This window comes from Gymnogyps californianus, chromosome 1, assembly GCF_018139145.2.
Source record: "Gymnogyps californianus isolate 813 chromosome 1, ASM1813914v2, whole genome shotgun sequence".
Taxonomy (NCBI): Eukaryota; Metazoa; Chordata; class Aves; order Accipitriformes; family Cathartidae; genus Gymnogyps; species Gymnogyps californianus.
In genome coordinates this window covers 76776420-76848508 of record NC_059471.1, presented here as the reverse complement: position 1 = coordinate 76848508, position 72089 = coordinate 76776420, and the positions used below count along the sequence as shown (strand labels likewise).

The 72089-nt window shown below is 40.0% G+C and overlaps 1 protein-coding gene across 1 annotated transcript; it reads left to right on the top strand.

Annotated features, from left to right (window-relative positions):
* The first annotated feature begins 59642 nt into the window (after positions 1-59642).
* On the top strand, positions 59643-71240 carry LOC127021860 (arylsulfatase D-like). The gene is made up of 10 exons (XM_050905163.1): positions 59643-59668; positions 60231-60380; positions 61384-61505; positions 62969-63091; positions 66241-66664; positions 67388-67524; positions 68782-68916; positions 69567-69729; positions 70030-70151; positions 70776-71240. Exons 1-10 carry the CDS (start codon positions 59643-59645, stop codon positions 71144-71146), a joined length of 1773 nt encoding a protein of 590 aa, XP_050761120.1. The 3' UTR covers positions 71147-71240.
* Positions 71241-72089: the final 849 nt, after the last annotated feature.

Genomic DNA, 72089 nt, shown 5'->3' with positions numbered 1-72089 from the left:
ACCTGTCTGGAGAAGAAAATCAAACCACTTTTCAGACGTTTGCTGAGCACATGCAGTTAAACTGTATTACGCAGCAGCTCTGACAAGACTGGCCTATGCAAATCAAACAGCAAGTGTGCAGTCAGTTCTATGTATTTGGACATGACAAGAATTGCAGGAAATGTACAGATCACCTGCAAAGTGTTGAGCATCATATCCAAAGTGTCCTCATCTGGCTTGGTCCACACACATAGTTAATCTACGGGCGCTCAGGGGGCCAAGGCTGAGTACCACCACCCTGGCTGCTCAGCTGGGGGTCTTTTGCCAACAGTCCATACTCACAGCCAGAGGAGTATGGGCCCGAGCAAAATGGAGAGAAGAAGTTCTTAGGAAAATTGGGTGCTCCATTTGGTTTGCTAAATCTTACAAGGGAGGTAAATGATTAACCCTCTGATCAGATTTTGCTTGTCTCCTCATTTTACTTTTATGTGTTTATACGCTTGCACTCATACAAATGTATACATGGCTAACCTCCACTCCCACACAACACTCCTTGTGTCACCTCAGCACTTCTGTCCTCCCCTTCTCTCTATTACTCAGAGTAAATGCTTTGTAGATGCTTAACATGCTTTGTATATCTGCTCTTTACAGAGCACAGACTGCAGGCAGAGGCAGTGCTGCAGAAGAAATCCAGGCTTAGCTGCAGCTAAACAAACAGGACTGTTTGAACACAGCCCTGAAAAGCACACAAACTGCAGACTGAAATAGGAGCAGTTGTTGTAAGGTAAGGATTACAACTTGGGGGTGGTGGGTGTCAAGAATTTAGGGGTGTGCAGTTGGAATCAAATTAAAACAGATTCATAATCTATGGGAGAGGGGCTTTCTGAACCTTGCAAGTGTCAGGAAAGAGGAAGGTGTTGAATTGGGAAAGTATGTTTAGTGTCAGCGAAGAAAGTCATGACAAGTCAAAGGACAGCTTTTCTTATTAAAGAGCTGCAGTCTGTGGGACCAAAGTACTTGACATGAGAAAAGGTAGGAATGGCGCAGAAAATGTCTGAATTCGAGGTTGGAAAGACGTATTGGGATGGAACAGGAAAGGGTCACAGTGGATTTTGGGAAGGAACAGAGTCAAAAAGTGAACGAGATCATAAAAAAGTAAAATTCAGTTTCTCTCCTTGCTGAAGTTTGTTGCCTTTTATTGAAAAATCAAATGCTTTGAAAATCAAGAGATTTCCTGCTTTTAGACTGAGAACTAAAAAACCCCAGAGCATCTTTATTGAGCAATGCTGTGTCTGTGTCTCAGCTGCTTCATTATCTTCTGTGATCCAGCCTGATTGTATCATCCCATGAAGCGCAACAGTGGCTCACCAAAAGGCTCATAAACCCGTGAGGCTTGAAATGAGAGGGAAAGTGGAGTTCTTGAGTAACTTTCCATTTGGAGAACTGAAGGCAAGCACCCTAGTGAGTTTTAAGAGGTGCTTGATACCTTTGTGTTTGTGAACGTGAGCTTACAGCAATTTCACTGGACTCAGTGAGTGTTTCCCTGGACTCAGTAAGTACTTTCAGACTCAGATGTTAATGATCCATGAGAGCACCACGCATCAAGCTTAAATGCTCTCAGGCCCACAGAAGGACTAAGGGTCATGAGAAACTAGAAATACAGATCAGCTGCCCTGATGGGTTATATCTAAATAGAATAAAAATTTAGTCTTTAAAAACATTTTGGGTCTTGCACTTTTGTAGGAAATTAATGAGATTTTTCAGGAAAAATTGATATATCTACATGTGCTTACATTGCCTTCTGAGTCACAAGACACAAAAAGGAAAGAATCCTCCCATCTCATCTAGTTCTCCTCATTTCTGCATGAAATTTTTCATTTCAGGAAAAGGAAGTGAGAAAGAGGATGTTACACTGAACACAGCAGATACCAGGTAAATGTAAACATCATTCTGGAATTTGCCAACAGCAACATACTTCACCACTTGACTGATTGATGTCACTCCCATGTAGCTGAGCTTTGTAAAGACTCCTTTACAGCCCACAGATGTGATTTTGTGTTGACATCACTGAAACAAATCAAATTCCAAGGCAAGACTGTGAAGGCCAGGACAAAATCTAAATCAACCGTATCTTAGACAGAAATGTACCACTGAAACAGATTGCTTAAGCTGTTTAAGTTTAGCTTCAGCTAAATCGCCACAATATGCCCTTGCAAGAAAAGCAGCCTAGGATATCTTGCAAGGTACAATGAGGTGCAAAATTACATCTACTCAGGAAATTAAGAAAGTTTTCTTGGAAAAGGCAAACTTTCTGAACAAGTGGTATTGGTTAAGCACAATATCCTCAAGAATGGTGGAGTATAGGCTCAAAATTTACAACAGTAATACATTGTTAATAACAATTTACAACTTTTAAACATTTTCTGGGCTTCGTGTTGGAAACAGAGGTGATTTTCTTAGCTATTAGTTGTAACAAACAAACAGATGAAAGTTAGATTTTTGTTGCTCCCTCGATCTATGAGTATTTATCTACAAGTGTTCAACACTTGCAAAAATACATTAATGGTAGTGATAGGTTCAAATCTCAAGTGCGGGCTCTGCTAATAGGACTGTCTCTATACAGACCTTTTGCACAGAAAAAAGGTTCTGTAGAAATACCTTTGATGTAATTCTGCAAAAGATGAGCACATTTCAGTTACTAGACTATAGTCTGGCCAAAAACACTATCATAAACCTTAAATACTTCCAGTTCTTTTAAGTGACTTTTTTCTGGCATGTATCCAAAAGATTTTTTTAAATACCTGTGTCTTAGCATATATAAGTGACAACATACAGTTCAGCTCGTGTTGCTCAATTTGCCAATTCACTTATCATGGGACAAAACATGCCAAACAGAGATCCAAAAGGATTCATTATTTCAAAATTCCCATCAAAGGAAATAGGAAAATATTAGTCTTACAGGTAAGGAGGAACTTCAGTGTGAATTGTGAATGATGAAATCTAGATTGTGGCATTGTATTGTGTTAGCACAGCCAAATAAATGAGCATAAGAAATAAAAAAAGTAAGTGGAATAGTCTTTTCCAATATTTCTCTCCTTTTGCAGTTCAGTTCTTTCAAATTTATATTAGCTTATACTTTCAAAACCATTCCTAACCACTACATAGGTATTTTTGTCTCCTGATAAAATTAATTCATTCTGAGTGGCATTTCGACAGCCCTTGAGCAGATGTTTTTAGTTTTGAATGGAGCCTGCAGACTCAAAACTAATTTGCTGAAATTATTTTCACCATAGAAGGGAAGTTAATGAATGTCTACTACAGCACTCCTTTCACTTTCAGTCAACTTACTGTTTTACGGTGTTTGTAGCCCCCATGTAACAGTAGTCTCATATTTTAAAAATCTCAAAGTTTAGCAACAATTCACTTTGACATATCATATGAAAATTATTGCTTGTCGTTTTTTTTTCCTAGAACATGATAAACATTTTATGGTATCATTTTATCCGCTCAACTGATCAAAAAATTGGGCATAAAATTTATTTAAACTTGCTTTTGCTTTAAAATAACTGAAAGAGAGCTGTGCCATGATAAGCCACTGGAAGTCATATTATTCACTGCATCAGTAATGAGACCTAATGATTGGACTATTGTGCCTACAAATGATGTTTTAAAATATTCCTGAAAAAGGAGTTAGTCCTTCTAATACAGTTACACCAACAATTAGTTCATTTAATATTTTTTGTGTGCTTGAAGCGAAGCATTGCAAAACTGCTTGGAATTAACAATAATAATTAGTGGGTCTTATTCTGAGATCTTGCTAGCCCTTTATCTATATCACGACTTCCAAACCACTCTGTTCTGCAATAAAATAGCATGCTGAGTCCACACATCTGCTGATTTATAGGCATACATTTGATTTTGTGTATAGTTGTAGCACCACTGTATTGCCCTTGTGTGTAAAGCATATGATGAGCTATGTTTGATGTTTCCAGCTTCACTGAACTGGACTACTGATCTCCAAATTCAAGGGGCTCAATTTTGGACCCGAATGAGGATCTTTTCTACATTCAGAGCCTCCACTGTAGGGGAAAAAAACAAAACAATTTTCATCTGACTTTTAGCTACAGATATGAGGATTTAGTTTGGCTCTTCTCTGGCCAAAGGGTGGAGACTGCTGCCCTCTGATGCCTCACTGGTATGTGTGATAGAGATGATAATCCATCACATTTCTAGTGAATAAATGATAGACTGTTCATTGCTCCTTGCCTTGTAGATTTACCTACAGCAGATAATAAAATTCAGATGTGTTTACAAAGCATTAACCTAATTGGAAAAAAACGGTCTGCTGGCAATGACCACCCACTGTATGAGGCAATGGAGACACAGGCTTCTGCCGGGATTAGCACACGTTGGCCAGAGTATCAGGGACTGAGAGGAAGGTCTAAGGAACTGAGCAGTGCTTTTCCCAGTATAGGTCATTCTTGAAGAACAGAAAAGCAGTAATTAATACTCTAGTTAATACTAATGCTGCACATAGGCAGTAGATAAAACAAATTCTGCTACTGCATTTAGCAGCGTGTGGCACTTGCTCTCCTCTCCCCCTGTAGAGCTATAACATTAATTGACAAGATCAGCACTGAAGTATTGGGTCTGGATATGCCCAATCTGTAGCAAATAAGGCTGTAAATCTGATGTTTAAAAAAAGCAGGAGCATGGAACAAAAGCTTTTAAAAATACATGTTACAAATAAAACCAACAACAACAACAAAGTAGATGTTTTTAGATAACTATGATACTTGAAAAATGTTTGATCAAATGTATTTGGGCATGCAGGTTACATAAGGAACTACCCTACATCTATGCTCTTCTTAAGTCTCAGAGATTTTTTTGAAGGACGTTTCTCCAATTTCCATAATTCAAACACAGATTGTGACTCCATACTTAAAGCTTGGGCCTGTATTCTGATAACTTTACTCAAGTTGGATCCTGCTTAGTCTTCATGAACTTTCAGTAATTTCAGTGGGACTGTTCATAAGGTAAAGGTGACTGGATCTGGACCTCTAAAACAAAGACATACCTTCCATACAGGTAGGCAGGTCTTGCTGTTCTATGAGAACATCAGTGTCTTTTAAGGAAGTATTAAGTACAAGTTGCAGCTTTTCATCAAGTTGCACAGGTTTTCAGGCAGGGATATCTTAAAAAAATTTATATATTATTAAGGAAAGATCTGCTCTTTTTTCTTGTGAGTTGGCCAAACCTCAGCAGCACTTTTGCGAGCTCCAGATGCTGTTATGCCCAAAATTTCGGTGCACTGGATTCCCGTAACTAGAACCAGCTCAGACGTGAGTAACACACTCCCCAACAGCTTTCTAGTCCATAAGCTTAAAGAAACAACTGCCTCACCTAGCAGCACTGCATACTTTGGTCCAAATATTACTTTTAAAAAAATATATAAAGGGGCATGGTAATTTTTGGCAAGGTTTTTGAGACTTATTACTCCTGTCAGTTGCAGACTGTGGGAGTTTTCAAAGTAAAAATTAGGCAGCTCAAGAGATGCATGGCAAAACTCATAACGATGCTCTGCAGTCGTCCATCATTTTAAGAAAGGAATCTTTTTTCTGTCTCTCAAAGTTGGAATTAAAACAGATTTAATTAATTCATATACCGGGAAATGTATTTGAACTTTAGTTCATTTGATTTCAGAAGTAGGATTAAAATAGTAAAAAATGCAACCACTTAATATCAGAAATGAGTGGGCCAGATTCCTTTATTCTGATCTTGATACGTTTTAGAGTATGCATCTGATGCATCTGTGTTAAGCCAGTCCAGGTTTGTTTCCTTGTCTGCACTGCAATCTGGCATAACATAGAGCACCTCACAGGAAAATCTCACGGGACTGAAGGGAACCATCCCTGCACTGAGTGCCAGCAGCATTACAGCTGTATACAGATGAGCTTTAAGCCACCTGAGCATGTAACTTAAGACAGCAGCATGTGGCTTAACTGCACTGCAAGACCTTGCCAGAAACCCATAGGCTTGAAGACTGCACAGTCTTCCCGGGGCCGTAAATACAACTGTAGCAGCCACGTTAGTACCACCAACCGCAGCATTGACACCTGTCGTTGATTTGCAGTTTTATTCAGGTATGGATGTTCAGGTGTGTTCATGGAGGTTCAGGGTTGTTCATGTGCTGATCATTTGCTATTTTGTTTTAAACTTTGTTTAACTTTCTCAAAGTTTATTGCTGGGAGTTGAGTTTTCTTTGTCTTGCGACTCACACTATAAATATACCCTAAAAATGGTATTATTGGCAACATGCCTGATTGGAAAGACTATGAATTATATAAAACAAGAACTTACTGATATTGTAATCTTCTTCTTCTCATTCTCTGCTTGAGAAATAATCTCATCATATTGTTACTGCCATATCAAAACAATGCAGCGGGTTTTCCCATTTGATTTTCATGGGAGTGTTGTGGTTACAGAGAAAAGGTAAAAGTGCTTTAAAATGTTTAATATAAAATATATGGGGTTTATTTGTTTGTTTTAAAAAGAAGAGATGAGGGAAGATTTTTATAGAGCAAATGTTGACTAAGTCTTGGTATTAAACACCAGGTGAGCTTCTTAAACACAGTGAAATCCCCAAATCTGCAAAGTTGATGCAATACAGGGGTATTAGGGGAGGGAGAGAGTACATTCACTGCTGGTTTACCGTGAAGGATGGGATCAAAAGTCCATAGTTAATAACTGTAAATTTCAGTGGTTCTTTGACTTAGAAGTCGTAATCCAAACAAACTTTTGTAATGATTTATAAAAGAAACCCTCAGTAGAGATGCATGGGATTCCTGGCTTCTACATCTGAGAGTTGAGAATAAGGTGTTCTGTAACAGACTACTTTTATCTCTAAATAACTACACAAAATGGAAATAAATATATGCTGACGGAAACAAGATACTTGAATCATTCGTTTAAAAAGAAGAAGAAGAAGAAGAAGAAACACAGTAAGATTTGTTCATGGGGTCCAGTTTAATCCCTGTTTAAGGTCCTCATACTGCACACTACTGGATGAATTCACGTAACTTGTTCAGGCTGCCATGGGGCTTACTGACCCATGACTGACACAGGCTATATGGTCGGATCCGGCTGTTAGCCCTCATATAAATATATATTGCAGTCTGCATATACCCCTCCAATTTAACTAATTTGATGGAAAGAATAGATTTTTTTGGACGTGTCGTGGTTTAACCCCAGCCGGCAGCTAAGCACCACGCAACCGCTCGCTCACTGCCCCCCCACCCCTGGGATGGGGGAGAGAATCAGGAAAAAAAAACTCGTGAGTTGAGATAAAGACAGTTTAATAGGACAGAAAGGAATGAAAAACAATGATAATGATAATAATAATAATATGACAATAGCAATACTAAAAGAATTAAAGTAAGTGGTGCACAATGCAATTGCTCACCACTCGTTGACCGATGCCCAGTTAGTTCCCGAGCCGCGATCCCCCCTCCCAGTTAACTCCCCCCAGTTTATATACTGGGCATGATGTCATATGGTATGGAATAGCTCTTTGGCCAGTTTGGGTCAGCTGTCCTGATGGTGTCCCCTCCCAGCTTCTTGTGCCCCTCCAGCCTTCTTGCTGGCTGGGCACGAGAAGCTGAAAAATCCTTGACTTAGTATAAACACTACTTAGCAACAACTAAAAACATCAGTGTGTTATCAACATTCTTTTCCTACTAAATCCAAAACACAGCACTATACCAGCTACTAGGAAGAAAATTAACTCTGTCCTAGCCGAAACCAGGACAGGAGGGGAGGAGTCAGTAGATTTTGATTTGTCATGATGTAAGCCTGGAAAAGAAATTAATTAATCTACAAAGATTCAATGTACCCCACCATCTTCAGTAGTTTAGTAAGTAGTTCATGGTTTAGTACTTCACTGAGGAGGGAAGATGTGCAAAAGCCTGTGGATCCATCACTTAATGGAGGAAATATTTTTGTATGTCCATAAGGGACCTTGAGGGGCACAGCAGCCCCTGCACCTTCCAGAGCTTCAGACTACCGTTTAGGGAGATCATGTCAACAGGGAACATGCTCAGGACACTCTGTAGCTGGCATGAATTTCATGGCCTGCCTTCACCTATCCCTGACGTGGCCACTCCAAGGCACTTTCCTTTACACCAGTCTCACACCTGAGCTTGTTACTTTCCTTTTTGGTCGTTCCCTAGGGGCAGAGACAACACTTTTAGAGTCATTCAGGTCTTTAAAGCTGTGGTTCTGTCCCTCATGTGGCTTTCAAAAGCATTTGAGTAAGCTTGGTATCATGACTTTGTCAAATCAGAATGTTTCAATGAGCTGCTGAAAATCTGTGACTATTCGCCTCTGTTTAGCTGCTCAATACTCCTGAAAATCTGCTTCTACATGTGTATTTGCAGCTGCGTGTTATGTCATTTGTAAGTGACACCAACTTCAAACAATCCTTCATTGTGCAACCAATGCCTATATGCTACATAAGTATGGTAACGATGAAAAAAATGCTAGAAGTGATAAGGAATTCTCCAGCAAAACTTTACAGCCTTGTATTTTTTCAGAGATTTCTCCAAAAGTCTCCTAGTTTAAACCATGGCTCCCAGGTTTCTTAGGCAGCCGGTTCCTGGCTTTGTGAAACTCCTCAGGCTGCCTCTGATCCCACGGGGCTGCCCCACACAGTGACCTGACTCTAGGACACTGCTTCAGTAATGAAACAGCTGGCTACTTGCTAGTTTTCTGATGTAAAAAGAAAGGAACCAGAACAATTTTCCAAACCTTTAATTTCCTTACAAAATTGCACAATTTTGATTTTTGTTTTATACTTCAAACTTTCAGCAAACACAGAATTTGAGGCTTTAATCAGCTGTAAATGGAATACTTTGAGTGGAATATTTCAATATTTAATATTGGAAGTCACTCGGGTAATTACCCGATCTGCAGCAAAAATACTAATAAAAAAGATGCATTTTGTAGTCTGCTCTTCCTATAGCCAAAAGAGTCTCATCGGTTTCTTATAGTCTTATTTTGCCTGGGTCTTTGACCATTACATTTTCTTGTACATACTCCAGCTACAAAATTTTGGTCTGTTTTTTTCAGCAGTAATAAACACTTGAGTCTTCCATAGCTTTCACTCTTCAGTGCCAGTCCTCAGAAAGACAACATCTCTTGAATTTGAATCCTGAGGGACCACAAACTCAGATCAAAGTCTGTGCGTGGAATAGACATATTTTATCTCTGGTAAATAGCTATGTTGAAATGGCATTTCCATCTTTGAGATTTATATGCTCATAAAGTCAAGTGCAGTATTGTAGATCTTTACTTAATTGCTTTTGCAACTTGCTTTACTATGGGTCTTAAATCAGCCCAAAGACTGCCTCATCTTTTTAGTAAAGAGGTTACAGTGTTGTTTCCAGGCAAATCTGTTCTGGAAATCTGCACCTTTTTTCTTTATTTGTTTTACTGTCACTCAGAGAATGAAAATGTATATAAACAAGTCATCCATGAAATTCCATGCATTGGTGTCATAACTCTGAGGCCTTTGAATCTTCATATTTGAACAGCTCACAGCTCAGACGTCTGACTTGATTGAGTACAGATGTCTATGATATCACTAAGTTCTTTGGAAGACGGGATATATTATTGCAGTGTTAGCACTGAATATGTTTCTTTTTAATATGTGCTCCTGAGACCAAATTCTCTGTGTCATCTGGGATGCTTTCTGCAGATAAGAACAAGTTAACACAGTTCTGCTAGCAGTTAAAGTCAGACTCAGCCCCAAAACCAACAAATGAAATTAATATAATTAGATAGTTTGTTGTGGATGCTAATAGTTTACATGAATTCAAAAATAGATCAAACAAATTCATGGAAGAAGAACCTATTCAGGGCTATCAACTATAAAGCTCAGGAAATCCCGGATGGAGGTGAAAAAGTATGCTGCTATTCATTCCCTCTTCATACACTTTTTCCTATACAGCTGTTATTATCACTTATATAAACAGGAGAAATTAGATCATCTTTAGGCTGATTCATTATGGCTGTTTATATGCTCTTATCTATATTTTGAAGAAAGCAATAGCAATTCAGAGAAAATATTTTACTCATGTCAGCAAATGAATGGACCTTCCAATCTAATGAAAACCACACAAGGAATCTTAGGAGAGTGTAATACTCAATAGCACATGCTTTCGATATGACAGGACTAATACTAAAATCAATAGTAAAAGTCCTTTGGATTTCAGTGAAGACTCAAGTCAGTGTTGATCAATAATACTAATGAAAAAAAAAAATCCCAAAATGTCACTACTAGAGAGATAATGTAAGTCCATAGCAGCATACAATTTGCAAATCCCAAAGAAGTAATATTTCTTGCATTGGGTAAGCCCTTTAGTTCTTCATCATCATTTTTGGTATATGAAAATACTCCATTGACAGCATTCATAGCTGTGATACACAATGTTTAATCTGTTGAAATTCCACTCTGTCCTGCTCCCGAGGTGTTTGGAAGGTTGCTTGCTCACTGCTGTGAAAATTCAAATGTCACTACAAAAATCAGAGCTCACTCTCTCTTGTTTAAAGTTCTGTCACAGCTCCTCATATATCGGCACTTCCTGAATTAACAACAAAAACAGACCCACAGTTTCCTGTTAAAGTAACGAGGGAAGCACTCCTGAATTCTTCTCCCTCCCTCTCCCTCTGCCACTATTACCTGAACAGATGTGGACTTTATTTTGGGGCAGCCATATTCCTTACCACATCCTGTGACTACAGTTTATATTAAATTCCTTCCTTATCTCTCTAATGTCCGTTCTAGCTTTATGCCACGGTCTCCTTATGGAAAGAAAGTGAGTGTTGATTAAAGCAGTACAATCAATCATTTCTAACCCCTGTACAATCCAATAAATGTTGATGTGGTCATATGTTGTTTCAAAATACACCTTAACAAATGTATTTAAATCAAAGCACAGTTGAGGTTAATTTAAAAGATAACAGGTTAGGAATATATATTAATGTACAAACCCAGCTATCATTAGATTGAAAACTCTATGGATTCTGCAGAACAGCAAAGGTAATTCGTGTCCGGATGTTTAATAATCAAGCTGCAATTTATTTATGTTAACCAACCTCTCAGGCTTTTCAATTCAAAGTTCTTTGAAATCAGATCTTAAACATCTCCTGAAACTCCTGCTAAATAGTCACTGTTCCTTAAAGTGATGCAATTACGTATCTCAGTGTTCATAAAAAGTAACAGTTCATTTCTCCTTCTCCTGACTGAAGAAGTCTGGAAATACAAATTCTAGTGCTCAAAAAATAGAAGGGCAGAAAAAAGAGCCCAGAATATCTTATCTTTAGAACTGATGATATTTAAAGGAATCCCGTGATTTTGGGAGCTTGACTCATATTCATGAATAGTAGGGATGAAGAAAATCACAGATCTCTCTGGCTTTTATATATTAATATTAGATCTATAAAATGAAGGTGTGATTTTAGTGTATACCAGCATAATATACCTTGTTCAGGTAGGTAATAGCTATGAAGGTGTAAATGGTTTAGCTCAAACTAGGGAGTAGAATATGCATTTTTAGAGTTTGAAACCTGATTGCTAGTACATGCCAAAGATATGTGGGTTATTACTACTGCTCCCCATTGATTACATTTATACAAGGATGCTGGTACATGCTGTCATCATATCTTTGTTTTGTTGTAGGGAATACTATCTCATGTATATTAATTAAGTGCTTCTACTTCTTGTCCAGCCTAGATGAGGGAGCAAAGGACTCTGCACATATGCATGCAAACATCTTGATGCGATTGGGGGGGGAATGTTTCTAAAACTTAAAAATAACATATATATGAGAGTGAAATTTCATCCTGATTTTTACTGTAAATCAGCTTTGAATTTTAATTCTAAATAAAAACTGTGTAATCATATTTACAAAATCATTCAACAGTGTTAAGGAAAATACAAGACAGTACAACACAACCATATTTTTCTTCACAGAATTCTAGAGAGATTTCAATATATTTATGAATCAGAATATGGAAACAAAACTTGGTTCTTTCATTTCTTTTAATGTCTTAGCACCACTCTATTCATAACGCTCTATATCAAATAAATTACATTCTTCATTGGTTCTTTTCCCTGAGATAAACACAAACAGATGGATACATGTAAGTCAGGAAAAGAGATTAGTTCTATGGAAGAGACATTAAGAAGACGCAAGTTACATCTGTGCATTTACAGTGGGCTTCAACTAACTTTAGCCTTTTTACCTACCCTCCAAACCAAGATCCAGGAGTCAGAGATCTCTTCTCTCCGAGGATTTGTGTCCAACACAGAGGGGATGAATCACAATGCAAAGCAGCATTTCTCTCACCATTGACCACAGAGGAGGCTGGGTGACTTACTTTCTTACAGCTAAAGTTAAATGAGATTAAACATTTCTTCTCTCCATATACCACATACAAATCTACTAATACTTTAAAAAAAAAAAAAAAATCCAAAGATGTCCTCAGTCTACCATATGTAGTAGATATACTAGTCCATAGCAGATGTCTTAAATCTAGGGCTAATTATTTCTTCCCATGCACTGTAATTCACTTTGGAAGTTCCACAGTTAAAGGGTTTTTGTGGTTCATAGCTCAAAGCAGAGCTTGTTTCTCAATGATAAACACAGATGTTTCTCATAAACAAAGTTACAGTAATTAAAATTTGAGTACAGATCAGATTTTTCTATGAAGCTGAAAGCAATTCACAATAATGGGTTACATGCAAAAGTACTTCACTGTATTTTGAAGGGCTGCAGAGCCCCAGTCCAACACCTGCTGTCGACGCCTGCCCAGCCAGCTGTTGGAGGTCCATCACACAGGGCGTGGGTTATCTGAAACTGCTCCCTCCATCACGGCAAGCTGCAGCGCTGGCTCATATGCAGCCTCTCAAGCTCTCCGCTTAGCTGAGGTTAGACTTGGAAGAATTGCTCACCAGTTCTACCAAGTTTGAATGCTACTGCTTCTGTTTGAGATCCAAAGAAGTCTTGTGGGCTAAAAATTTAACTGCTTTTTCAAAATACGTTAGCTAAATAAAAGCCATGATTTCACCCTCCAAAGCTGCCTTGTTTATATCCTCAGAAAGTCACTTCTAAAACTTCACTACTCCTACTCATCCAGTCTCACATTTTTTGTGGAAAACAGACTCTACCACTTCCTCACATAAGTACAACTTTCTGGCTTAACTGTCAATAGCTTAAATAAGCCCTTTCTAGACACCTTGGGTTTTATGATTCTTCTACTCACTTACAGTAATTGCAGAAAATAGACCTGCAGGCTTCACAAGGTTTCCAAACCTATTCACTTTTGCTTTAGGTAATGCAAGAAACTAAGTAAGTATAACACTAAACACCTGCAATGGCTTCCTTGCATCATCTTCTCACTTGCTTGGGCAGGCTTTGGGTTTAGGTGCAAATCCAATAAGGATCTTCTTTCTTCCATGCATCCTGCCTCTTGACTGCAGTTGTGTGGTGGGTTGGTTTCCACATTGGTTTCCCCACAATTACGCTGTACCATTCTGTTCAGCTATAATAGGGGTTAACAACTCATCCGCTGTTACCTTAAAACCTCTCAGCATAGGTTGATTTTTAAGGAATTACTTCTGATCTGATTTGGAAAGAGGACAAGGGACCTCCAGGAATGGGCTCAGGTCTGTGTATCACAGAAAGCACAGAGCATGGGGAAAGCACCTAAACACCTGTACTGGGTCTGACTGGGATGGAGTTAACTTTCTTTACAGCAGCCCATATGGTGCTGTGTTTTGGATTTGTGACGAAAACAGTGTTGATAACGCAGCAGTGTTTTAGCTATTGTTGAGCCGTGCTTGCACAGTGTCAAAGCCTTCTCCATTTCCCATTCTACCCCACCAGTGAGTAGGCTAGGGGTGGATAAGAGGCTAGGAGGAGACACAGCTGGAACAGCTGACCCAAATTGGCCAAAGAGATATTACAAAACATATGACATCATACTCAGCAATAAAACTGGGGGCGTGGGGAGTGTAGTTATTCCAAGGTGAGCCATTGCTCAGAGACTGGCTGGGTATCCGTCAGCTGGCGGGAGGTGGTGAGTGACTGCCTTTGCATTACTTGAGGTTTTTTTGCTTTGTTTTGTTTTTCTTCACTTATTAAACTGTCTTAATCTTGATCCATCAGTTTTTCTTGCTTTTGCCCTTCCAATTCTCTCCCCCATCCCAGCGCAAGGTAGCGAGCAAACGACTGGGTGGGAGCTTAGCTGCCAGCCAGGGTCATCCCACCACAACACCAAAAAAAAAAAAAAAATTAAAGACATATTCACCTTAAGTGCTTTATTTTCTGTCAAATTTTGTGGGTTCTTTTCTTTTGCTATCCATTTTCCTACCTGTGCCATAAAGGTTGCCAAAGTATTTTACTGCAGGTCTTGGGTTCTATAGTGAATCAAAAAGTTTGCTTTTGTTCTGGTGCCTAAATCCACCGCGGCATCAAACATTAAAAAAATGGGAATTAAGTGCTGAAATTGTTTACTTAAGTTTCATAAAACTCCCCCCCCAGTACGTTAACATCTATGTATATTGAGAATATTGCCATATAACATCAGTGATATGTGTACAGTAGCCTATAATTTTCTGTTTTCTTTCTGCATAAATATTTACTGATGATGGTATTTCATCCATTATGCTATGTAGTAACCCATAAAGTTGAATTATAAAATTACCAGCTGGCTGAAAGCTAATGCTGCTATAGTAACATTTCCATTACAAATCATATTATTGTAAAAAATGATGTGTATGGAAAATTTTCCATTAGCCTGCATTAAGATTACAGTTGTAACATGCCCACAGTTCTCCAAATATGCATCTGAAGAAAAACCTTATGTCTAATACCCTAAGCTGCATTTTTAAATTTAAATAACTCTTGACGTACAGGCTGATACTTACACTTTGTGGCTGTGCTTGAGGTAGCTGTCATAACTAGCATTACAGCGAGGTTAATGATTCTGCAAGAAAATAGCCAAAAGTAACCCAAAATCCAAAATTATTTCTAAGCTGCCATTAACAAGACTATAAGGAAATTCTTACAGTAGAATTAACTTCCTGAAATAAACTTTGCATTCTTTGGCAATTTGAGGTCAGTTATAACAATAAGAAAGCAGCACTGGAACTATCACAAGTATCCCTGAAGGAAAATCTCCAAATAAGTTGAACTTTTCAACTGCTAAGTATTACTCGCAAATTGTCTAATTCTGCCCAGCTGGAAGACAGCTATGCAAGTGCATCTTTTGTTAATACAGTTCGCTAAGGTTTTGTGGTTTTTTTCCTGTGTGGCATTTAACATTAATCATATTTTCCATAAAAAGTATTTTAAACCCTACTCTCAATTAAAGACCTAGAGAAGATGGGTTAAAACAAAAAGTGCTCCCAGGACTTGCAAATGGGGCCTTGTAAAATCATAGGGAAATCAGATGGATCTGATTGATATACTCAGGAAAACAAAAAGCTCAGGAGTGTCTAGGTACTGCCACTGCTAAAAGGGTGCTTGGGATCAGATTTATTTAGCGAATCACCGATGTAGTCTTTGGATCAGAGAGAAGCTGGACAACATTTAAGAGTACATCCAAAAAGCAGTTTGCTTGGAGATCCCAAACCAAAGCAGAATGAATCAGAAAGACTTTTGGTTTTGCTGCTGGCAGAGAGTGGGATGGAGGCAGGAGGGCCAGCCTTACACTCTGGCAGTCTGCGGCTTCTGCAAGCCCTGGTGAAATGAGGCCCCTTGACGGTACTTTTGCAACAGCACATGGCTCTGTTTATTAACTAGGAGGTCTGTGCTCATAATACGAAGATTAATGCATGGAAGAGTTTCCTAAAAGCAGAAACATGTTCTAAACATGGACCCATTTCAAAAAAAGAAACTGTGCATATTAAAACACTGAGAAGATAAGTGGTCAAATAATACATTAAGCAGAAGGGCCTGTGCTGCTCCAAAAAAACCATGGAAAATTAGAATGAAATGGAAGTGACCTTTTAGCTATGAATCCCATCATACTCTGATTGTATGATACACGCAATGTGGTTGTCAAACTCAGGAGATCTTCCATTCCTCTTGGCTTAAGCTCGGGGGGGACGGGGAGAAAAAAAAAAACAGGAGAGTGAAATTTAAGTCTATTTTGATTAATCTGCCGATCTGGGTTCAATTAGACCAAACTGCTATATCACTTCAGCACTTCTCTGCTTTCCTTCCTCCCTGCTGTCCTGTGTCAGGCACCCATTCCTCTCTTCCTTTTGGTAGCACCCATTTCATTGAACTCCAGTGCTTGCTTTCTTCCTCAGATGCTTTGCTGTCAGTGGACTGGGACCATTTATGAATTTGTCACTTCAAGAGCATGTCATCTGCTTGCTACCATTTTTCAAAAAAGCACATGACTGCCAGTTTCTCTTCATGACTATTCTTACTACTGCTTCTTTGTGGGCTTTTGTAAAGCAGTGTTCCTGTACCCAAGTACCGTTAGTTAAAGAAGACAACCATAATAAATTAATACAAGAACTGAATGCCATTTGCAGACAAGAGTGAGCCAAGACAAAGCATTCATTATACTACCTTTCTTTAAAAGAGGGTTTAAATGAGCAAGGTTTGAATCGAAGAAAAGGAAGACTGCAGAAACAAATTGTGAAATCTAACTCTTCCAAGTAATCAAAAGAAAATATTTTCAGGCTTTAATTAATTCACTTTCCCATGGAGATAATTATCACTGACCCTTCTTCCTATATTTCATTTTATATTGAAGAGTTATCCTCAAACACCCAAAGACTGAATTCCTATGGGATCAAAACCTCAACCTAATGTGAGGATTTAGCCTGTCCTTTTAAGCCAGCATTATGGAGAACTTTTTGCATTTTTTACTTACAGACCTTGTGAGCAATCAGTGCATCATGGACAGTTTTGGTACTGGCAAAGCAGATAACCTACTCTTCATATGCTTCCAAAGGTTTCATTGCTAATTCATAATCTTCTAGTAAGTGATTCTTACTAGTTTGTCTGACCTGGGTAACTTTAAATTGAGAGTTAACTTGCATAACAGTACTGAATTTGGGAACGTGTATGTGTGCATGTCATTACCTAGCATGCCCTTTCAGTTCACGCCCATAACCATTTTCCAGTAGTGCTCATGTTGTCAGAGAAAGCTGAAAAACATACTTGTAAAAATATGTGCAGAATTAAAAAAAGAGAGGAACTCTAAAAAGTGCCAGCTAATTCAAACTTTTAAAAAAAGTTTCATTACACCAATACATAGAGCTACCTCCAAAAATAACACTTCGTGTGACAGATATACATGTGGGATAGAAAACTGGGCTTGAGGAGCTGAGTCTAAATGCTTAATGCGTCCCAGCTTGGCAGGTAGCACATGCCAGTTCTACAGGCTGTTCAGAGTCTTCTGTCTTGTGCTTGAGATGCATTTCCTCACACTCCTCTTTTTATGGACAAAATGATCTTGTCCTACTTTCAGTCTTTTCCACTAGCATAAATAGATATTCATATACTTCACTTTTCCATTCCATTTTAACAACATGCAGGTCAGATCTTTCTGACCATTGGAATAGGATATATTAACAACAAGAACGTACTAGTTCAGACCGGTTCTGTCCTGCAGCTCTTTGATATAATATTCAGAGCTGAGAGATTTTTATGGACAGAATATCCGTCATAGTTATGAGTATTCCACTACTGACATGACAATTGCCATTGTTTTCCCATAAAATTATAATAGCCATCTGGAATAACAAGGAAATAAACAGAAAGCACTTCAGATGGAATAAATATTTTTTTTTTAATTACCAGTTTTACAGCTGAATGCATGGCGGGGGGGACAACGACTTATAGTTTTTCTGTTGAAAAGGTAGCAATGAGAGGGTTTTTTAAACTATTTCATTCCTCCTACAGCTTTAGCTAGCAATGTAAGTCAAGTCTGGCATGAAAATTTCCAGTTTGTAACATTTACTCCTGATGATTTGCTTAAAATATGCTTATCTCATTTTTTTAAAGGTTGCTAAAGATTGCCCTGATGATAGGAAAAAAATTAGTAATAGCTCTCTAAATACATTTTAAAGTAGGCTATTGATTTATTACAACACAATAGTCAGAATGTTGTTTCATTCATTGCACAGGTTTTCAAACTCTGCAGTGATCATTACAAAAATCAGCAAATGCATGAAGAAATAAATTTTGTCACCATTGAAGAATGTCTTATTTCTAGTTGTATAATTTCACATTTTATTGTACCAAATAATGGTGACTTATTTGAGGTGTCTGAATTTTGTTGGTTAATACTGTTTTTTGCACAAGTATTTGTTAGGGTTTTGAGTAATATGCTAAATAAAGTGCTTTCATTTTCCTTAGAAAAATCCACATTTATTGAAAAGCTAGAGAACATAAAAGTTTTTGGCTAAATCACAAAAGTATTTGATATTCCTTGACAACATTTTCAAGTTTGTATTTTTGCATTTTTTCTCTATTTTTACTAACGTGGCTTGGACGGGTGTACTCTGCTGGGTAAAAAACTGGCTGGATGGCCAGGCCCAAAGAGTTGTGGTGAATGGTGTTAAATCCAGTTGGCGGCCGGTCACAAGTGGTGTTCCCCAGGGCTCAGTATTGGGGCCAGTTCTGTTTAATATCTTTATCAGTGATCTGGACGAGGGGATCGAGTGCACCCTCAGGAAGTTTGCAGACGACATCAAGTTGGGCGGGAGTGTTGATCTGCTTGAGGGTAGGAAGGCTCTACAGAGGGATCTGGACAGGCTGGATCGATGGGCCGAGGCCAGCTGTATGAGGTTCAACAAGGCTAAGTGCCGGGTCCTGCGCTTGGGTCACAACAACCCCATGCAGCTCTGCAGGCTTGGGGAAGAGTGGCTGGAAAGCCGCCTGGCAGAAAGGGACCTGGGGGTGTTGGTTGACAGCCAGCTGAATATGAGCAACAAATCTGGTGAAGGGTCTAGAGAGCAAGTCTTACGAGGAGCAGCTGAGGGAACTGGGTTTGTTTAGTCTGGAGAAAAGGAGGCTCAGGGGAGACCTTATCACTCTCTACAGCTACCTGAAAGGAGGCTGTAGTGAGGTGGGTGTCAGTCTCTTCTCCCAAGTAACAAGCGATAGGACAAGAGGAAACGGCCTCAAGTTGTACCAGGGGAGGTTTAGATTGGATATTAGGAAAAATTTCTTCACCGAAAGGGTTATTAAGCATTGGAACAGGCTGCCCAGGGAAGTGGTTGAGTCACGATCCCTGGAGTTATTTAAAAGATGTGTAGATGTGGTGCTTAGGGACATGGTTTAGTGGTGGACTTGGCAGTAGTAGGTTTACAGTTGGATTCAATGATCTTAAAGGTCTTTTCCAACCTAAATGATTCTATGTTTCTATTCTATGTTTTATTGCAGTACAACTTAACAGTGATCACCCATATTTCTGATATATTGTACTGACACAAGAGTTGCCTTATTGAGTATTTATCCAATTAAATTGAGTTCAAACTCTGATTTTGTTCACCTGAGCAGCTCATCTGAGTTGGAGGCATGAAGGTTTATGTCCGATTCATAAACAAAATATTTTCAGGTCCTCTAGGACAAAATGCAAGACTTTTGCATCATGATGATGATTCTGATATTCTTATTTATAATGTTTTAGAAAAACAAGCAAAACAAACTATGATGCATCACAAATGAATTAAAAAACATAAAATGTATGTGCCTGCTATACAATACCAGCATAGTCCCAGTACACTGAAAATCAGAAGACTTGATTTCTGCTTCAGATTTTTGCATCTGAGCCCTGTCTGCAAGAGGGACTTAGAAGGTTTGGCAGGTTCAATTCAAATATTAGGATAAAAATTTTTATTCACCTGAATGAAATGTGCACCATTGGAAGAGAATATCCAAAGAGACTGAGGAATCTCCAACACCAGTGATTTTCAGGATTTGATTAGACAAAACTATCGCTAACCTCATATAGTGCTGATGCTAGATTTGTGGTAAATTGGATTAGGTGACCTCCAAGGTTTCCTTCCAACTGATTCTACAATTAATTGATTTCAGCAAGATCAGCTGCTCTTGCTCAAATGCATGCCGAAAGAACTGCAGGCACACTTACAAGGTCTGATATCATACAACAGCTTACACTGATTTTCATGCAGATGCAATTTACATTTACTATGTGCATTTTGTAGAACAATGTCCTTCCTCAAAATCCTGATTGACCTCAGGCTTTTAATACCCAGTTCAGTTGATTAGATTCAAATAAGAACAATATTATGGTTTGCCATTCAGTTAGATGAAACACTGTACACGAATATTAATATTAGCTGTTCTGCACTCCTTTCTGTATTCTACTCAAATACTTAAATTGAATGAGATTTTTGTACTCTTGGCTAATGCATCTGATTACAAATCCAAGCATACAATACACATATGGCTAAGACACCAACAACATCTGATTGGATCATTAATATGACCGTAGACAATAACAAGGCATTTCAAACCCAATTACAAAGCACTGCTTTAATACAGCCCTGATATCAGTTATGGGATTTAAAATATAATGAATTCAACACTATTTTACCAAAGAGACATAAAAAAAAAGTGAAACTCATCATAGCAGAGCTCTATTTTGAAACACATGCTTGCTTCCAGTTTCTTATACAATGCAGGTTCAGGAAATTATTTTATGACCTAATTTCCCCCAACAGCATTTGTTCTGAGGCTGAGCCGTAAGGAGCTCTGCAGTGCCCCATGCTTTGCTGACTGCAGCCCTGGTGCTCTGCAGCTAATGGGGCCCAGATGGGGCCAAGAACAAACAAAATGAGCTGGGTGGGAAAGGACTGATTTATAGTCCTGCTCATTCTCCTCCCTCTCCAAAATAAACAAACCTAAGACAAGGCAAATCCACTCAGCTGCCAGAGAAACCTCCAGCCCACATGACATGTGTGCACTCTTAGAGGTCTCAAAACGGAGCAAGAAAATGAGACCATCAGATGCGTTCTTCCTGACAGTGCAGGCTAATCTGTAACTACTATAACTGCTGTATCTTTTTTGGAGTCATTGCCTTGGAGGAACATCTGGCCTAAGAGGGGTAGTAAAGAGTCAGGTAAGCTATGTGTGATATTTCAACCAAATGGTATGTATTTTCTATGTGTACGGTAGGGCTTAGGCTCTCCAAGGACTATTGCATCTGAAAAGTCTAGTATAGCAGAAGGCCAGCCTGTTTGTGAGTGCCTGCCTGCTCATACAAACTACATAAATATTTCATTCTAGGTACATGATGAGTTACCAGATAATGCATAAAATGAAGTATGTTTCCTGTAAAATAAATTCAGTCTAGAGGTAGAAATAAATCTTTTATTCATGCATGAAACCTCTCACATACAATTTTTGCCCTTTCCACAACTGCTTTCTTTTTACACAAAAAGAGAAACAGATTTTGTCAATGGTGAATGAGACTCTTGTGTAAGTCAATTTTTATAGGGTATGTTTTTTCATCTGGCCGCCTTCATGTTTGTTGTAAAGTCTAGCAGTGATCCAAGAGCAATCTCATGGAGATAAAATTGTTTTATGAGGTAACAACACAGCATGATTGCTTTACTACCCCTCCACCTACAAATTAGGATATAGGATTAAATGACATTTTAAGACTGAGCAGGATGATAAGTAAAGAAGGATAGTGAGCTGTCTTGAGAAGGATTATAAATATATTGTCATACCTCCTGACACTCCTTGATTAATCATAATAAATACTGATCTTCAGTAATATTTCCAAGTTTTCAAAAAATGATTATGGTTTGGAAATCAAATGCACATTTTAAATATTATTTTAGCCTCAAAAGCGGGACTCTGAAAATAGTGGCATCAGACCTGCTATCTGCAATTCCAGCAGTATGTGGGAAAACACATCTCTGATGTTGCTGAAGCTGGGTACATGGCAAGGTGGCTCTGATTTCACCAAAATAATGCCACACGGCGCTCAGGCAGTGATGGCTGTGAACCCTCAGCTCTAGGCTGAAGCTGGCCTCCTAATTGTTTGCAGAAGCTGCTGACACATTAGACAAGTAAGAAGTGCTCGTGAATGCACACTGGAGTGTCGACTTCAATGTGTTAACAACATTTAACCATCTTTCATGCACAATGTAATCTCATGTCGTTTATGTACTTTCATGTACTCTATTCATGTTGTTTTGTTCAACTTCTTAATTTACCCATGAGTCTTCGCAACAAGCAGCAAGAATCAACCATGGCTTCATGCACTTTCTCTTAGGAAAATGAACTCCCTGGTTAGCAAATGCAAGATTTTGGAAGAGTGTGGTCCCTCGCAGTCCAGGAAGTCTGTCTCTGAGCATTTCAAGAACAAAAAAGAGAGATGAGGGAAAAGTCCTTTTTAAGATTAACAAACTAATAATTTCACATTTTAAAAATAATTAGCTGCTGGTTGAGGAGTTGTTTAATAATGCTCCAGCAAAGAAATGTAAAGATGCCCCAAGGGTATTCGTATTGCCCCGCTCTGACAGTGGAATAACTGGTAACAAAAGACCAATTCTAGTGCAGGAAGAAAGGAAGAGAAGACCCGGGTTCCCCAAGAATCTCTCCAGTTCCCCAAAATCATTCAACTGAGGGTAGCATCTCACGTCATTGCTATATGCATAAAACAGCAGTGATTATTTTGTAACTTAATTGTGCGTTCTTGTCACTAAATTAGAATATGAAATCTTAGGGTTTGTATTTCCCTACTTAGAGAAGGGGGAGATGCTCTTTAAACAAAAGAAAAAGCCTCACTGAAGGCAAGCCCTGCACCACTGGTTCCCATCTAAGGTGCTACTAACCTCACCAGCCCGAAGCTGCTGACATGAAAAGTGGGAGCTGGGCCAGCAATGTGGCCAGGTGACTGCTGCAGAGCCTGAGGAGTGACAGGAGTGACCTGGGGACCGGGGAGGAAAAGAGGTTGCATGTGAGGCTGCGAAGGGGGAGAAAGCCACAGCAGTGAGACCCACCTAACCTGGGAAGCACTGTGTTTCAGCCTAAAGTGTGTTTTGATTTACGTGGTGTTTGGGGACATGGATTAGTGGTGGATTTGATAGTGTTAGGTTAACGGTTGAACTTGATGATCTTAAGGGTCTTTTCCAACCTAAATGATTCTATGATCAAAATAGGTAAAAGCAGAAGTGTACATCTTATAAAAGAACGGTGTTATACATTGCATTTCTACTGACCTCTTGTTTCCTTTATTAGGGATATTGTGTGACAGAAAATCACAGCTGCCCTCCAAATTTAAAACAGCAAACCACCAGACTAAAGATGACAAATTATTTTCACTGCAGGAGCATCAGGGTTTTTAAGCACATGTCCCATTCTGTGGAGGATCTTTAATAATCTTTAATTTACATTGACTACTTTGCAAATGAAGCCAGCTAGAGGGTCTGATGGCTTCTCTTTGCCCTTCTGCATGGAAGGCCAGCAGCAGTCAGTGTAACATTTCATTTTTGCCCTGAGCTGGTTTTGTTTGTGGCACAAATGTGAAATAGTATTATTAAGGATGAGTGACCTAGCATGACACTGCTCATCAAAACATTTTCACACTCTGCAGGCTATAAATCTATTGATGTTCCTGACTTTTGTGAACAATTGCTGTGAAAGTGAAGAATGTCCACATAATTTTCTTTGACATGTAAACTGCACTATGTGTTCCAAATCTGTCATCACAGCACTGAAATCCATCCTTGACACTAATTTGTACAAATGACAGGTCACTCGAGGAGGAAAATATTTTTTTCTGGAAAGCAGTGCAGTTTGGTTTTATAGGAGACAAATCTTTGAAGGGCTCTTTGCCAGTCATTAAGCTACGGCTGTCAGCTAGATCTGTTTCCCATGTAAATAAAACTCTCTCTGCAGTGTAGTTTTCCCTCCTGCAAGTGCTCTGTTTAAATACAAATGAATGCAAATAGTGATCACATTTCTTTAAAAAGGAGAAGGAGAAGCTCATGAAGATTGATGGGGAGGAGGGCTGGCTTTCAAGAATTTTGAAGTTTCAGACAAACTTTTTAAAAGCTTAAAACTTGGCTTTTTTGTTTTCTTTTAATAGAGCTTTGAGGTAAATATGCATTGCTCTATTCATAGTATTCAGAAATAAACAAGCACTTAAAGACAAAGCCAGCCTGAAAACTGGATAACTTTTGTATTTTTTTAAACATCAGCCTATGCCATGATTCATTTCCTTAGAAAGAGACTCCAGTGAAAATTAATGCTTTACATGTAGCATATAACAAAGAAAACACTGTACCTTAAATAATTTTTGAGGCACTGCATAATTCCAGGGATGCCAAGCATTCTCCACTCTCATGATTTCAAAACCTCACGGCATTAGGCCCTGAGTATTTTAAAATAGGTCCTAAGCTATCCAATATCCAATCACGTCTTTTTCTAAATGAAAACCCAACTCACTTGTAAACCAACTTAGTGCCAAGGATATCAAAATCTGAATGAGTTCCTGTAAGACTTTTGTTCCAAAATGGAAAGAAATATCTTTTCTGTTATCCACACCAAGCTTTTGAGTGGGAGTTCTCACAGCCTTGACCATGAAAACAGTTGGAAAATCTGATTTCCATAATTCCAATATCTTTAACTCAGTCCCCAGGCACGCAAAGTGAGTTAATACAGTGAGCACCTCAGCACCGACTCTGCCCCAAAGACTATTTTACCGTAATTATATAGTGACGCTGGACTGGAAAACAGGCCAGATAATAAGCAAAATTTTGAATCTTGCTCCCCGACACACACGCATACTTTAGGCTCCAGAATATCAAACCTTTGTCCCTAATATAGTTTAAAAGGCAAGCCGTCCCACCTAGTTCCTTTCATTTTGTTCATAAATAGAAGTATTGCATAGCTGAGTTATATGTGTAATTATCTTTTAATTCTGAATTAAGATCATCCTTCATTAGCTGTAAATCTGGGATGTTACTGAGACTGCCATACATGAAAAGTAACTTATTTTTCCAAGGGCTGTGCCTGTTTTTCGGCTCTTCCTGGGTGACTGGGATTACAACAGGTCACCAGAAATCCTAAATCTCTCACTCCTTGCAAACTGCTCGAGTGCTTCCTCGGTTTGTTGCAAAACCTTCTGCTTTTCATCATGCTCTCACACCACAAAGTCTATAGGAAAAAGGTTTGAAAAGCAGACAGCGTCATTTCATCTTCAAAGACTCAGAAGGCTTTTTTTTTTTTTTTTTGATCACTCCAAAACCCCTTTATGGGACACTGGACTCCTGTTGACATGGCGGGTCTGCTTAGGTCAAATATTAAGGGACCGCACTTGGCTCACAAAGCCAAGTAATAGGAAAATTATTTGTTTATATTCATATTACTTGTTTAATGTGTTTATTTGTGTACAGTTCTGCAAGTTGCATGGTAGTTATCTGTACTGAGGCTGAATCCCAACATCTCCTCTCTGCTTTCTGGCTTATAAGTTCCCCAAATAAGTTCCTTTATGACCTAATTTTTTACACAAGTGTCAGTCCAAGGATGCTTAGAAAGCAGAAGGAAAATTACTTTAAAAATCCCCAAGCATTGCATTCTTCTTCTGTACACAAGAAATTGTTACGGGATGTTATAAGTGGCTGCTGCCTTTTGGAGGACCAGAGCCTGGGAGCCCCCTCCTGCCCGGGGACCCGGGGTCTCTGCCCAGGCTGAGGGACACAGCTGCCGCTTTCCCCTTTGCAGGTTCAACCAATAGTGAAGCTGAGTGTGTATCCCAGAGACACACACATGGACACACAGACACACACACAGAGACACCTTCCAGAGTCACAGGCACATTTCACAGATCCCTCGAATACCAGCACGGCTCCTCTGCCCCCCTGGTGTCCCTGCTCGGACCCAGAGCCTCTTGCTCACCAGTGGGTCCAGCGTGGAGTTTGCTGCAATTGACACACGCACACCCCATGCACACCCAGTTTGGGGGAGATACATACACTCACCCCCAGCAGCCAGCACCAGGCACACAGGCTGTGACCGCCACCCCATTCCAGCCACCGGTATGGAGCCCATCACTCGCCTCATTCACCTGGTCCCCCCATAGCTGGTTTTCGGGACGCACGCTGCTCCTGTCCCAGGGGCTGCAGTCGAGTCCCCCACTCTCTCCAGTTGGTGTCCCTGAGACCCCACAGGCTCCAGCTGCTGACACCTCCAGCCCAGGGTGCCTGCACCCCCTTCTGACTCCAATGCCTGGCCCCAAATCCACTCAGACCCCCCCAGCAGTCAGCACCTCGTCCCTACAGCAGTTACACTCCCACAGGACAGTGAGTGAAGTGGTGCAGGGAGAGCTACCACAGGATTCAAGACAGGCCAGGCTGGGGTGATGAGGCACAGGGCTGGGTCAGACAAGCGTGCTGACCTGCCACAGTCTGCACACACCTGGACCCTCTTAAACACATCTCTGTCCACCTCCTACCCCTTTGCTCCTCCCCATCCCCTACATGGTCCCTTGTGATTTTTGCATAGCCCCACTGACACCCCACCCACCCCAAATATCTGGGACACCCAGCTTTGCATCCTTATCGGTGGCAAAGTCTGCAATTTCTTGATGGCACATCAGTCAGTGTCACTGAAGAGGTTTGTTTCTTCCCACTGTCTCCGTCATCTTTGTCGTACAGATTTGTGTCTCTGTATGATCTCATCACTTCCCCTTTACTTGTTATCCCCTTTTTCATTGAAAAGGCCCTTGATCAGATCACCTTACTGAAGCAGGGGCTCTCGTCTCCCATGTGCCCTTACAGAAGGAACACGGCAGAAACTGCTGAGACGTAGGCAACATTGTATGCTGAAGTGGAAAAGGGACCACCCCTGTAAATACTGTTGAGATCTAAAAATCAAGGGACATTCAAAAGCAAATGGTTGGAAAATGTAGTTGGTGAGTTCTGGAAATTGCAATGTCTACAGGCAAGATTTCAGAGGTAGGGATGAAGGTGTTCTGCTTGTGTGCTCTACCCAGTCAGAGCCTCTCATCTCTTTTTCATACAAAGTATTTTGTGTTTAATCATTTCATATCAGAAAGAAATGCTTTGGGAACCTGAATCTGTCAGCTGAGTTCCTGCATTTCCCATGATCAATTATGCTAGTATACAGATAATAAAGAAAGTAGCAGTTTCTCCTTAGTCCTATATTTGCAAACCAGACCACCATGTACTCTAATGGAAAAGAGATAAGAAGCCCATGATCTTGGACCTCCTGCACCTGTAAAGAAAAACAGTATTTCCCTAGAGAAAAGACAGGACTCTGTTCTTCCCCTAAGTGTATGTTTTATTAATGTCTCCATTCAGTTCTTAGCAGTTTAAGAGGTAAATAAAACTTAACATTTTTTTAGCTCATCCAAGCAAATCTAAATCAGGGTTTCACTAATGTACAGCTTTTGGCATCCAACAAAGCCAGGAGGCTTTTTCATTGTGGTGTCATATTGAGCATAAAGTCATTCATTAGAGTGTTAGTTTTGTTACAACTCAATCATCAGCGTTTCGTTATGAAAAAACTGTCAGTGGATCCTCCCTGGGCAGAGCCTTCCTGATGTAAGGAGAGAGAGGTGAGAGTGTACCCAAAATTAAGAAAAGGATGTGGGTGTTTTCATCACTACCTCAGCCAGCTAAAGAAAATCCCCTGTGTCTAATTTTAGAGATGTTAATTCTATATTAGTCTAACAGCAAAGCTTTGGAAAATGAGCTTTGGAAAAGAAAATGTAACACGTGCCTCAAATGAAAACCTGTCCAATACTAGGAATAATGGGTCTTTCACTCACCAAAATAATAAAGACAAAAACCCCCACATTAATTCCTCCAAAATATGATTGTTGAAATGTGGTGAAATAGGTAGTGACAGATCTCTAGTAGTCTTCCCTTCCTACTTCCCCACCTCGCAGCATCCTGACCCAAAGCAAACTTGCCGTTAAACTGCCTGGGTCTCCTCCATTAAAGCATGCTGATGAGCAGTAGCACTCGAGAGCCATCGACACCTGGAAAAGTCTACCTTAAGGAGTACTATTTCCATTTGTGAAAACGGCAGGATTTGTTATCAGGTTCTCTGCTATCAGTACTCTTGGTTAAAACTAAATTTTACAATTTATTCTTTTTAGTTCATAAAATTAATGTTTTTCTTATCTGTAACTTTAACCAAAAGAATTTTCCCACTGCTGCTACTGCAAGGCTATTTCCAAGTGTCAGGCAACAAGCCCATTCTTTATATATGACCCACGCAGAGAAATGGAAGTGAGTGCTTTGAAATCCTAGAGCCTTCTAATGAAAAAACAGCAAGGGTCTTCTGCCATACAAGAAATGCCATGTTTCTCCTTCAGCTATTAGGGAACTCAGAGCTCCAGAGTTTCTGGCAAGGGCCAGATACAGGACTCGGGACCAGAATAATTAAACTTCTTAGAGAATTTACCAACATGGTCCCCCTGACCTTAGACTTCTAAGAACTAAAAAGAAAGTCTTGACAAATTTCTGTCCAGTTGCCACAGGGCTGTCTTATGCTGGAATTCAATAGAGCCACTTTATTCTAAACAACCGCATTTAGAGACTGAGTAGAAAAGCAGCAGCACATTACAAATGAAGTCAGCTTACGCTCTATCTATTCCTCTTCACATCTGCCAAAGACAGCTCACTTTCTGATACCTTTCCAGAGAAAGGCTTAGCAGCTGAATAAGGCAGCTGAAGGTGTTTCTCCATTCAGACGGCAGCCCCAACAGTTTCTTCATTTGTCTACCTTAGACGCTCCTTTATTTCTCTTCTCAGGAACGCCCCATAAAATTCTGCTAAATAAGATCCACGCCCTCGTGCACTCTGCTGCTCATAGGCAAACTGACAGGTAGCTCACAGGCACTGGAGCAGATGGTTGAAAGCTGGAGGTGCAGCAACCCATACTAAGCCTTTTCAGTCCTGAGACCTTACAACATAGCCATGCTACCTCTCATGTTCCTCTGCCTTTAAGAAATTTCTCTTGAAGGAAACTATAGCGATGAAAGCTCTAAAATTTGCTTGTATCAACAAGCACTGAGAGGTGTATTTCAGCTAAAAGGTGTGAAACTTTTTCTTCTAATCTTCACCTTAAAAACCTCTACCAGTTACACTTTCTTTTCCAGTTATTTCAAAAGTAGGAGCTACTTGTCTTGCAAAATTTTAACACATACATTACAAAAATGTACTGTAGACTATATATGTTTCATTAGTGCCACATATCCTTCTCATCCCAGATGAAGTATACATTCACACCTTTAAAAAGAATTAGTGAAGACAAATGAAAATTAATGTACTATGCCAATTACTGGTAAGAAAATGAAACTAATTGGACAGTCAAAAGCCACAATGTTGCAAAGTCCTTTAATACCAATTAGCTGTGGGAATAATCAATATGCTGCTTCTAGGAAAAATCTATTTGCAAACAGCCATTGCAAATTAAACTAAGCTTTAGGATACATAGTTAACATTGTATTATAAAAATTCCCTTTTTCTGGCAATAAGTGAGTAACAAATCCGGAATCTTTCGTATTAATGAGTCTAATTTAGGTCAACTGACTAGTCACAAAAAAGGTAACTGGTCACAAACCTAAAATTAGTTTATTAAATCTTTCCAGTGCTCTGTTTCAACCTTGCTACTCATTTTCTGCTTCTAATTTATATACTGTTTTTTCTTTCTTCCTCTTTAATAAAGAAATTTCCAAGCAAGTTGCTGGGCCTGACAAAAGCACAAAATACAAACCCTGATCCAAAAGCCTTACAGTCAACAAAAGTTTATATAATATTCATTCATCATATTGCATTCATGTTCTCTGCTCTCCAGAAAAGTAATGTAGCATCTTGACAGAGTAATCTGAAGTAATCTAAAGGAGGTAGGAGGAAAGAGTCAGAAATAAATTATTTTCTTCATTATCAGGTAATCATCTCTGTCTTGGATGTTAATCTTTTTTGTGAAGAATTCCAGTGTGAAGGACCGAAGCTTGCATATAGTGTAACCTAATTTTAAAATAACACACACTGAATTCAAACTGGATATAATCAAAGAACTTAAAAAAAAAAAATCCTTCCTATTCTACATTGGGAATGAAACAAATCTTTCAGAGATGTTCAAACCAGAAAAGACTCTCTCTCTCCTCCTTTTCACCATTTTTTTCTCCCTTCACTCTCATATTAGTCACCTGCCAAAAAAATCAAGGCTTTATTCAGGATGTAGAATAGGTAAATAAAAAACCTTGTTCTTCCCAAATGGATTTCTTGGAAATTGATGTCTCCATGTTCGACTTCACTTTTGTGAGTCAAAAAATTAACACTGTAGTGTTGGGCAATTCTGTGAAAGTCATCTGGTCAAATCAAATCTGTTTCACTGCATTTTTGCCTTTGGCCTCTAGTCCTGTGTGAAATACTGTAAACTCTTCCTTTCCTGGGACATTCACATGCTTCCACTACCATTCTTACAATGCCAGAAGTGGAAAAATATTGTAATTTGGTTCTGAAAATAAGATTTTTAAAGAAGAAGGTTGTTAGTTTGTATGTACTTTTTTGTACTTGTAGGTAGAATAGGCCTGCGGATCTCTGAATTTCCTTGGCATATGATCATTTACACTTACTGGAGATCTGGCCTTTGGCTTTTGATTTCCACAAGAGTGCAATAAATAATATAGCATCATTGAGAAAAATAAAGATCAAACTTGTAGTCTTCCTAGCTTACTGGAAGTGATAATAATAAATCTTCAGTGACTTTAATATGTTTTATAGTAAGATAGTTAAATCCTATGGTTCCTTATAAGAAGGTGGGAAACAGGTTAAAGGAATTGGAAGATAAAGAAGTGACTGTTTGACTGGACAGTGGCACAAACAATGACTGTAGATGTGGTATTAAATAAATTAAGGGTTTTGTTTTGAAAGATATTGAGATGCTCAGCATGAACCACTTCCTGTCAAGTAATAAAAGATAGTGTATATCCCAGAACTGCTGAAGAAGATGCTTGGTATGCCTTTTTAGCTGGTTTACTGTTTCTGCTCTGGAAAATATTACTTGGAAAACCCAATCTCTGGACAGTTTGGAAACAAGAATATTGGAAGGGAGGCAGAGGAGCAGGTCAGCTCTGTGTGCTAGAGTTTAATCATGCTCTGAGGTTTTGCCCCTGCTAACTGCAAGCAGCTGACTCTTCGGCAGCTCTTCTTTGAAAAGGGTCTTTAATACGATAGCACCAGCAACAGAGTTGTTCTTCGTGATCAAAACAGCAATAGCAAAAATTTCACTAATGGTCACAAAGGAGACAAGCGCAGATCCTCTGTGCTGGTTGAGGAAAAAGGAGGGGAAATAAGTTTGCTGTTACCTCTGTATAATTCAGTCAGAAAGTATTAAGTGACTTATCTCTAGCTTTACCTCCTGCACCTCTGTTTTAAATTGTTACGTTTTTTAAAACTAATTTCAATATAATACTACATTGGCACTGTCATAACACAGCTAGGATTTAGTCAAGTTTCCTGTTGTAAGGATCTATTTTCAGATGTCTAAACTATAACTTAGTAGGAAGAAAAACCTTTGTGGGGCACAAAGGGATAAAATTCGACTTACAAAATTTTCAGTCCAGGAAAGCCTATTTTTTCCTAACTATTTCCTAAATGTAGAGACAGAAAAAATGAGTTTAAAGACTAGATATACACTCAATTTATTATTCCACTGTCTCAACTGTGTTAACTCCTCTGTCAAGCAAAAGCAATAGATTTTTCTATGATCAATAAGCATAGTTATTTGGCATATAAAGAATTTTTAATGTATTTTGGGCTCAGTTTTTTGAGGTAATGGAATTTGGGTTTCCCAGAGAGCTGGACTGGGATCTGATCCAACACATTCAGATTCATTAGCCATGATTTTGTATCCCAAGGTAACTCTTTGGAAGAAAACAAATACATCTGGATTTCACATAGATTGTAATGGAAAGCTGCAAAAGGAAATGCTAAAGTAACTGTTTCATTGCTAATGCAATAGACCTAAAGCCTAACCAAAGTCAAACAGAGTCTAATGCAGCTTGGGGAATTTAGGTAACAACCAAACTGTCCACAATATATTACAGTGAAGAGCTTATTATTCTTCTTTAAAATAATGCTACAGGTCATGAGATAATAAGAACCATATAGCCTTTTCCAGACACAGAAGTTGTGTATCTTTTCTTTAAAAATAGCTTGAGATGCTGTCTTTTTTTTTTCACAGAACTGCAGAGGAATCAAATGGAGTGAAAAATACTTACTTCTTATCCAGTATTGCTCTATTCGTAGTTGAAAATCAAAGTCTACAACCAACAAAACAGTCAGTAGCATCTCTGTGTGAAAAGGCCATGAAGTTGTGCAGCCACATACTAAATACAAGCTTTTCAATGAATGATTCATAATTATCCAAATCTATAAATTTTTCTGAGGAGACCTCAGATGAAAAATAAATATGCCTATTTCTCTGTAGTGCCATTTTGCAAATGTGTGGCCTCTAAAGTCTGTCTCCAAGGGATGCAGTTTGAAGCAGTTTTCCTTTAAATTAGCGGTGGTAAAATGGTCTTTTCATTCTTAGGGGGGGGAAAAAATCACTCTTTCACTGTATAGTATTTATTGGCATACAGCTTTGGTAGTCAAAGTCTTCAGTTGCCTTGGAGCAGGGGTAACACGTCCCATTTTTAATTTGGAGACTCTATAGCCAGTATAGAGTCCAGCAATAACAGCTGCTACACAGGCGTGATAGGTGAGGAGCCTGCCCAGAGTTAGCCGTCTCACTGTCACCTGTGTCTTACAGGAGCAGGATTGATTTGGGCCTGACAGAGGAGATGCCTTTCCAGCACCTGGCAAAACCAGCACCCAGGCTCCCCAGGCTTGGCAGGAAATGTGCTGTAGCCCCTAGGGATTTGTACACGTGTCAATGTGTGAGATCCACAAGGTCTGCTGGCACACACTCTTGTATTTTGGATCTTTTCCCTCCAAATAGGCAATATAACCTAATTCCTCATCTTTGCCTGGCCACAGTTCTATCGTACAAGTCCATGGTCAAAGAACAATACAGCATACTCAAGCAAACACAAGGTTAAACTCCTATTATAAAGTTGGAAATAGCTTAGAAAAAGAACATAAATTCTCTTAAAACCAGCTAGATTTATTTATGAAAATCCCTTTTTGGCTGTGTACCTTTCACATAGGATATTTAAAAAATGCCTCAGCTGTTAGACCTGCAGAAAGCAGCTCATAGGGCAACATCCCCTTTCTGCTCAACAGACTTGAAACTTTTCAATTTCTAGATCAAAAGTTATCTTTGGGAGGCAGAGACATAGTGCCACTCCTTCACACTGCAACTTGCACAATCATTTTTCTGATCCACGCTCTCCCCTTTTCACTGTAACACATCATCTGTAACTGTGACTGATGCCGCTTCTACATCAGTTTCTACATCAGCTGTTTATCAGCATCAGTGGTCTCATTTTACATGAGTACCAGTAAGCCCGGGCATTCTTTTATCCTATCTATTATTACATTTGCATTAATCTGCATTATATTAATAGGTAGAAGACATTAATATTCATCATTATAATATTAACAATTAATATTATTACAATGCGTATATAGCAAGCTTCACTACCTGTATCCATAGTATTCAATAAAGTGAAATAAATTTCTGTTGCTTCTTTGTAGTTTGTAGTCTATTATTTACCATACCGGTTTGTCTATCGTGTAAAAGAGCCTCTTATTTTTCTTGAGTTCTTCTTTTACACAATCTTCAAAGTAAGTTCTTAATGCTGAAAAGTAAATCTTCCCCCAAATAATAATGAAATAAATGAAGGAGTCAAGTCATATATCATAGAATCACAGAATGGTTTGGGTTGGAAGGGACCTTTAAAAGTCATCTAGTCTGACCCCCCTACCATGGACAGGGACATCTTTCACTAGATCAAGTAGCTCAAAGCCCCGTCCAACCTCACCTTGAACACTTCCAATGATGGGGCATCCACAACTTCTCTGGGCAACCTGTTCCAGTGTCTCACCACCCTCATCGTAAAAAATGTCCTCCTTATGTCCAATCCAAACCTACTCTCTTTCAGTTTTAAACTGTTACCCCTTGTCCTGTCACTACAGGTCTTGATAAAAAGTCTTTGTCTTTTTTATAAGCCCCCTTATTGAAAGGCTGCAATAAGGTCTCCCCAGAGCCTTCTCTTCTCCAGGCTGAACAACCCCAACTCTCTCAGCCCTTCTTCACAGGAGACATGCTCCAGCCCTCTGATCATACTCATGGCCCTCCTCTGGACCCACTCCAACAGATCCACGTCTTTCTTGTGCTGGGTGCCCCAGAGCTGGATGCAGTACTCCAGGTGGGGTCTCACCAGAGTGGAGTAGAGGGGGAGAATCACCTCCTTTGACCTGCTGGCCATGCTTCTTTTAATGCAGCCCAGGATACAATTTGATCTCTGGGCTGCAAGTGCACATTGCCAGCTCACGTCCAATTTTTCATCCACCAGTGTCCCCAAGTCCTTCTCCGCAGGGCTGCTCTCAATCCATTCATCCTGCAGTCTGTATTGATACTGGGGATTGCCCTGACCCATGTGCAGGACCTTCCATTTGGCCTTGTTGAACCTCACGAGGTTTTCACAGGTCCACTCCTCAATCCTATTGATGTCATGCTCCTTTATTTTATTGCTTCTTATCTGAGTTGTAGATACTTCACTGATCATCACAGGTACAGCATTCACTGGGCACTCTTAAAATAAAGCAGAATAATGATTCCCCTCCCTCGTTGCATGTTCTAATTTCACTGGCATCAGACAGTGCTAAAGCACATAAAACAGCAGGGAAAGACAAATCATAAATGTATCAGTTCTCAAAATTACAGCATTTCTCTTTTGAGTATGATTTTTCCCCAGCCACAAGAGGTTACTAATTTGCTCCAGTACTGGATGAGCAACCATAGCTTTCTTTAGGTAGCACGTAATGTCCTTCAGCAATAGTCCTTCTGCACTCAGGGGAGCTTCCTCTTGTTTGGGTTGAGGCCGACTCTCACTCTCCAGGCCAAGGCACAGGCTTTCAGAGCTCACTGTTTCCCTGCAGCAACTCTTCTCCAACAGCAACACTATCTTCCAAACAGAGGAAAGTCGACAGCAAGGAGAGAGAGCATTTTCTACAAGGGAAATCCTTCAGTCATTCTCTGTAAGCTTCTGGAATAAGGATCCCTCTTTTTACTTTGTTTTGGAGAGACAAAGAAAAGAGGAAAAATGGTGCTAATGCTCTGTGCCTAAAAGCACATTAAGAATCGTTAAGCTGATTTTAAATCCATGGGAATGCATGCGAATCTGCAATTGACTGGGCATTTTTAGAGGTATCAAACCCCATTTTTTTCTGGCCAGTTACACACATTGGTAAAAACTAAAAGCACAAATTGCACATACATTTTTGTATGTGCCCTTCAGCAAAGGAAGATCCACAAATAGCTCCTGTAGGTGCCTCTGGTGGCAGCTGTCAGCTGGTCTCATGGCAAAAGAGCTTCCTTCTGTTATTTCATGCTGCAGAAACAGAACACTCTGCAGGTAGATAAATCTTCTCCCTTAAGTTTTTCATAACTTCTTCTTCCTTCAGTGTCACATACTCAGACGTATGCTAGAGAAATTATTGTAATTTTTTGCTGCTAGACAGTATTCACAATATAATTTTTTAGCTCTGATTTTTTAATAGCTCTGAATATGACTTTAAAATATATGATAGTCTTAATAATATATTAGCTAACTGCACATGAGAATGGAAAGAACTTGCTGGGTCCTAGAGTCTAATTCTCTGCCTTTATGGGCAGATCTGTCATATAATTATTTTTTAAAATAAATAAAATTATCTTAATATATCTTTAAAGTACTCATAGGTCTCATTATTGTGGGAAGGTTGTTCTAGAAGCTATCCTCCTAAAGCCAACTTGTAACTGTTTGGGCCTGGGACATCACTGTCCTTAAATGAGAAATTCTTTTTCACTGTTTACCTACCCAAAATGTATATAGACAGGATTTATGAATGATGCCACTCTTTGTTTCATTGCCTTCATTGTAAGTTCTAGAAATTCAGTTGACCTAGTAAAGAATCCACCTCCTATCACATATAATTTTCTGCCATTTTGTAGATGGGAAGAGAAATGGTCTCCTCTGGACATAGGAAACACAAAGTGCTGGTCTATCGATCACTGTACCCAAGGCTAACATTGGTGGTTATATTGTCAAGTCTTCTCGGTTTGTGAGCAGTAAATCGAGCAATGCGCTGTTCCTTGTCAGCACGTCCAGCATCTGTAGCAGGAAGCGGTCCTCAACGCTTTCCAGGAACCTGATGGATGACTTGTGCATCGCCGTGTTCTTTTCCCAACAAGTGCCTGGATAATTGAAGTCACCCATGAGGACCAGGTTCTGATGGCCCAAGACTTCCTTGAGCAGCCAAGATAAAGTTTCATCAGCCTCGTCATTCTGATCCTGAAAAAAAATATTTTCATTTAAAACTTCAACCACGCTTTACCTACAGACAAATGTTACTCAGTGTATTGGGTTTGCGTGGCAAGGTTTTGGTAGCGGGGGGGCTACAGGGGTGGCTTCTGTGAGAAGCTGCTAGAAGCTTCCCCTATGTCCGATAGAGCCAATGCCAGCCGGCTCCAAGACAAACCCGCTGCTGGCCAAGGCCAAGCCCATCAGCGACAGTGGTAGCACCTCTGTGATACCATATTTAAGAAAGGGAAAAAGTTACTGCACAGCAGCAATTGCAGCTGGAGAGAGGAGTGAGAAGATGTGAGAGCAACAACTCCGCAGACACCAAGGTCAGTGAAGAAGGAGGGGGAGGAGGTGCTCCAGGCGCCGGAGCAGAGATTCCCCTGCAGCCCGTGGTGAAGACCATGGTGAGGCAGGCTGTCCCCCTGCAGCCCATGGAAGTTAACGGTGGAGCAGATATCCACCTGCAGCCTGTGGAGGACCCCACGCCAGAGCAGGTAGATGCTCCCAAAGGACGCTGTGACCCCGTGGGAAGCCCATGCTGGAGCAGGCTCCTGGCAGGACCTGCGGACCCCGTGGAGAGAGGAGCCCACGCTGGAGCAGGTTTGCTGGCAGGACTTGTGACCCTGTGGGGGACCCACGCTGGAGCAGTCTGTTCCTGAAGGACTGCACCCCATGGATGGGACCCATGCTGGAGCAGTTCGTGAAGAACTGTAGCCCGTGGGAAGGACTCACGTTGGAGAAGTTCGTGGAGGGCTGTCTCCTGTGAGAGGGACCGCACGCTGGAGCAGGGGAAGAGTGTGAGGAGTTGTCCCCTTGAGGAGGAAGGAGAGGCAGAAACAGCGTGTGATGAACTGACCGCAACCCCCATTCCCCATCCCCCTGCGCCGCTTAGGGGGGAGGAGGTAGAGAATTTGGGAGTAAAGTTAAGCGTGGGAAGAAGGGAGGGGTGGGGGGAAGGTGTTTTTAAGATTTGGGTTTATTCCTCATTATCCTACTCTGATTTGACTGGTAATTAATTTTTTTTTCCCCAGTCGAGTCTGTTTTGCCCATGATGGTAACTGGTGAGTGATCTCCCTGTCCTTATCTCGACCCACGAGCCTTTTGTTATATTTTCTCTCCCCTGTCCAGCTGAGGAGGGGAGTGATAGAGCGGCTTTGGTGGGCACCAGGCATCCAGCCAGGATCAACCCACCACACTCAGATATAAGCAGTTTCAGTTCTGAATAAATATTAAAATTACCTATCTCCTACTTTCATTATGTTCAGATATCTTGCAGAGAAACAGAAAATAGTGGTTTGTGCAACTTGTGGTTTTCTATAGTTGCAGAGAGATTCTGCATATGTCTAACTGCTATATGAAATAACTTACTGTAAACTTGAGATGTTTGACGTTCTGACTCTGGAGTTACTCATCATTTTATATATATATATATTTTTAAGAGCTTAATGAAAACTCTGGTGTAGAAATAATGAATTACAGAATTTTAAGTTAAAAACCCTAAAGAACTGCATAGAGACTCTATCTGTAAGTTCAAATAATGAATGTGAACTGTTTATCTAGTTATTTAATAACGCAGCCTGTTTTAACTCTCCTTAGATAATCAATCTTGATTAGGTAATCTACCTTGATTATCATAAAATCTTTTTTTGTACAACAACATTGCACAGATTAGGACAATGGGTTTCCTTTAAAGCAGCAAATTACAGATGACTTCAAACAGCTGTCATTCAAATATCTTTTTTCGCTCTAAAGGATCCCAAAGCTATTTACAAATATTGTGTTTGCAGGAAATATACTTCATCATTGATGCATATCCTTCTGGGAATAAGGGAGGGTAGGAGCGTCGTAAAACAGGTTAAGACTTGCAGCAGAACTTGACAGCTGAGGTTAGAGGAGGAACTGGGGGAGAATGAAAGGAGTGCTGGCAAGATTACCAGGACTAACACAAATCCCCTTCCAAAAGGGGATTGTAGCATGCACTTGTAGCATGCAAGTGAAATGCTGAAGCATACTGCCCTCGCTTTCCTGAACTTTGGTTTCATTGCCCAGTGAAACTCCAGCCCAAATTCGGGTTTAGGGACTGCAGGAAAACTTAAACTGATTTGACTCCTACAGCCACTGTACATATATGTCTCAGTGCGCCATCATTTACAGTTATCAGTCAAGATTCAAAAATGGAATAACATGCAGCTTGGGAATAAAGCATTAAATTCATATGAAAGACACTTTAAGAACACTAAGAAATATAGTCAATATTATGCATACTTGTCACCAGAACCTACGGGCCTACTATTGTCCATTAGATATTTCTATATTTTGTTGCTGTTGCATATTTGTCTGCAAGAGTCCAACAACATATTTACAGTGTCATATTTAGATGTTGCACACACACACACAAATATATATTTCTCCTCCCCTGGCCTTCGTTCGGAGTTGTGGGGTCCGTGGTCACAACACAAAGTACTACATTGCCTGGGCTCTCCTCAGCTTTAGGAAAATGGCAGCATCTCAACCCCGTCCAAACTTCATCACCACGTTAGCAATTCTCGCCTGGGTGAAAGGGTGACCGTTTCCTTAGTCTGTCGTTACATCACCGGCCGCAGCACCCAAAATCAGAAAGCACATCCTGGTCATGTTTGCATTAACCAGGTTGGTTCACGCTGTCCAGCCTTGTTCTCTGAGCGGTTGAGCTCACAGTGAGCACCTTGAGCTGCCCACAACTAGACTTTCTTCTCAATCACTGAAAGAAAAGATTTTATACACCTGAGGTCTCACGCACTCTATTTTCTGTTTACTTCTGCCTTTTACATTCACCATCTGGCTCCGCACTCTGCATGCGTGCAATGATGAGGACACATGAAAGTCCATGGCCCTTTCCTGTTATTTCTTTACCTTTCAATGACCTGAAGGACAACATTTAATGTCTATTTAAAGCCTGTGATTTGAAAAGATTATCCAGAACTACAGCTCATCTTACCACTACTGTCAGGGCCCTGTGGGGGCCAGGGGATCCCTGGGGGCTGTGGGGGCTCCCCATGGGGGCTCAGGGCAGGGCCTGGCAGCCAGGGCCCGTCCCACGCCCAGCCAGGAGCAGGGCAGCCAGGGGGCATCAGGGCACCCCCAGCCCCTGGCATCGGGCACCTCCCTGGGGACAGGCTGAGGCTGGGACATGGGCCCATGGGTGGGCCCAGCTCAGTGGGGCCCATGGCCGGGCAGGGCAGGGCTGTGGGAGCTGGAGATCGACCCTGCTGTGGCATTGCTGGGGCAGGGGCTGATGGCCCTGGGGGGCTGATGTGGGGTCTTGGGCCCTGGGCAGGGTAGGGGGAGCCCTGGGGGGCTGACATGGGGTCCTGGGCCCCGGGCAGGGTGAGGGGAGCCCTGGGGGGCTGGGCAGGGACAGTCAGGGCAGTTGGGGGCACTCAGGCATATGGTAACCATAACACAGCCTTTGTTCAGAAGAAAAAACCCTCTAATCTACTGACAGTACTGACTTTGCAAACCAAGTTTTCGTTGGTAGTTTTGGGAATCCTGATCCACTGGCTGGGCATGGGCATGCCTAGGAGTGTACCTACCCACCCGGGTGCAGATAAGCCCTAACAAACCCTGCCTATCCCATGCTCCAAGGCTGCTGAACTTGAGCCAGTTTTGACCCAAAGGCTGTGCAGTTCAGCAGAGGTTTGTGACCAGCCAAACTACTCATGCTGAGGAAGCGTGGCCCTGCCCGAGCCCAGTGCCGTGCTGAAGAAGCCGTCTGCCTCTGAGGTAGGCATGCAGTGTGCAGTGCAAGCAGGACAAGCTGGAGTTCGTCAAGCCCCACCTAAGCACACCTGCCATAAGTTATGGCCTGAAGTTGGATAGCTCAGCATTTAGCTGGTTTTTAGATACTTCTGAACTAATATATTTGAGAGACAAGCGCATTTTACTGAGACTCGTTGTTTTAATTAGCATTACAAAAAGCAATTCTGTAACTGACAGAAGAATTGACAGCATAAGATTGCAATCCTTAACAAGTCTTCGTTCCACATAACCCCAGGCCTCCAAGTGAACACATCAGAAGTTGTAAGTATGTTGTAGCTCTGAAATCATAATGTTTGGCATTTATTTAGAAATGCCTCCTGCACATTAAAAGATATAGGGTTTTGCTACTTGCAAGCACTACATTCTCCTGTATTGCAGTTATAAATGGATCAAGTCATGCTTTTGCTTTTAATGGATACATCTACTCTTTTGAAGCAATTCCCCCTGTACTTCCATGTACATGGCGCATTTGTTTGTCTGGTGGAGTTGGTGGAGCTGGCACACACAAACTGGATTTCTTTCAGGTGAAATTAAACTGAAAGATGAACTGCAGGACCACACCTAATGTACTCCAGCAGCTCCAGAATCCAGTCTCTGGGACCAGTCTGAAGTTAGTCTGAAGTAAAAAAAAATCCCTCAAGTGTGTTATGAGGTTGTAGCACCAACTGCCTCATGCTGCAGATCCAGCAAGCAGTGTGTGCATTGGTCCCTGCTCCTTGCTAATGTAGACAGAGCCTATATGACTTTATAGTTGGGGTTTTGACCAAATTTCACCCTTTAATGATGCAAAGATACTTTTCATACAGAAGCATGTAACATGATATATTTAAAATCCATATTTCCACATAGGATATTGCAGGTTGTATGTAATTTTTCCTCTTGTAAAATGGCCTTACACTGTGCTATATTCTACTGCCTTGCCATCTCATATGACTGTTTTAAAGAACACAATTCATGTCCTCTTATTTTGCATTTTAGGTTCCTTTCTGCATTTATCTTTTATCTCTTTCAGTATTCCTCATAGTATTTCTAGAATTACAAACAAGAAACTACCAAGCAACTAGTATATTACTTTCATCAGTAAGGAAGCATGTAAAATTTGGTAGATGATAGATAACTTCCTGAAGAAGGTGGGATGAATGTTCTGTAAGCCCTTTGGCACCACAGACTGGCTGAGCTGAGAGTTTAGGGTGACATAATACATTTTTCCATGTAAATGAAAGGAAGAAAAAAACACAAAGGAATCTAGGTTTCATCCATGTTGTCACAAAGTCTGGTAAACGCATTAGCTAAGGGCAGTGATTAATTCAGCACTCATGTAAATGAAATGTGCTGTCAAAGTCAATTTTAGTCTTAGTCCAAGTATAGCTTCATCATCAGCTGTTGGTAACAAGTCACTTCCTGACTTTGGTTATTTCTCATCCATATGCTCACTAACGTATTAACTACTCTGCATTATCACAATAGTGCATCTTTTCATACGAATGCATCAGTGTTTTCATAACACCACCAGAACATTTTCCAGTAGCAATGTACTTCTCTTCAGATATGATCTCATGACTAAATTATTCCTGACTTGCTGCCATCTATACCCCTAGGTCATATATGTATTTTTCTTAATGGGTGAACATAAATTCTACCGTATGGAGAGAAGTAAAATATGCCTAATAGGGAGGAAAACACACCCCTTGATGGGATTGAGGCAGGAAAAAGAAATGTTGCCCAGTTACTGCCCTCTCTCCCCTGCCTCTCATTTATCTTTGCTCTTTTTTCATACAATTATATGTGACGGACCAATGAAGTACAGCATTTCTAAATAACGCGTATTGCACCAGCATATAGGAGGTACAAAATAAGGGACACCGTTTTCATGATACTTAAAAACAAGAGCTCAAAAAAGAGAACTAGTGTCATAGAACATGGAACAGGAGCCATTCCAGGTCTAAGTTTCTTGAAAACAGGGAAAAGACAGTACACCCAAGTAAGGTTATCCTCGTAAGGCACAGAGGCCTCATCATGTTATTTGTCTCTATTAGCCTGGCTGAGAGACCAGTGACCACCTCCTTCCACCTTGTGCCCATTGCCAGTCTTCAAGAATCCTTCCAGAACTCACCTATTTGATTGTTAGGCTGCAAAGAAGACATTTGGAAAACTTCAAATTCAGAGAGTAGCTGTTTCCAAACCATAGGATAGCTCTCTGTGTACTTGGTTCGAGCAAGAATACTGCTAATGCAGTGTACGCACTTAAATGGCAAGAACAACCTTGCAATTTAATACCTTTCCCCTTACTTTGCTACTAAGAACTCCTCTGGAGGTCAAAATTTTCCTTGGGGAAAAAAAACCCAACAAAACAACACAGGGATCCGAGAGCTACAGCTCGACAGTGTTAATAAATAGCAAAGCACCTGGCAAAACATTGGCTGGAATAGCAGAACCTAGTGTGTGTTGAGGAGCTTTATTATGATTTTCTCACCAAGCCTTATTTCAAGACAATGTTTAAATCAATCAAACCATTTATATGATTTCCCAGCTAACAACTAGATCGTTGGCTGAGATTTCTGTGTAAATTTGGCTTCATAGCATCATTGCTCTGATAGAAATTGCTGCTTCTAAAAGGGGAAGAACCAGCATATGCAAGCATTGCTGCTATAAACAGCATGGCAGAGGAACTGAAGGCTTGTTTTGAAACTATGTAAAGCTTGTTTTGCCACATTAACACCAACTGGAGGTGCAAAGGCTCCTGACCTCTGACAACTGAACTGTTTATTCAGTCAGGTGCCTAAAAAGAATCAGACATTAAAATCTGAAAGCATTTAAATTTGAGGATTGTTTGAGGTCTCTAATAATAACCCACCAGATACTTGCAGTCATGTGAAATGGCTCAGCCATGTCAGACGGACCATAAGGGCTCACTGGCATCAGTCCGCATTTTTGTTTGTGCACTCAGATTTGCCTAAAGAATATACTGCATGAAACTTGCAGAAAGAAACGCTGGTTAGAGGAGTCAGAGCCTGGAGGAAAGCCAAGGAATTATTTTATCCGCAGAAAGTTAGATTCCTAAGTAAAGTCGCAAAATCTGGGCAAATGTGGATTAGTATAAGAACAGGTTTAGCATAAGAAATATGGAGTCCCTTTGTAGGATGTCTTTACAGTAGCACAATACATAAAGCTGTAACTGTGCTTGCATTTTGTATCTGCAGATAGTTGAAAGGCAGAAAGGTTATGTCAATTTCTGTATTTACACATACAAGTCTAGTATTTACATTGAAAATAAATGGAGGATTTAGACTTATAACCCCTGAAAAAAATTGCATTCCACAAAAAGATCTTACTAAGAAAGTCCTAGGCCCTCAGAATTTAGATATTCAGCAGTGCTGACTGCATCTTGTAAAACTTAAGGCAGAAGTGCTCTCTATAAAGTCAGTATATCCTGTTCTTGAGCGGCTCCCTAAAGCTATGGCCAAAATAATTTTAAAAAGATAACTAAAGTAACAGAATTTATAGTTCACATAAAGTTACACATGCACATTTATAGGAGCCACTTGAAAAAAAGATTCACTATGATTTTTCTACACTAGATTATTAAAAGTCATATATTAATATAAAAGAGAGAACAAGAAAGAAATGAGAAATTTGTTTGAAACCAAAACTGCAGATATTTATACTAATCTGCAGAATCAATCACGGGGAAGGGGTAGATTTTATGAATGGAGAACAAAATATACGCTGTTTTAATAGTGAACATTTTGTATTGCATGAGAAATATGGCATAATTGTTTTCTCATACGCTCAGGAACAAGCCATAATTGACTTGACTGAAAAAAGTACAGTAAGTTGGAAGAACAAAATGAAAACTATTTCAGAAGAGCAGCAGTAGCTTTCAATTGCTCCCTGACTAGACAACACCTTACTTGTTATTTAGGCATTATTATAAGCCTGCCAAGGACAAACAGTCCAAGAAGGTCATTCCTTCTAAGGCCAGTTTGGCTTTTCTCCTGTACTGAACCAGTGGGTTTTATTTTATAATGAAAAGGAATCCTGCAAAACTGCTTAAAAGCACTGGTTCCTGGTGTGTGCTTCAGTCTAGACTGTCTTGTCTACACTGAACTGCTAGTACATGTTGGGTAACAGCCTTTTCAGAGACTCATAGAGTTGTATGTCAATAGGGACCATTACATCATCTAATCTGACCTGCAAGATATCAAAAGACCTTACATTTCATCCACTTATTTCTTCATTAAGCCCGATAATCTATTTGGCTAGAACTTTTCTTCCAGAAAGGCATCCAAGCTTGAGCTGAACATGTTAAGAGAGAAGTCTATGCCTTCTTCAATAGTTTGTCCAATCTGAGATAAAAAATGGTGGCTTATTTCCTATTTACAGGTGTCTATCCAGATTCTGCTGCCAGCCACTGGTTTTTGTTAAGTCTTTCACCGTTAATATATTAGAGACTCTAGTATTCATTATCCACACACACACCCCCGAGAAACCTGCATATTCATGAGGAATCACCTCTTGGTACGTTCTTTAATCAAGTCTTTTTAAGCCTCCCACTGTAAATTGTGTTCTGTGATCCTAAAATTATTTTTCTGTACCTCCTCCATTATTTCAAAAGTCCTTTTGAGAAAGTAGATCTCAGAAGAGCAGCTTTCTAGCACTCCGCTATTCCTTCTTTGTGTGTATAAACTCAATGATCACATAATCCTTCCTCTATACTATCATTCTGGCAATTCATGCCAAGTTAAAAGGACACTATCACTAGCCCCTTTTCACAGCCACTCTTTCCAGGATATGCTCGCTACTTGATAGCTTGCTTTTTGCAGTCCAACATGTGGATGTCCTGCCTTTGTTGAAAAGGCCCAACTTATCAAGCAATCCAAATTCCAGTGTAGGACTGTCTTGTCTTGATGATTACTTAGTCTTCTTCAGTCCTTGGAGCAAATGTGTTCAGCAGTAATTTTTTGCTCCAAGTCACACGGGCAATGTCAATTGCACTAGATCTAAGGCAGATCTTTATAAACACAAGTCTTAGAATAACATTTCCTCACCAATGACTGCCTTATTCATAATATGCCAGTTAGTCTATTCTTAATCCATTTAATATATGCTTTGCTGGTATTGTGGAGTATTTACTTTTTAAATTAGAATTCATTCTGCATTATATAAAGGCTTTCAAAGCCATAGGTAGATTGCAATCCTGCAATTACCATCACCTCCCAAACTAGTAACTGCAAAGGAAAACATCAGGTTTGTTTGACAGATAATGTTAGTGTAGCTAGCCTAGGCTTGCTCAGGTCAGTCTTCCTGTGCATTTTAAACATCACCACCACATCACCACTCTCCTACTTTTTTGAAACTTCCCTGGTATTATCAGTATTTATTTTAAAAGCATGGCATTAGGCCAAAGATTTCCTTTCCCACCTATTCGAGTATGTAGTCAATGCAGGATTCAGTTCAAGACAGACAGAAGGTATGATGTCTCTGCATAATTATCTCATCCAGTTTGGGTAATAACTAAGCTGCACACTTTGTAAAAAGGTCATAGATGAGCAGTGCTTGAGAGCTGTCAGTCCTCTAGCATCTCCCACGGTTTCTGCGTGCGCTCAGAAAACGGCACTTCCCCCACTACCACCACCCACAACTCACATCAATCAGTTCACCAGCTGCAGCACAGAGAATTAGAGGATGTGTCTTCTAGAGGCCTAAGCCTATAAGTAGGATGAAGCCAAGAACATACCACTAATGAAGAAACAGTGATTGAAGCAAAGACTAATATGCACTCTCTGAGCTGGATGCCAATCACTCAAATGGTGCCTGCAGTGAACACACACCCTCAGCAAGCACAGCATAGAGCAAATCCTCAGCTTTCCCTACGTCCATCTCCTTATTCACAGGCTCAGAATACAAGGAAGCCAAAAAGACTCTTGCCTCCCTTCCCAAATAGCCTCTGTGTCACGCTCCTTTGCTTCATTTTCAGCAGCATTAACACACCCAGCACAGAGCGACTGCTTTCCTCTGGCTCAGCTTCAGGAACAGGGCTGGTGTCAGTGCAGGTGACTGGACCCAGTAGGTGGGAATAAACCTTTCCCCACAGCTGCGGTAGGTTAAAGTCACCCTTTCTTCTCCAGAGCACCTAGAGCCAGGGCTATAAGTGCTAGGGCTATAGGTGGTACTCCAGCTATAGGGGGTGTTAGGTCTATAGGTGGTGTCTCTGGCTATAGGTGGTGCTCCACACACAGAGGTTCGGGCTGTTAGACTCCCCTCTCCCACTCTTATCAGGCAGCCTGTGCTAAGAAGTGGGGAATAAACAAGGTTCAGGCCATTCATTCACACTGGGCCTGCGTCTGTTCCCGTTTTGTTTTTCTTTGCCTCAGCCTGAGCTGAAGTGAAGTTGTTGATGTGTATGGCAGCAGGCAATGAAAGGTGACTGTTTCAAGGAGGAATTCTTTACAGCAGATGTTTTTTAAATAAAGTGGGTTTTTTCATTTAATGCTTTTAGCAAACTCTAAGGAAGTCAAAATCTGTTCTGAATATATAAAAATTCAGCTTTGTGAAAAGATGTATTTATCTTCTGATTCTCTTTTACTTTACATATAATTTGGGGGATTTTTTTCTATCTTTTAATTATAGCGGTGCTTTTAAAACAGGATTCACTGGCTTCTAATGTTTCTTACCTAAGGGGTCGGATAGCAATTAATGACTTTGGAAGAGGCAAATGTTATTTTCTGAGCAGGGTTTTACTCTACAGAAGAAAACAAATTAATGAGAGAAAACAGAAAAGAAAAAATCTCTCCAGTTATTTTATCTTATTGAGAGCTAATAAATTTCTCTTGACAGCCTACTCATTGATACCTATTCTTCATTTTTAGAGTAGGTTCTCATATGTGAGATAGGTTGAGCTCCTCTGGAGTCCCTAAATCCCCTGCAGAGCACTACCAGAGAATCCTACTACAAATTCTGTCAAAAAGAGGAGCACAGTGCTGCAAAACCCCAGTGATGACGACAAGTGTCCTAGCACCAGGCGGCTGTGAGTGGTGTCACTGAGAAATGTGAAACAAAGCCTGAAAGTCTTTCTTTTGCAAATGGTATGGCATTTCAAAGTGCTTTAGGAAAGTGAATTAAGTTAGCTAGAAAGTCAGGTGGGGATTTTAATTCTGCAAAATATATAACAATTCAAATTATAATATACCCAGTACATCAGAACTAGTACCCTTCAGATTGATGAAAGAACAGGAAAACGTATAGGCTGAAATTAGAAGACATTCATATAGAGCAAATCCTGAGTCCAGGGATGCCACCTAAAGCCCTGTACACCATTTACATCTCTAAAGAGTTAAGGAATCCATTAGAAAGTATCTGAGCTGTCTGCAACAAAATTTTTTGACCTGCAGTTGTTTCCAGTAGAGGACGAATTTTATTGGGTTATGTTAGAAAGATCTTCTGAGTGGCAAAGGATATATATAACCATCCTCCATTTTGTGCATTTTGTTTCTGCCGTATACATTCAAAAGATGTTGTCTTAGAATTTAATTGTCCAGTTTGTAACTTACAGATGCTTTAATTACAGTGCATAAACCTACAGATAAGTTTAACTAAGAAGCTGAGTTTAACCTTGAGATGCTGCAGTGATACACTACTCCACATACCATATTTTAAGTATATCACCAGATGGTTAGAAACCAGTTTAATTGTATTTTAAACACCTACCTATTCCCAGATGCTGCATTCTTGCATAAAGATAAATTCTCTCAGAGGATTTTAAAACACATCACAAAAATGTCTATCACAATCACAGAGTTTTGGATTGCAAAGCAGAGATACACAGGACAAGTACTCATCAAAAAATCTCACCACGCTTATGAAAGTAGGCTTATTAAAGTACTTGTGTTCTTTAATGAGTAGTTTAGGCTACCTAACGCATAGCTAGGCTTCAGCTTTCCAGCCTTAGAGAATACCTGGGCTCAGTGTTGCAAACTTAACAGGTTGAAGTGAACCCTGATATTCAAATACATTGGCAGAAGACTGTTTGCAAGCAATCAAGGTAATTATCTGGTTTTGATTCACCTCTTGCCTGGGAGCTGTATTCTGTTAACTCTACTCCATCTGAACAGTCTTGTTGGAAAGAACGATGGAGGAGCCTCTGGATCCTAAAAGCAACGAAGCAGAGTTATTTTCCTTGTAGATCAGGGCATTTTTACTTGCTGGGCACTGCTGTATTTCTCTACCCTCTAGTGGTGAAAACACACTCCAAGAAAACAACTTTAGTAAGTTTTAAAAACATCACGAAGATTTTAGCCAGAAGATATTTAAGCATTTGGAGGTTCTTAATGAAAGATAAAATGAGGTTTTATGTTGAAATAGGATACCAAAGCACTTAAGGCACTAAAATATAATAGGATTCCACAAGTACCGAGCTGTCCACATTAACAAACCCAGCCTGGAATGAGGGCTGCAGCGAGTAAGAGTGTGCATTACTAATAGAAAATGGGGCATGACTCAAATAACTGCTTGTTACTTATTATGTAGAGTATTTTAACTAAGAATCTCGGATTGAAAGTGTAATGCATATGCAACATGTTGTTAGCAGAGGCAGAAAAAATTAAGGTTTATGCAAGGCATGTGGCTTCTAACCAGATCATTTGAGCATATGTTATAGTTCAACCCAACAAATGGAAAAATGCAAACTTGATTTTTACATTAAAAAGCTTGTTTTCCTGAAGATTATGTACAAGGCTTTTGTCCACTCATCAGACTGAAGAGTGTTAGTTGTGATGTACTGGGTATATTCTAGCTGGATTTATTATATATTTTGCATAATTTAAATCCCTACCTGACTTTCTGGCTGAATTAAGCCAACAAGCTGGGATAACTGAAATAACTGCCAGGCACATGTTGTATACCAAAAATGTGTTAAAATATTTAAAATGTATAGGAGCACACAAATAACTTCGTCTTAACTACTTCTCCCTTATTTCACCTTCTTCAGTTGTTGCCCTTTTAGATAGTTTCTGCCGTAGAGTTTATAGTATGTTGCAGTAAATACAATAAAGTTTAGCTGATTGTTAATATCAGACCCTAAATAATGAATAATAAGACTTCCTTATTGGTCTGAGCATATGGAAGTTGTCAATGCACTTTGGATCACAGTTGCTACATTAATGAATGCCTGAAACTTGCACATAAAAGTAATACCAAACATTGTTCGTATAATCTTCTCTTCAGTACAGGAAATTGTTTGGCTATGGTAATCAGCATTTCTTCAGATACATTTTCTATACCTATTAACAAACTAGTTAGCTCTGTAGCATAACAAATATTCTCCTAATTACTGCATCTGGACCTGTTTTCACTGCTAATATTCTGCTTTTAATTTTCTTGCATGCATAGATAGATAGATAGATAGATACACATACTATGCGTACACATATGTACCATAATGAAATATATATGAAAAATAATTCACTCTCATAAGTGCATAAGAAATGTAAATCACTTTAGAGTTGCTAAGATGTAATTTCCCTAATGCGGAGTATGTAAAGGACAGAATTGAATAGTTGTGTCATTCAAAATCCCATCTCTGCTTTTAACAATGAGGGCAGCCTTCTGGGCGGTCTCCAGAAATGACATGGGGAACTGCAGACATCAGAGCTGAGTCTGCTGAAGTCAGAGTGACATTTCCAGTATTTTTATGCCTGTCTAAAAGAAGTCGAGCTTCAAATCCCAGCACAGTTCTCTTCCTTCTTAACCCGACTAGAAGAGAATGGATGAAGGCAGAGAGAGACAAGAGAGCTGTAACACAGCCCCAGTCCTGGCAGAGGCAGAAGCCTATGTCAGGAGACATAGCGGGGTCAGGTCCCAGACATTTTAGCGAACGCTGGGCCAGCAGCTGAGTGGGCAGCCCAGGCTCTCTGAAACACAAAAGGGCGTCCCCACACAGGGGTATGTGTAGGAAGAGAGAGCTGGAGAAAAGTGAAGACTCTGCTCAGGCAGCACATGAATCTCCAGGTCTTCTGCAGTGAAGTGACCATTTAGGATTAGTAAAGACTGAAACAAGGGGGCTTGGGTCAGGGTGTGCTGTGGGGCTGCAGTGGGCAGGAGGGGAAAGGGTTTGCGGGGGAAAGAAATCTAGGAATGAATGAAGAGCCTGGAGCCTCTTTGGGTCCTTGGTAAACCTGGACATAGATGTAGCCCATATTGCTGATGATCAATAGCTAGGAGACCCCCTAGAGACAAACGTTGACTTTGGCAGCACAGCAGAAATAAAGTACCTGGTATTGCTGAGCACTTATGGTTGGAGACCAGTTAAGTTATAAAACTACAGGGGAAACTCTTGGTTTGTTTAATATTTTGAAACTGGGCAGTGCCTGTAACACAATATGAGAAGGAAGGAAGTCTGCAGTTTGTGGGAAATCTGATCTGCTTCGTTGGTAAACCCAAGCTGGTAAATTCCAGGATAAAACTAAACATAAAGAGTCTTTTGAATGAGTGCTATAGTTAGTAAATATGTGGCGTGTAAAATACAAGGAAATTTTACTTGTTTTCTGTAGAAGTATTTTGCCAAGTATTAGAGACCTGTTCATTTTAAAAATGAAAGAAAGGAATTCTAGTTCTGCTTCTGAAAATCTGCTTAATACAAGGCCAGCTGTAAAGACACTACTTAAGCTTCTGTAACAAGAAAATGAAAGAGAATTCACAATTTCAAAGACATTTCTTAATGACTCAATAGATATATATAGAAGGAGCAAAAGATAAAACTTTCTAATTACATTTGTGGGTATAGGCTGTAGCGGTGACCTTCCCCAAGCTACACTAGCAGTAGAATTTAATTCACTGGCCCTTGAAAAGGGGGGTTTACAGTACTTAATTACAAACCACAAAAAGCCAAGAGGGAGGGAATGGGTAGGAAAATCAGACATATTAAAATAAAATGTACACATGGGGGAAAAGGAATTAAATCTATAACTTCATAAACTGATAGGTAATTGGCGTAGAGAGAGTGAAATATAGTACTCAGCATTTTTATAAGGCTACAGATGCCATAGTATTTGGAATCCAGATCACAGCATGTAAGGTACAAGCAAAAATTCCAAGGGTATTCTGATATGTTTGTCTACTCACCTCCCCCTAAGCCTACAGCTGTTGAAGTGAGACATTAGAAGAAGATACAGCACATTTGTGAGTGAAAAGCATGAGACCACATCCATTTTCGGAGCACTTAAATGGCACGGTGGAATATGGTATCAGCCAATCAGTTCTGCTGAAGATGCATTTTGTACCAGAAAAAATCACTTCTAGCATTTTAGTTTGTTTTAGCCATTTCTTTCCCACAATACACTGGCAAAAATGCATTTCACACCCTTGACCAACGTATCTATGCCAGCAGAAGTCTATAGTACAACCTTGGCTTAAGAATGCCATTGATATAAAAACATTTCAGGCCTCCTAATCCATGTTTTTGTTCTATGTAGACCATCACAGCAAAGCTATTTTTTTGTGGCTTCATTAGGAATGTTCCCACCATTGATTTCTGGAGCAAAGTTGCATTCCCTGAGAGTGCAAACAATATCCCTGTGATGAACCTGCACGTCTCCTTTCTGCAGTGCTGGAGCCATTCGGGTGCTCAACTGTTGTAATTGCAATGGACAATTTATGTGACTTGTGATTTTAAACAGGCAAGAGGCTCTAAGTCGATCCTCAGTTCTGAAAGACAAGTGCTCTGCTGCAAGCTTGTAATACAAAAATACTATTTAAAAGGACTTTGATTTAACAAGAACTATTTTTAATGCTCTGTATTTAGAGGTCAGTGTTCTCCTTTTTTCTGTCCCTTGTTTTTTTCAGTGGTGACGATTACAATTAGTAGGCTTGAAATCAAAATGTGTCATGGCTTTTGAAATGCTAAACTCAGAAACTACAACTTGTGGCAGTTGCCAGAAAAATACTGAAGACAGTTTTAAGCTGACTTGTGAACTGTAGTAACGAGGAGCAACATGTCTATAAATCTAGAATAGTAACCATTACCAAAATGTACTCCAGGGTTTCTTTTTGACGTTGCCTTTGGGTCTGTTTGCAGACAAGCATGAGTGTTCTTCTGTCCCCTGCAGGTCATATGCAATCTGTATGCAACACTTGCTCTATGGTATGGCTTCCAGCTTTTTAAGGAGTCTCAAGGCCTTTTATCTTTTAAGATTCCATACCTCTGTAGATGCAGAATTATAGATTTCCTCTATCATGGGTTTAAATTATCACTTTCCAGCAGAGAGAAAAATTGACCTGAATATGAAATACTCAAAGTTGCTAGGCTGTTTATTTTACTAGAATTTTATATAATGTCCAATTATTAATACCCATTATTATTAATTGCTAATTGATAAGCAATAGAAACTAAAGCCTCCTATACTTCATCTTGAAAATCTTTGATAAAATATGTTAGCACAAAGGCATTCCTGACTTCATACTACTCGAGTTTATAAAAACATTGAAAATCTGTGACACCCTGTGAGTGCCTTATCTAGTCTTTATTTAGTGACACTGGTGGCTTGTGGTTTTTCACTATGTTATCCTATAAATTATCATGCTAGTAAAAATATTTTGCAAAATTCTCATAGTAATTTTTCTAGATAGTGTCTGCCTATGTGAATGTATTTAATCTCAGCATCAGAAAACAGTCTGAAACGAAATACTGTAGATTTTTAACCATCCCCTATAGTTGGAATAGCACCCCACTGAGACTATAGCTCTTGGTATCTGCAAGAACAGCTGCAGTGCTGGAAAATTCATAAAGCAGCAGAACATGAGATCAAGTAATACCTTCAGATCCTCATGCACTATTGCGCTTTATCCCAGCCTCTTACAGATTTAAGCAGTTTTAAAGGGCAGGGGTTTTAAGAACATGCTAGATATGTTCCTTGCTTCCACCAGCTATCAAAATAAAAATCTGTTTTGTGTATTTTATAGCTTGTCAGAAAAAATCCATAGGGGGTTTTTCAGACCTCTCCACTCTGTATTGATCTTATTACTTGTGAAACACTCTTGTTTTGGTTTGGGTTTTGATATTTTCAGTGTAAATTTTAGTCTAGCAGCCTCAACTGCTTAAAAACTGTTCTAAATCTATTTCGCTTTTCTTTCCCATGAGAAAAAAACAGAAATATTTGAAATAAGCTCTATAAATTCTGGTATGTACATATGTATTGACACACACTAAGCTATCACTACCTTCACTGCAGTAGCAGGAAGAGAGGACAAGAGACCACCTGCCTGTTATTAGGCATTTAACTTACATGTGACTGTTCCTAAAAAGCAGTATCCATGGAGACTGCTATGGATGCATACATGGCCTGCATCGTCCAGAGAGGTCAACAGCGGGAGTGACGATACGGGGCGGGTGCCCCTCTAGCGCGGCATACAGAGAAGTGGCCACCTCTGTGAGACAGCACAAGGGCTGTGCGCTCCTGAGTGGGAAGAAGCCAACAAAAAAAAAGAAGCTGTAAACCTGCAACAAAAATAGTGCATGACCAAGGGCAGCAGAAGGGCCTCGGGAGTCTGAATTGAGCACCTTCTTGTGCAGGCAAGCACAAGAAGGAGAAGACTATTTCTTTTCCATTGAAGATCATCTACAGCAGTTTTTCCTGAGCTGGACAGAGTGGTCATGGCCCTTTTTGCTTTTAACTACCTTGTAACAAGCTATAAGCTACTCTGAAGAGAGCTAACATCCATCTCTCTTTTAAAAGATGGGATTCCTGAAAGGGAAATCCAGAACCATGGTTCCTGTTGTAAGTGCTCTTTATACACCTTATTCACAGCTTTTAATTTAAAAAAAATCCACCAAAAGTCATGGGAGCAAGATCCAGAAAAAAAGGTTTCCATTTTTTAGCTAATTTCCCATCCCACCCTGCTGAAGAGTTAGATCATGCCTACATGCAGGTTCCTGGCCCCTACCATTTATACTGGCTAAAGCAGGCTGTTATGCTTAGACAGCACAGCAAACTGTTTTTCAAAAATGGAAACACACACCGATTTTTAGATTTCCTTGAGAGGTTAGATGGTGTGTGAATAATCTGCATCATTCTCTGAGACTTATGAGCAGCAGCCTTCTAAGTCGAACCTTAGGCAGGAATTGGGGCATCTGAATTACTGCTTTACCCCAGACCAGGAGCGCACTTTTGAAGTGACTCTCCCGCTTGCCCCCACTCTACTGCACTTTGGCCAACATTGCAGAGCAGTCCTGGAGAGCACGAACCAGGTTCCTTCCCAGTGTCGTAAACCTGGATTACATGCTCCAGGACAACGGGTAAGGCTCTGCAACTGCTCCTGGGCATTCAGGCCTTAAGACTTAGTAAATGAGAGTTCAAAGAAATAACACCATTTTACATCATTGTGCAATGACTTTTAGAAAGGTAGAGTGTGAATCAAATGTTCTCTGAAACACAAGGTTTCAAAAATAAACAAGTCGCTAGAGGGAGCCTCTTAATCATCATATCTTACTATCAAACCACTACTAACTTGGGCCTTCAACTCTTAGATGTTGAAGTACTTTAATAGGGTCAGTGAGTGCTACTTCCTCCAGTACTCAGTTTAAAGAAAATGAGGGTAAAAGACAAGAGTATGCAAGGCTTCTGCAAAATTCCACATTCACTCCACATTCTGAACAAATACAGACTGTCTAAAGATTTCCCCACAGAAAAACAGGTAGAGCCAGTTAGTGCAGTGGCTGGAAACAGAATCAGCTTTGCCTAGAGCTTTTAAAAATGCCATCTTTAAGTGGCACCAATGAGAGGGCATTCACCTTTCCCTCCTTCAAAGATCAAACACCAAAATAAGCACAAGTTGTCACTGTGAGAGGGAAGTCTTTAGACCACAAACACTACCCTCCCTCCTTTATCTTCATTACACCATAGCTGTGCCCAGGCGGTAATTCCCAGCAGTCAGACTTCAATGAGTGCTACTTACAGCAGTGATCCGGTCTAGCTCGCTCTGTGTTAGAAGAAGGTTACGTACAAAACAATGAAGACGTGTTCCTGCAGCGTAACTAAAGACACACATTCAATTTTCTGCTATACTCTAAATTTAGTAAATAACATAGCAGTTATAGTTTGTGGTTCTCCGTTACAAATACTATAGAATTTGCAGGAAGTTGTGGAAAAACACAAGGAGAATAGGAGAGCTGCGGAGGAGACCCCAGCTGCAAGAGGGGCTCTCCCAGTCAGCAGGGCCCGGCTGGGATTGATTGCAACCTGGACAGAAAAACCCAGCACCTCAGAACGTGCTTTCTTTTTAGAAAATATACAGCAGCAGAGGGCATCAGACAACAAGAAATACTATATATGTTAATGAAGTGCTAAAGGCACAGTGAAGGGGGATGCAAACTGGAAAGGACTGAGATGCTATAACATGGGTGGGGATAAGGAAACAGGCACTGAGAGAAGGAAAACCAGACACATCACTTCTCCTCTGTGTGTGGCTGTAACCACTCCAGCATGGAAATGTTGGGGTGGGAGAAAGCAGGGGAGAGATCACCTATGGTACTGTAACTTGTCTCAGAGGTGCTCCACTAGCAAACCAGCCTGAGCACTGCAATTGGTGATGAACCAGCTACTCATAACAACGTCCCCTTCTCTTTTAAGATATGAAAACACAGGAAATTCTCTGTCAGTAAAGCCAGATTGCTGTTTGATAGTGTCTCATGCTGTTCCAGAACACCTGGTACAACAGGACTCAAACAAGAAAAATGAAGAAAGCAAGCATTAGCCAGCATGTAACCTTAATTTGTCCCTTTGAGTGATGACTAGAAAACAGGCAGCACTCAGAAGTGAAGCTGAATGGCTCATTTTCTGAAAAAGCAAATTCAGGTCTGTTGCCGGCATTTTCTCCCCACACCCTAAAACTGTTTCTCACTGCGTTTGCAGAGATAACCTTGTCATCGCTGCAGGCACTCAGGGCTGCCATAAAGTGAAGATATTTGCTCAGTTTCTATTTCTACAGACAAAGAATTGCTGCTTCGTAAGTACAGCGATTTTCTGTTTTCCTTGGCAGAAACGAGGAGAGGAACTGTTATTAATAGTGCCTTTCATGGGAGTGTCTCAGACTTGAAAGAGGTCTTTCCTTTCCCTTGAGAAACCGGTGGTTGGGCAGAAAGCATTTTAGCTATATCTGTGATGTTCCCTGTCCCGACCCTCACACATTGTATGAATGTCACCATTGTGCAAACGGCAGTGGGACGTGCAGCTTAAGGGACTCCAGGATAAGTTAGGATAAGTTAGACCATCCAGCCGCTTGCAAGCTCTGGTATAACACGGCTTTCCTGTGGTGAAGTGCGCATGAGCAGCTAGGGCAGATTTAAGGATTGCCTTCAGAAACAGATGTTAGATGCTGTGCTGTAGCAGCAGTCGTGCTGAAAAATTTGGAATGGTTTTAAGTCAACTGAAAATAAGCTCACGCTCCAGTCTATCAGCTGCCTGCTTTGAGCGTAACTTGACCAGGTACTGTATTCCTCCCTTACTATGTTGGGAAATGCACAGGAAAATTTTAATGGGCATTTGGAAATTTTTTTTTGCTTCTGTAGATAAAAATATCTCGAGGAAGTTTTTAAAAGGCATTTCCCTTTACGACAACATTATTCTTATACAAGCCTGTGTATAAAGTGAGAGCTGCAGGCAACTTGTTATCATGAATCTGGCTCTTATTTTACCTTGTCCTGATTTTGGCTGGGATAGAGTTAACTCTCTTCTTAGTAGCTGGTACAGTGCTGTGTTTTGGATTTAGTGTGAGAATACTGTTGATAACATGCTGATGGTTTAGTTGTTGCTGAGTAGCGTTTATCTTAATGATTTTTTCAGTTTCCCATGCTCTGCCAGCAAGCAGGTGTGCAAGAAGCTGGGAGGGAGCACAGCCAGGGCAGCTGACCTGAACTAGCCAAAGGGGTATTCCATACCATGGAACGTCATGCCCAGTATATAAACAGGGGGGAGTTGGCCAGGAGGGGCAGATCGCTGCTTGGGCATCGGTCAGCGGGTGGTGAGCAATTGCATTGTGCATCACTGTTTTTTTTTCTCCCCCCCTTCTTTTTTTTGTTATATTCATTTTCATTACTATTCTTATATTTCATTATTATTATTGTTAGTATTATATTTTACTTTAGTTATTAAACTGTTCTTATCTCAACCCACGCGTTTTACCTTCTTTCCTGATTCTCCTCCCCATCCCACTGGGAGCTGGAGGGAAGTGAGGGAGCGGCTGCGTGGTGCTTGGCTGCTGGCTGGGGTTAACACATGACCTATCTATATCAAGTCTACAAAACAGGAGTTTTTAAAAGACATTTTCAGAGACTGAACAGTACCAAATTGAATGGAATTACCTGTAAGACCTTTCACTGAGTGTTGCCAAACTGATGCCACAAATGGGTACTGTTCTTGTGAAAAGTGTATCTGAGTGCATCTAAAAATATGAATATTTTCTCTTATGCAAACTGGCTTGAACAGGGATTTCAGTATCTTGTAAGTATTTTGATAGAAAAGTAAAGATGGATTAAAACAGTTCAATCAGTAAAGGAAAACAGTAAAATATGAAAGATATGCAAGCTATACCTCCCTGGATTATTAAAATGGATGAAGAAAGGGATAAAATCTAAATTACTTTGGGGGGATTAAATAATGGGAGGGGGAGGAAAGAGTTTTGCTCTAAGCCAAATTAAATTCAGATAGCAAAGGGGACTGATTGCTTGCAGCATGCCTTAGGTGCCACTTTGGCAAAAGTGGTCCCAAAGTTGTCCCCAAAAAGGCATCCTCCGAACTGCTTGTGGCTGAATCAGGCGGATGCTTGCTGCTGCCCCAGCTGCCAGGGGCCAAGCAAGAGGCTGCACTGCCGTGCCGGGACCTGGGGTCCCCCCTGACTTCTCAGAAAGGGGAGGAACAGGGCAAGCTGCTTTCACTGTCCCTCATGCTCCCACCAGAGCTGCTAAAGTTTCTCTGACTGGACTACCATCACCTTTCACTAAGGAAACGGCTTGACAGGGATAATATCAGTCAGTGCAGTAACTGTTTTCTGTATATTATGTGCTATTTTACAGGCAGCTTCTGAGGAAGCTCAGCCTTGAGCTCCAGGCTGTGCTTCGAATCAGTATATCTCTACTGTGAAGTACAGGCAGTTAGTGACAACCAATTACACAATTAAATTTTAGTATTTTCATCTCCCTTTTATTTCAACTCTTTTTGGAGACATGTAGTATGTATATGTAAAAGATGGCTGAGGTGTCCTCCAGTATCTTTCTTATACCTACTTAGGATGCAGCAAAGGCACAAATCCAAATGCTGGAAACTGAGTGTCTGTAGATAGCGATGCTGAATCAGCATTGGTGCTTATAAATAAGTGTTTAGAGCTGTTTGGATGCCAATTTTCTAAGCACAGAAATTTAAATTTTCCCATTGAGGCTTGTAGTCTTGATGAATAAAATGTAAGAACTACGGATATTAACTAAGCTGCTAAATACTATCATTTCTGGAAAACAAAATGTGAAACCAACTTAGTTTATAAAATTGAGATGCTTGGCGTAGTTCAACCAGACATGGGATAAATTTGAAAGGAGTCTATTTTAAAGCCTTTGAACGAAGGTCATTTGGCCCTTACTTCAAAGCCTTTAAACAGTTTGTCTTGTCCTGGCAGTGAAACAGAAAGCTCCAGAAGAACCTTTGCAGAAAGCTGTGCAGAGAGGGGGGAAAAAAGCATCACACCTCGAAATCTGACACATACAAAGAAGGAGAAGCCTCAGCTCAGAGTCAGACAACAAGAGGTCACAAATTCAGCGTCTTCTAAGAAAATGTCATTGTTGGAAGAGGATGACTAGAATTTCTACAACTAAAGATATCTCTTACAAGCCTGAAAGGTAACATGGCACATTATGTGAAGAAGCAGCAGGCTGCTGCTGTCTCTGTGATTACAGAAAAATAAATGATATTGAGGACTGGATTTTAAAAAGCTCTTCTTTTCCTTTCTGAACAGTAAGTATTTTTCATACAGCTGAGTCGTGTAACAAAAGATAATTATTTTGCTATTTTAAGATAAACTTCTCTACACAAAAAGAAAAATTCCTCTAAGAAGTGAAGAAGTGCTAGCAATAAAAATAACATTAATGCCTGTACTCTTCTTCATTTAGAGTCTGATCTGAGGTGTACTGAAGTAAATAAAATACAGGATGTTGATAGGCTTTGATTAAGTTTTTTATCTATTTTTATTGAAGTGACTACTAGGAAGATGCAAACCTGGCAAGGCGCTCTCTCTTGGTTTTGCAGGATCTGAACACTCCAAATGCAGAAATGATTTGGCAACTAACATCTTATTGGTAAGAAAAAATTTCATGAATTATTGTTGTATCATACTTAGATCTAAAGTGAGCAAAGTTTAATAATGACATAATACTGTATTATAAAAGAGTAGCATTGTTTATTTATAAAGTATACTCACAATGTGATTTTGTTTGTTTGTTTGTTTGTTTGTTTTTCTTGTTCTTAATTTTTTCACAACACGAAGGTCCCACTCTGGGCACAAAGGATGTCAGAGGAAGTTGATCACATTCTCAGTTTCCCAGACCAACTTCTAAAAAACATCCCAAGCCACTAAAGCAAAATCGCTTATATGTCATCTGCCACGTGCAAATTCCCAAGTGAGGCTGCTTATAGGAAGTTTGGAAACAATCAGAAAAGGAGATTTTAAAGTTATGGTCCTGACATTTTCCTTTTCATGACATCTTTTTGGGTCAATGATCAAAATTTAACACACCCTCTACGTCTGGGCAGAGAGTGGTCTGGTCTGCAGCCAAGCTCACGCAGGAGCGTGTTCAGCCATGTGCAGTGGGAGTGATGAAAGGCCAGGTCATTGGCTTCTTTTCTTCTTCTGTGTTTCAGGACATCCCTGGTCACACCCCTGATTTTTGGTCTGCTTTTGCAGCCACCGCTTACACAGCTTTCCATCATCGCACAGCCAAATATTGTCCTATTGATGGCTGATGATCTCGGCATAGGGGATGTAGGTTGCTATGGGAATGATACTATCAGGTAAGGAAACTGAGCATAACAGTGAACAGAGCTGGTGTGTTATTTAATATAAGATTGCAATCCTCTGCCCATCATCAGCTATTCGAGCTGTCTCCAAGTTCACTTCCAGGAGAAATCGGAGGATTTCCCATGGGTGCCATTAACGGTAAATGTAAAGCGCTACCAGGATTATCTCACAGCCTAGAGGGCATTCCCAGGGCCAGCTCTGCTATCTGGAGCTGCTTTACTGGGGAATATGTCAACTGTTCTTGTGTATTCCTTAATTGCCCAACAATGAGAAACAGCTAAGCTCTTGCACATACCTGAAGATAGAAATGTCGTCCCCTCTTTCAACATATCAGGCCTCATTACCTCATTTAACTCTATTTTGCCATTCTTTCCCCGTCTCACGTCAAAATACAGTATAAATCACTGCAACAAGCTATGTTACTAGGAAATACTTCTCTTTTCAGACCCAAGGACATAGAATTTGCATTCTCTTTGAAAATCGTGCCACGGTATTGCCTGCTGGCTTCCTACCAGCTTGTCACTTTGAACAAAACCACATTTGGTATGATCACTCCCCTCATCCAGCAAAGTTCTCAGAATCTCACCCTGACTGGCACCAGCCAGCAAGTTTCTGATAGGTAGCTGATGATCATAGGTAGCTGATGGGGCTCTGCGTGGCCAGGCCTCCACTTCAGCATAGCATCATCCCCAAGGCATGAGTTTTCTTTTCAAGAGCAGTGGGGTACATTTCTGCAAGGCCCTTCATAGGACTTGGGAAACAAGAAGGAATGATTGGCTTGAAATTTATCCAGATAGCTATTGTTAATGAAGAAAGAAAAAAAAAAGTATTTCCCCATCACTTGAGAAAATTAAAATAAAATTAAAAAATAAAATATTTCCTGTCCATCTTCAAACAGAAGAAACTTCCCAAAATAAAGATAAGTGTATTATTCCTCATCCCCATTCCCTTGAAGATTCTCTGAATGATATCTGACAGTGTTGGTTACATTTTTAGGACCCCGAACATTGATCGCCTGGCAAAGGAAGGAGTGAAACTGACCCAACACATCGCTGCAGCTCCACTTTGCACCCCCAGCAGAGCAGCTTTCCTCACTGGCAGATATCCCCTCCGATCAGGTTTGCCTTGCAAAACCAAGCAGCCTTTAAACATTGCTTTATTGCTGAAGGGAACGATGTCATACATGGGCACAAAAGAAATGAGGGTGTGCAAATAGAAGGGGTGCCACAGACACGTCGTCCCTCACTGAGGCACACAAAGACACACCAGCTAGGCCTAGTACCTTTGAGGTGGCATCTATATTTATGGGGTACAATGAACCGACCTGGGGGGAAACAGAGCAGAGAAGAACCAGCTCTGCAGAGAAGCTTACTCCCCACCAGCTCGCAACTTCAGTTGCCTTTTGGTGCTCTATTGCACAGATTGCAGCCAGAATGGAGTAAGTACAAATTGTTACATTCAAAAAAGTCATTACACAGAACATGAATAATAATAACACATTTCTAAAGCACTAGTTACATTAATTTCTGTCATGAGTGACTCCCCATCAGATACCAGAAACAGCTCAGCCCTGCCAGGAGCAGAGTAGATCTATGCAGATGTGTATCCATTCCCTCCAGATGAGGTGCAGAATGAGTCGTTTACAGGAAAGCTTTGTTGCCTATATGTCAGAATTCATCCATCCTATGAAATAACAGTTTGACAGCTGTATTATTTTTCCCACTTCTGTTTTTGAAGAAAAAATACTATCCTGTCAAACTGCATCCATGAGATGAAGAGGTATGAAAAACAAATAGCTCTGCATGTTTCTAACAGCAACTCTCTAACACTTGTTCTATTGCAAATGATCTTCAGTGCCTTCATTCCCGAGGCATTTTGAAGCTGACATGTCGTCCTACTTTCTTCATGACAGCTCCCACTGAGATAGATAGCTTGAAAAGACACAAGAGCTTGCAGAGACTCTCTTTCACTATAACAACAGGGCCAGAGACGTTCAACACTTTCATGACAGATTGTACTTCACATAACGTTGTATGATGGGATTATGCCAGTACATAATGCTAAATAACAGGGTGTAAACCTGCAGGTGAGGAGAAGATTGCAGTGCTAGATAACTACTCTGTGGGTTTCAGAAGTCAGATACCAGCCATGCCACTGTGCAGGGAAATCTTGAGTTCCCAGGCAGCCTTATGCAAGCTGGAGCTTGAGGCTGACAGAGGGCTGAAGACTCCCTGCCCTCCTCCCTGCCCTCACAGTCAGACTGAGTAAGTGCACTTCATACAGCCTGGATGCCACTGTGACATATAAAAGCTCCTATACAGCTAAATAAAATTCCATTCTGAATAAAATAAAATAAAATGTCTCAGTATGAGATACAAAGAAAAATAGGTATTATATAATGGAGAGACTTAAGTCTTTCTTAATCTTGTCCAGAGTCCTAGATTCATTTCCCCAAACAAACAGCATTAGGATAAACATTTCACACTATAATATCAATGAAACCAGGAAACAAGAAAGTATGTTTGATAAAAGTACTCTACCAGTTATACTTACTAACATGGTTTATTACTGTATTTTTTAGGGATGGATGCTATAAACAATTATCGTGTTATTTTTTGGAATGGCGGCTCAGGAGGGCTTCCTCCAAATGAAACCACTTTTGCCAAAATACTGCAGCAGCAAGGCTACAGCACAGGACTGATAGGTATGGTGACACTCCTGAAGATGGCCTAGAATGTGTTTCACCTGTACATCTCACTCAAACCGTTTGTTTTAGTTAGCAACTGCTCATACCTCAGTTGTAATATTTTTATTTCCTGATTTAAGAATATCTGGTAAGAAGAAATCCTGACCAAAAAGAATATCTCTTAAAAGAACAGGCATTTCTGTTCTCTTAAGAGAATAATCTTTACTGTTGACTTGCTTTCAAGCACAGATGTAGTTGTTAAAATATATAATGGAAAGTAAGTTCATATTTCTTGAATACTATTCTACCAGGTATATGATAATTATTCCAATGCTATTTCATAAAAAACAAAAACATGAGTGCCATTTAAATATGCATGACAATGCTTTACACAGCTCAGAGCAGATTCACAACAAAAGGGAACAGCTGCTACTTAAAACAATAGAGCCAGTTCATAATAACACAGGATTTGGCCTTTCAATAACAGAAAAAAAGCAATTATTTTTTCTTTAATTACAGCGTGCCACTGTAGTTCACCAAGATTTCAGTACAGCCCACAAAACATTGCCTCCTTCAGCATTAATATGAATACCATTTTACTTTATATAGGACTTTTTTTTTTTTTAATACAGTTGTAACTTTTGGTCATGATCGTTTCAAATAATTATTTATCTTAGCTATATCACATAGTTCCACAGATTGATAAAACACAAACATTCCTGAGCTGAATTTTCAGCTATTTGCCCTACCTCATCTGAGCATTTAAATGTCAATATCCAAAATCTATGTCTGACACATAAAAATATTGGCTGCACAAATAAAATGAATTTAATAATAAAAGTGTCTGCAGGAATGGATTTGTATTTATTCAGCAGAATAAATCTAAACCATACAGGACAATACTAAATGAAGCCCTCCAAGCATTTTAAGTTCTATATTACCAAATCTTCTCCTGTTAGTTCTGCAGCGATATTATTTTAGTTGTTTTAATCAGCTCATAAAAAAGCCCATATCCATTAGCCACGTGCTTCAGCTTGGTTTCAGCATGTAATCACTAACAAAACAATCAATCAGATTTGTCTCCACTTTGGCAAAGGAATTGCCCTGCAGAGAGGTTGTGCTGCATACCTCCTAGAAGCTAGCTAGCAAAATGGGCTGGTATTTTCCCTGTGGGCATCTCAGCTACAGTCTCATTATAGACACCACGAGTTTAACTGGATTGACAGATTCTGATTAATTGCACCATAAGGGATGATGGAAAGCACTGGTGATAATGACATAAAAAACCCATAAGAACAACTTTACATTCAAGTCATGATGCAAGAAATCTTACACAACTTCTACCTGCATCACCACAGCTGATTGAGCACTGAATAGTCTCACCTGAATGGTTTGTGATTGTTTTGCTCTGAGCACAACCAGTTTAATTGCAAAGTTAAATCTTATTAATAACCAGCAGCTTGATGTGATAATGAGACTTTTTGTTGGGAAAAGCTTTGCAGATTCTTTGTAGTCAGAAAGCCAATGTTGTATAACGTATGCCCTCAAAGATTAATTTATCTTAATTATACACTTAGTTTATCTTCTGGAAATTGGAGTCTTTTGTAGCATGTCAGAAGCGTCTATCGACCTCAGCTGGAGATTTAGGTGTTGGAGTGCAAGTCCAAGGATACTTTAGCTGCACCTGTATTTATGATCAATGCATTTATGTATTGATTACAAACCTGCTTCATTCTGTAGCTGGCTCTAAATATGTCAAGAGGTAAACTGAGTAGAGATTTTAGCCGAAAGCAATTCATCAGCAAGAATAGAACTTTCACTCTTTCTTTATATTTCTATCCAAAAAGCAGCAATTTTTTTCCTCTGAAGCAGTTTTTTCTGCTCCTGTTGTAATGCACAGCAATTCTATTGATAGAATAGAGAGAAACCTCCTCAGGGTTGGCTGCTAGTATATGTATTGGTAAAATAGTGAACCATTTGTTTAGGATAATACCCTTCTGTAAGTACACAGTTCCTTACTCCACAATAAGAATTAGTTGCAAATTAGTTTTCAAGTAAAATTCTAAAAGTTCATTTTGATCTATAGATCTGATATTCGAGGGCATTACAGCACAGATCATAAAATGCAATTAAATTGCATCTCTCTGATGAGAGGTAGATTTTGGTCTCTTGATTCAGATATTCACTAGCCTCAGCATTTAAGCCAAATGAGCCAACTTTTAATGTCCCTGTGTAAGTGCCTAACTAGTCTGTTTGAATAGACTGGAGGGGAAGCAAATGCACGGTTTTGATGTGCCATTCATCAGAACAGTGGACATATAATAAAAAACAAATTGTATTGCAAAAGGACAGGAGATGTTCCTTTTGATATGTGAAGACTTCAGAATTTAAAAGAAGGCAGCTTTGACTTTTTGAATTTGATGGAATACAAATAAATGGCAAAAATACTTATAAAACAAGGCATTTTATTCTCATCCAGTATACAAATATATTATTACCAGCAAAGTTACTTACATATGTACAGCTTCATGAGAAATCCTAATCTCCTGAGCTCAAATCTTCTGGATCTGGTGGTTTGTCTGCCAAACCCACTGTTGAGCTGCAAGTTACTTGACTACACTATCCATAGCTTCCTTTATCAGTCTGGCACCAACACGTCGCTGAGTGTTGCCATAGTCCTGACATCAAGCCGTTCAAAACTTTCCAGAAACAAGTCTGCATAGCACCTTGAAGGTAAAGAGACAACAGGACAACAGAACAAAATGTTATTTTGCCCTGTGCTTACAAAAGGACTTCTTTCTCCTATTTCATACCTGACCATTCTGCAGGAAGGCCGTGCATTTTTGCTCAGTTCTGAAAATTTGAATTTCTCTCTATTTCTAGTTCCCTTTATATTTCAGTTTTTTACATTTGATCAAAGCTACAGGGCATGAATATGTATACAGAGCACCAATAACTCTGTTGGAAATGTATAATTTGTAGAGGTTTACTTTCATCAATCGTAAGATATATCCCATTATACCAGTACGTATTCGGTATATATGTGTAGGATGAAGAAGTTATCACAAGTAGGAAAAAAACCAACCATTTTTTGAGAAATATTTTGTATGAGAAAAATTCCTTTTTTAAATATTATCTCTTTACATTCTAATAATCCATATTTTCAGGGAAGTGGCATCAAGGTGTTAACTGTGAATCCCGCAACGACCATTGTCATCACCCTTTAAACCATGGGTTTGACTATTTTTATGGGATGCCTTTTACGCTAATAAGTGACTGCCAACCAAAGGAAACACCAGAGATGGACAGAGCCTTTAGAAGGAAACTGTGGCTTTCCACTCAGATGATTGGCCTTGTTACACTCACCGCTGCCCTGGGAAGACTGACCGGCTTGATTTCAGTCCGCTGGAAAACGCTGATCTGCCTTGCTGGGTTTAGTCTCCTGTTCTTCATATCCTGGTTCTCAAGTTATGGGTTTGTACGATACTGGAATTGTATTATGATGAGAAACCACGAAGTTACTGAGCAGCCAATGGTGACAGACAGGACTACGTCCCTTATCTTGAGAGAGTCCATTTCATTTATTGAAAGGTAAAGTGTGTTTCCTTTGATCACAGTTCTTCTGGTTCTTGCATGTCTTGCAACTTTTAAACAGCACTTTCCCATGTGAAGTTTTTATAATTTTTATAATATTATATAGGATTATAAGTAGTAATAATATTAACAATGATACAGTCTTATTAAACCAAAAATTAGCTGCTGCTTAGGATGTCTGTTATTCCTAGCTTCACTAAAGCTCATAATGTTTCCAAATTTCCATGGGTTGGTTTGAATATTTCTATGCTATTTTGAGGAGATACGTATTTCTATCAATGAGATCAACATTGCAGCTTTAAGGGATAGAAGCTGATGGCAGAAATGGGGGGGGGGGGGGGGCTGGGGAAGGAGAAGTAGAGCTGTGAGGAGAGCCTTATCTATGGACTGACATGTGGGCAACAGCTGGCAGGAGATGAACGCGCTGCCTTCGTTTCAGTAGCACTGTGGTGGTTTGCAACAGCAGAAAGTGGAGCTTCAATCTGGAACTTTTCTATGTATGATTCAGGAGATAAAGAGGGTCATTTTATATAAGCCAAACATTCTTTTATCAGACAGATCCTAATCACTGGGGTTTAATACCTTACAAAGTAAGACGTTTCTGAAGTGATTGTTGAAATATATACACACGCAAATCATACCATTTTCCATTACGACTGACCTCTGTGTGTATTGAGAACCTTCCTCCCTAATCACAAAGTGTTGATTTCTGTTTTTTAGAAATAAGCACAAGCCATTCCTCCTCTTTCTTTCCTTTCTACACTCCCACACCCCTCTCCTCACCACAGAGAAGTTTCTTGGGAGGAGCCGTCATGGTTTATACGGAGACAATGTAGAGGAGATGGACTGGATGGTGGGTAAGTCACCATAGCAAATTACAATGTCTCCAACTACCTAATACCAGTCTGAATAATAGGTCTGAATATGTAATAAAAATGCAGTTGTTATTAAAAGAACGAGGAAGAGAATTAAAAACAAGAAGGAAAAAGTCCTAAGCTTTTCATGAACATCTGTCAATCTTGTATGAGCACTGTTGGCTTATAGTGTTGCCTTTTTATTTTCTCCAGTCTTGGACCAAATGAGACTTCCTGTTCAGTCAGGTTTACCAGTGTTTACCAGTTTTAACCATGTCCACTTGGCTCCTGTCAAGGAGCTCTCCTGCTCTTCCCACTAAATAACTGAGAATTATTTCATTTTCTGTTATTATTAAAGGTCAGGTAATTTCAAGCTCTTATGGTCATGTCTTATCTATTTCTAAGTAGGGCACATCAGGAGGTGATAAAACTGATAAGCAGATTAGTTCCAGGTGTGAACCAGCAGGCTGTTTCTCTGTGACTACTACATTCAGCAGAGTACTGAATGTTTTTCAGCCCCATTCACAAATCCAGAAAAGTTCGTAAATGGTAATTGGTATGCTCCCAGAAATTAGATTCATGTTATTTTTCAGCCTGTTTTTTGGAGGTGAAGGAGAATTATTTATCACCCAGTCATAGCGGAGGAAAAGTAGCCACATATGCAAAGGGGATAAGAATCAGGTACACATACACAAAGAATTGGTTTTCAAACCTACCTGCCAAACACTTACACACCACAAATATAATTAAGAACATCAGAAACAGCTCAAGAACAACTTTTAAATAAAAAAGAACTATATTATTAATGCATATTATATCCAGCCAGTAATTTAATGCAAATACTAACTGTGATCTAGACAATATAAGACAATATTTCCTCATTTCTCATGATGGCCAACACTGATGCAGAATCTAACTTTTGGGGGGCCTTGGATCGTGCTTTCTTTCCATATTTTTACAGCACATGGCACTTCTGCACTTTACAATACAGGCTTCTGGTCTGTGACAGTGGTTCTTGCACTCCTTTGTTATAATACTAATAAAAAAGCAGTTATAGCACATCACAAATTTTCTGTGCTTTTACAGACAGTGAAATCACAGCTACAAATCTCAATCCTAAAAAACTCTTCTTTTAAACAATGAGCAGCACTACATAGATAAGAAATTACGTGGATGAATGTTTACAAGTCAGAGGCTAAAATTTATGTAGTGTAAGCGATATTTTTGCTTTTTAATACACACATATTCCTGTGTTTACAGGCCAGGTTCTAGATGCTATTGACAAGGAAGGCTTGAAAAATACTACACTAGTTTACTTTGCCTCTGATCATGGTGGATGGCTGGAAAGACAAGAAGGCAAAAGGCAGCTGGGTGGCTGGAACGGAATATACAGAGGTAAGAGCTGTCAGGGACGGTAACAACCCAGCAACAAGTAGTAAAGTACTCAGGACACCCCTAAAGCTTTAAGTGAGACTGTACACTCAAGGAGTAACAGTGTTTTATCATTGAGAAGCAAATTAGTCTCATTCTAATGAGGCATTTAAAAATTTAGACAATTCTAGCATGTGCAGGTGTTCTTTATAAGCATGAATTCTCAAACTGGCATTTCCTCGTGAGGCAACTGATCACAAGTTAATCTTGATTAAGCACGTGTAACTTCTCATTAAATATTAGTTGCATCTTACATCTGAACCCTTGCCTTAACTACAAGTATGTTACAGGATTGTAAAAGAGAGAGGAGAACTGGGCTGGGAAATCACTTTATGCCTGAAAATTTTATTGACACTGAGTTCTGATGGGGCAATGTGTTTGTAAAACAATAGAAAGGAGTAAGTGTGTAAAGTCACTCGAGGGGTCTGATACAGTGAACACACTTTCACTGATGCTGAGGAGAAGGAGCTTAGTGGTAAAAACAAAAGGGTAAGGAAGGCTCATAAAGGTAACATTAGCTTCTGATAATACAATAACATTTGTCTAAAATTTCTCTTTATTTTAAATGAAACTTTTTTAAATGAAAAATTCTTTTTTTTTTTTTTTAATGAAAGGTGGAAAAGCTATGGGAGGCTGGGAAGGAGGAATCCGTGTCCCAGGGATATTTAGATGGCCAGGAGTGTTACCTGCAGGCAGAGTTATCAATGAACCTACAAGCCTTATGGATATTTATCCTACAGTAATTCATCTGGCTGGAGGGGTGTTACCCCAGGACAGGTACAAACACAAGTGTCTTTATTCCTCCTTCTCTCCCAAAACAATGGAAAATCTAAATCTAGTTTGGAAACACATTCTAAGAGTCTGACATTTTCTTTTTCACTGCTGCTCCTTTTCTAAACGCGTAAGTGTTACCACAGCTCAGTCACCTCTTCTCTACATTTGAGATTCACCATCTACCTGCAATCTTCTACAAGCATCTTCCTCGTTCAGAGTTCCCAGTTCCAGCAAGAGATCTGCAGAAGGAACGCAGTCCTGTACAGTTTACCCCAGTCTGATGGTCTCTGTTTTTTCTGCTAGGGTAATTGATGGCCGGGATCTGATGCCTTTACTGCGGGGAACAGTTGAGCACTCAGAGCATGAGTTCCTGTTTCATTACTGTGGCATTCACTTACACGCTGTGCGGTGGCACCAGAAGGACAGTGAGTACAGAACTTCTTTCCCAAGAATTAGGCTCAATCTACGGGAGGGCACATTTGTCTAACACATTTTTTCTGGGATTGCAGCTTTCCAAGTAGTTCCAGGTGTAAGGTGGTAAAAAACTTACTAGCATTGCCTGTATTGTATGGCACAAAGAGTTTGTTCGTGGCTTCAAGGCACGTGGCATGCCAGGCAGGCTACTAGAGCTCAGGATGGGTCTCACCCACCTCTCTATCTGAATGCAAGGCCTGGAGAGTCCATGCCCTCCTTGTCTCATGGAGAAGTCCTTGCCTCAGCCCTTTGTCTGTCCTTCTGCTACCTTAACAAGGAAGCAAGCCGTGGAAACCCTATATCTTTTTTTCATGTCTTCATAAAAAACAAAGTGAGCGATAACTGACACTTGCTGAAAATTTTGGAGAAATTTCAAAATGTCAGAAATCATTTTACATTATTGGTTTAATTCTCTGGCACTTAATTTTAAATGAAATTACAATACTATATCAACTAAGTTGATATAACTGTAGAGCTGAAATGCAACCAAAAATGAACTCTAGAAAAACACTCACTCTTCTAATGCCTTGTGATAACCACCAGTATCATTGCAAGCCTTCTTTCTTTCCTGCCAGGTGGAGCCATCTGGAAGGCTCATTATGTGACCCCCGTCTTCCGTCCTCTTGGAGCTGGGGGTTGTTATGATAGAGGATTTTGCCCATGTTTTGGGGAAGGTGTGACCCATCATGACCCTCCGTTGCTGTTTGATCTCTCACGAGACCCTTCTGAAGCCAAACCTCTGTCGGCTGACACCGAGCCCCTCTTTGACACTGTAATAAGGAAGATTGGAAGAGCCACAGAAGAGCATCGCAGGACACTGACTCCAGTCCCAGAGCAGCTCTCTGTGTACAACATCTTGTGGAAGCCGTGGCTGCAGCCATGCTGTGGGACGTTCCCATTCTGTTGGTGTGATAAGGAAGGTGATAATAAACTTGCCGACCTATAAAGGAAAGAACCAAAGTTACTTCCTCAAAAGTGTTTCTAGATCAAGAGTGTTTTCTTTGGGGGTGTTGATTGGTGAGTTGTTTGTTTGTTTTAATGGAGCCTTTATTTGAGAATTGTTCCAGTGAATGGCACAGTATTCGGTAAAGGTGGCTTTAGGCTAGACACTCTCAGGGAGGGATCAAGACAGAATGATCTGAAGGGCATGTTTTAACTTGCATCTGCTGACAACTGAATGAATAGTTCAAATGCACTGAAGCGGGCCAAGATTAGAGATGTACAGCTAATGATATAACTTATGTTTTGTTGTTTATGAATGTATACTTAGAAGCTTTGCTTTGGGTTTTTTTCTGAATTTCTAAGTGATTCCTGGACTGCGGTCTCTCTTAATTTTGTTATCCTTACTGGTGATGCATAAGATGCCCCTATAATAAATTTTTGCAGACTACTGCTTCAAAAATAATTAAAAAATAATTTTGCCCACAGTTCCTCACAGAATCTCCTTTAAAAGTAGCTTCCTTCTTTCCCTGTAGCTAGTCCCTCCCGCAGCAGTGATGATGGCAGCTGGTTAACCCTGGGCTTCTGGATCAGGAGAAATTGCCTGGGTGAGGCATAAAGCTTGGAAACATGACAAGCTGGGTAACAGCTATCTGCGCTTTCTGAGAAGGATGGGACTCCTCTGACTGGACTCAGCCTCTTTTGATGCAGAACATGAAAGGGAAAGGATTTTTCCTTTCCAAAGCTCTCGTTGCACCCAGCTCCCTAAGCAGCACTGGCAAGGGCATAGCGGCATTGATGGTCACGGAAGCGCCAACTCATAACCAATTTAGTCGTTCAGGCACAGGATTGCACGAGTTAGTTACCTTGCTGCCCATATCTCAGCCATAACTGGTTCCTGCTAACAAGTAGTAGGTTCGGAAAAGACTCTTTGAAAGAGGCCCAACACT

What these genes read in the sequence shown, in the direction of transcription:
- LOC127021860 (XM_050905163.1), top strand. Translation starts at nt 59,643, where the DNA reads ATGATTTGGCAACTAACATCTTATTG. An exon ending in TGGCAACTAACATCTTATTG is followed by an intron (nt 59,669 to 60,230) that starts GTAAGAAAAAAT and finishes TCTGTGTTTCAG; the next exon opens with GACATCCCTGGTCACACCCC. An exon ending in CTACAGCACAGGACTGATAG is followed by an intron (nt 63,092 to 66,240) that starts GTATGGTGACAC and finishes CCATATTTTCAG; the next exon opens with GGAAGTGGCATCAAGGTGTT.